At 41.4% G+C, this 72,089-nt stretch overlaps 1 protein-coding gene across 2 annotated transcripts; it reads left to right on the forward strand.

The window, feature by feature from the left end:
* Positions 1-7,435: 7,435 nt before the first annotated feature.
* On the forward strand, positions 7,436-51,665 carry ugcg (UDP-glucose ceramide glucosyltransferase). 2 transcript variants are annotated; one of them, XM_043716032.2, is made up of 9 exons: positions 7,436-7,592; positions 31,631-31,772; positions 33,517-33,619; positions 36,045-36,146; positions 36,881-36,993; positions 40,646-40,824; positions 41,963-42,049; positions 45,506-45,695; positions 48,641-51,665. In XM_043716032.2, the coding sequence occupies exons 1-9, from the start codon at positions 7,495-7,497 to the stop codon at positions 48,809-48,811; spliced, it is 1,185 nt and encodes a 394-aa protein (XP_043571967.1). In that variant the 5' UTR covers positions 7,436-7,494; the 3' UTR covers positions 48,812-51,665. The 2 variants fall into 2 exon arrangements, with proteins under 2 accessions (XP_043571967.1, XP_043571988.1); XM_043716053.2 differs by having other exon boundaries at positions 48,678-48,809.
* The last annotated feature ends 20,424 nt before the right edge of the window (positions 51,666-72,089 follow it).

Below are 72,089 nucleotides of genomic sequence, written 5' to 3' on the forward strand. Positions count from 1 at the left end.
ACATATATGACAATCCAATTATGTAAGAAAGAGTGCATCTCCTGTTTATTTTTTTCTTCTTTCACACTGGTCCAGCTCCCTCAAGAGCCAGCTCTCAGAGTGAACAGGATGTCTGACATTCCTGTTTATTTTTTTTTCTTTTTTACCCCCACACTACCGTCCAACTGCAGTAGTGCTTATTTTTCTCAAGCACCCATGTTGTGTGTGTGCAAGTGTGAGACACAGTGAAAGGCACAAGGTGCACTCAATTTCCACCACCAGGAAGAAAAGAAACACCCAAGTGGCCAATGGGAAGCAGTGCCCTTCACATCAATGGACAATGCTGTCTGATCAAACAGTGAAGGGGAGGGCAGGGATTAAATCAAAATAGAGTTGGAAGGGGAAATAATGCACTCCACTCCCTGTGGGCCACCTCTCCCTGAACAACTCCAGGGTGTTGGTGGACACCGCGTGCTCCTTCTCCAAGGACACCCGGGCTCTAACGTAACCGCGAAATCTCTTGTTTTTTTATTTTATTAAACATTCACAGTTTACAAAACAATTAACATTTATAGCTGTATACAGAGAAACAGCAATTTTACAAGGGAAAGGAATGGTAAAGCCAAACCCCAAATCCTGACATTCAACCGGTTTTCAGGGAATTGAGGACAAACCTCAAATCCCAGTTTCAATCATTACAAACAGTAACAATGACATTTGTACATATATGACAATCCAATTATGTAAGAAAAGTGCATCTCCTGTTTATCTTTTTTTTCATCTCCTGTTTTTTTTTATATAAACCCCACACTACCGCCTAACTGCGGTAGTGCTTATTTTTTCCCCAGTACCCATGGTGTGTGTGTGCAGGTGTGAGACACAGTGAAAGACATGAGGTGCACGAATCTTTATTCAATTTCCACCACCAGGAAGATAGGAAAACACCCGAGTGGCCAGTGACAAGCACTGCCCTTCACAAAGGGCAATGCTGTGTAATCAAACAGTGAAGGGGAGGGCAGGGATTAAATCAAAATAGAATTGGAGGGGGAAATAATGCACTCCACTCCCTGCAGCACCCACCTTTCCCTGAACAACTCCAGGGTGTTGGTGGACACCGTGCTCCTTCTCCAGAGACACCCGGGCTCTAACGTAACCGCGAAATCTCCTGTTTTTTTTTATTTTATTAAACATTCACAGTTTACAAAACAATTAACATTTATAGCTGTATACAGAGAAACAGCAATTTTACAAGGGAGAGGAATGGCAAAGCCAAACCCCAAATCCTGACATTCAACCAGTTTTCAGGGAATTGAGGACAAACCTCAAATCCCAGTTTCAGTCATCACAAACAGTAACAATGACATTTGTACATGTATGACAATCCAATTATGTAAGAAAATGCATCTCCTGTTTATTTTTTTTTTGCTGTTTTGTTTTAAACCCCCCCACACTACCGCCTAACCGCGGTAGTGCTTATTTTTTTCCCCGGCACCCATGGTGTGTGTGTGCAGGTGTGAGACACAGTGAAAGACACAAAGTGCACGAATCTTTATTCAATTTCCACCACCAGCAAGATAGGAAAACACCCGGGTGGCCAGTGACAAGCACTGCCCTTCACATCAAGGGACAGTGCTGTGAGATCAAAACAGTGAAGGGGAGAGTAGGGACTAAATCAAAATAGAATTGGAGGGAGAAATGATGCACTCCACTCCCTGCGGCGCCAACCTCTCCCTGAACAACTCCAGGGTGTTGGTCGACACTGCGTGCTCCTTCTCCAAGGACACCCGGGCTCTAACGTAGTCTCCTGTTTATATTTTTTTTTTGGAGAGAGAAATAATACTACCTGTTTATTTTTTTTTTGGAGTTCTCCGGTTTATATTTTTTTTAATTTTTTTTTTATTTTAACCCCCACACTACCACCTAAGTGCGGTAGTGCTTATTTTATCCCCAGCACCCATGGTGTGTGTGCGCAGGTGTGAGACACAGTGAGAGACACAAGGTGCACGAATCTTTATTCAAATTCCACCACCAGGAAGATAGGAAAACACCCGAGTGGCCAGTGACAAACACTGCCCTTCACATCAAAGGGCAGTGCTGTGTGATCAAAAACAGTGAGGGGGAGGGTAGGGACTAAATCAAAATAGAGTTGGAGGGAGAAATGATGCACTCCACTCCCTGCGGCACCCACCTCTCCCTGAACAACTCCAGGGTGTTGGTCGACACCGCGTGCTCCTTCTCCAAGGACATCCGGGCTCTAACGTAGTCTCCTGTTTATTTTTTTTTTCCCCCACACTACCACCTAACTGCGGTAGTGCTTATTTTTTTTCCCCAGCACCCATGGTGTGTGTGTGCAGGTGTGAGACACAGTGGAAGACACAAAGTGCACAAATCTTTATTCAAATTCCACCACCAGGAAGATAGGAAAACACCCGGGTGGCCAGTGACAAACATTGCCCTTCACATCAAAGGGCAGTGCTGTGTGATCAAAACAGTGAAGGGGAGGGTAGGGACTAAATCAAAATAGAGTTGGAGGGAGAAATGATGCACTCCACTCCCTGCGGCACCCACCTCTCCCTGAACAACTCCAGGGTGTTGGTCGACACCGCGTGCTCCTTCTCCAAGGACACCCGGGCTCTAACGTAGTCTCCTGTTTATATCTCTCAACCAGAGCTCCCTGATTGGCTCAGGTGAACAGTCCCTATGAAGGATCTCATAGTCTAGGAGACCAATGTGGGCGGCACGGTGGCACAGTGGTTAGCACTGTTGCCTCGCAGCGCCAGAGACCCGGGTTCAATTCCCGCCTCAGGCGACTGACTGTGTGGAGTTTGCACGTTCTCCCCGTGTCTGCGTGGGTTTCCTCCGGGTGCTCCGGTTTCCTCCCACAGTCCAAAGATGTGCAGGGCCAGGTGAATTGGCCATGCTAAATTGCCCGTAGTGTTAGGTAAGGGGTAAATGTAGGGGTAGGGGTATGGGTGGGTTCGCTTCGGCGGGTCGGTGTGGACTTGTTGGGCCGAAGGGCCTGTTTCCACACTGTAATGTAATGTAATCTAATCTAATCTAATCTAAACATGGCCCTGCCTCCAATTACTACAGTCCCCTTGCTTACTGACCTCTCTGTCAAGGGCAATAGTTCTTTCCTATTCACTCTGCTTAGGTTCCTTATAATTTTGTATGCCTCAATTGAATCTTTTCTGAGTATACGCTCTTTCAAAGAAAACAACTCCAATCCATCATCCAAAATTCTGTATTCCTCACAACATTAATATTAATCCTGTCTGAAGAAAGGCACTGGATTTGAAAGGCTAATTCTATTTACTCTCCACAAATGCTGCTAGACCTGTGGAGTTCATCCAGCAATTTCTGCTTTTTTTCAGGTTTCCAGCATCTTTAGTTCTAAGATTTATATTTTTGTGATTAATCTGTATTCTTTCTTGTGTAATCAGACCCATTTCATAATGTGAATTGTGTATGCAGCACTCTAGGTGCAGATTAACTAATGTTTTATATAGTTATTGCTAGCTGTGAAATGCTTCTATTTAATGAGGTGTAAGCAGATGGTTTCTCTTCTGTATAGTGTTGCGAACAGTTCTTATGCAGCTGTATCAGCCCAAGGAGTCTACCAAAAGGTTAACCTTCAGCCAAAACATCAGATGTACATTATGCTGTCACTCGTGTGTGGAATTTGGCATATCTCAAGAAATATCAGATGCAACTGCTATCCATTAAGTCTCTTTGGTGTTGTGATGTTACCAGTTGCTATGGTCACAAATTTACCAAGGGGCCCATGAGATATAGTCTGCGCAGGCCAATGTCAATGCTGGAAATGGCTGTGATCCTCTTGGGATAAAAAAAATTAATTTGCATGCCCAGAAGCTAGTTATTTTGATAAGAAGATCTACTTGGCTTACAGATGAGCTAAATTCCTTCCTGTTTTAAGCCCTGATTCTGTTGCTCAAAGGGTGATTTCTCTACAAGTTGATCAAGAAACTGACTACTTTGCTGAATGATAGATTCCTTAATCCTAAGAGGCTGATCCCATAATGCTAAGCAACAGAACCCTTTGCTAATTAATCCTGATCTTATTTGAACAGCTGATTACCCTTAAGCAGCTAAACCTTAAAGTTGAGATGATTCCTTTGATCAGCTTTTTTTTTGCTAAGATAGCTCTATTTTACAGGGAAACAGTTCCTTTTTAAGTACAATACTTAGGTAGGTCTGGCAGCATTGTGAAGACGTGAGTAAAGAGTTCACAGCTGATGCCAGAAATGTTTTTTTTTTACAATGTTTACTAAATTTCAGACTTCCAACATCTGTAATATTTTACTTTTATTTTCATTTATCTAAGCAAACCTGAGACCTCCATTCTTTTGCTAATGGCAATTATAATTCACAGAATCACTGTTTTAATTGGTGAGGAATGAAGATTGAGTATTCCCTCAGCTTTCCTCTCCATTTGTTTTGTTAGTCGGAACAGAAGCAAAATGCTGCAGATGCTGGAAACCTGAATTAACGAAAAAAATCCAAGAGGTCAGGTGATGTCTGTGGAGGAAGAAACAGTTGTTCAAGTCAATGATCTTTTGTGAGCACAGGAACAAGAAATGTAGGTTTTAAACAAGTGGAATTTGGTAAAAGAAAATCTAAAGCGGGGATGTATTGATGACTTGGGAAAGGGGATTTAAATGGCAAAAGAAGGCTATGTGGTGCAAGGCCAAAGCAAATGGTAATATAACAGGTAAAGAAAACAGAATATGTCTCTAGAAGGTGAACGGCAGAATAATTAACAGATGCTAATTGAAACCAAATAAAAATAAATAAAACTGGAAAATTTTGGAAAAAATCAAGTCGGTCTGGCAGCATCTTTGGAGAAAGAAACAGAATTAATGTTGGGTCCAATATGACTCATCTCTACGCACAGATCCTTCCAGACCTGCTAGGTTTCTCTAGCACTTAGAGTCATAGAGCTGTCCAGCGCAGAAATAGACCCTTTGGTCCAATTGTCCATGCCAACTAGATATCCTAACCTAATCGAGTCCCATTTGCCAGCTCTTGGCCCGTATCCCTCTAAATCCTTCATATTCATATATTCATCCAGATGCCTTTTAAATGCTGTAATTGTATCAGCCTCCACCACTTCCTCTGGGAGCTCATTCCATACATGCACCACCCTCTGTGTGAAAAAGTTGCCAGTTAGGTCCCTTTTATATCTTTGCCCTCACACCCTAAACCGATGCCCTCTAGTTCTGGACTCACCAACCCCAGGAAATAGACTTTGTCTATTTATCCTATCTATGCCCCTCATGATTTTATAAACCTCTAGAAGGTCACCCCTCGCCTCTGACACTCCAGGGAAAACAGTACCAGCCTATTAAACCTCTCCCTATAGCTCAAATTCTCCAACCCTGCCAATTCCTTATAAATATTTTCTGAACCCTTCCAAATTTCACAAGATTTTCGAATAGGACGGAGACCAGAATTGCATGCAATATTCCAAAAGTGGCCTAACTAATGTCCTGTACAGCTGCAACATGATCTCCCAACTCCTATACTCAATGCTCTGACCAATAAAGGAAAGCATACCAAATGCCTTCTTCACTCTCCTATCTACCTGTGACTCTACTTTCAAGGAACTATTAACCTGCACTCCAAGGTCTCTTTGTTCGGCAACACTCTCCAGGACCTTACTTACTATTAAGTGTATAAGTTCTGCTCTGATTTGTTTTTCCAAAATGCAGCACCTCGCATTTATCTAAATTAAATTCCATCTACCACTCCTCAGCCCATTTGCCCACTGATCAAGATCCCATTGTACTCTGAGGTAACCTTCTTCACGGTCAACCACACCTCCAATTTTAGTGTGATCTGCAAACTTACTAACCAGACCTTCTATGTTCACATCCATTCATATAAATAACAAAAAGTAGTGGACCCAGTAGCGATCCTTGTAGTACACCAGTGGTCACAGGCCTCCAAAAAGAAAAACAACCCTCCACCATCTCCCTTTGTCTTCTACCTTTAAGTCACTTAGTTTCCACATTTTCAGCAATCATAATACTTTTTACCAAAGATAAAGAAGACTTTAGGAACTCTAGTGGCACATTGGTAGTATCTATACCTCTGAACTATGAGGCTTGAGTTCAAGTCCCACCAGTTCCAGAGGTGTGTAACAACATTTGAGTAGGTTGATTAGAAAATATCTAAAAGACTTAAACAGAAGCTTTTCAAGAAAAGTGAAACAAAATGCAGAATTTCCAACATTTTATGTTTTTTATCCTTAGGGACATTACATTTCTTCAGTGGACGATTGACCACTGATAAGGTCTGGTTCTGCCATCAGGTGTGGCAACTTTAAGGTGTCTTCAGGGACAGGGTTTGTGAGGAACCCTTCTCAGGTGATGGGATCAACGGGGTCTCCCTGAGTGGGACTACCTCAAAAATGTGGGCTTTGTGTTGTTTCCTTGGGGCTACGTCTGTCAGAGTGACTGAGACATGGGGTTTATACAAATCCCTCAGAAAGTGAGGTGTATGTTGGGCAGGGACTGTCAGAGACACCCTTAGAGGGTGAGATCTGAGAGGAACTTCCTCAGTGGTGATGTGTGACAAATTCCCTCGGAGGACAGGGTCTCTGAGGCAAACACTCAGGAGGTAGAGTCTGAAGGAACCCTCAGGAGGTTGGAATCTGTGTAAATCTGCCTCTGTCTGTGAGGGACTCCCTTAGGAGGGAGAGTCTGTGAAGGACCCCTTCGGGGTTGGGGGGTTGGTGAGAGGATCTTCCTCAATGCATGGCATCTTTAAGAACTTTGTAGTCTGTGGAAGAGAGACTCCTTGGAAGGCAGGTTTGTTAAGGATGCACTCAGGGGCAGGTTCTGTGAGGTACACCCTCTGCGGCAGGGTCTGTAAAGGACTCCCACATGTGTGGTCTTTGTGGGACTCCCACCTGTGCAGTGCCTGTAAAGGGACTCCTGCAGAAGGTGGAGTCGATGGGGGCCTTTGGGATTAGGTCCGTGATGGGTCCCCTCAGGAATTGGAGTCTGAGGGACCCCTTGGAGGGGGCAGATTCTGAAAGGTACTCCTTTGAAGGACAGGTCTGTGAGAGTCCCCTTAGGGGAATGCAGGGTCTGTGAGGGCCTCCATCATGGAGTGGAGTCTGAGGCACACACTCCAGGGCAGGATCTGTGAATGTTAGAGTCTGTGTGGGACTCCCTCAGGAGCTGGTGTCTGTGAGGGATCCTCTCAAGGGGATAAGATCTGTAAGGTAGTCCCTCAGAAGCTGGTATGGGGAACCGGGAGCGGCAGATGATGGGGGGGGGGGGGAGGGCGGAGTCTGGGCTCGGGGGCCTGTGGGGGGAGGGGCTGACCGGACCGAAGGGGCGGATCCGGTGACTGAGTCAGAGCCACATTGGGACTGAGAGGAGGGTGTGTGTGAGACCGGGGAGAGGAACTGCTCAGAGTGAATCTTCCGTCCTGAGTGAGAGAGTGAGAGAGAGGGGGGTGGGCTGGCCGGTGGGGTACAGTGGAATGGCGGTGCTGGAACTCGCTCTGCAGGGTCTCTCCATTTTCGGCCTGATCCTGTTTGTCATCCTGTGGTTGATGCACTTCATGTCCATCGTCTACGGGTAAGAGGAGGGGGATTGGGATGGGCTTGTTTGTTTGTGGTGAGAGTATCCTTACCTCTCACCATTTGCTGGAAGGTTAGAGGTAATTTAACTGTTGAGGATCGGGCGCGAGTCCGGCCTCGGCCGCTTAGTTTTTATAATGAAATATTGAACTTTATTTTTGGTGTCAGACTTAGTCGGGGCCTAGTGCGCATCTAGGTTACTTTGGGCCTTGTATTTATTTTAATATCTACCCCCCATTCCAACCCACCCGCTTTGGGTGGGAAGCGATTTTGTTTAATTTAATTATAAACTATTTTTTCCTTATAGCCGATCTGTCCGTTTTGATATGAAGCAAATCATCGGTTGTCCTTGGTTGTTTATTGTTACAAAAAAGCCCATTCTCTTCGACTGTATTTTTTGCTTAAAATATTTCGAAATCTTTTCTTTTAATTACTTAAACATATCGATGCTTGAAATAGACATATATAGGTATGTTTTCTTGTGCTCTTCTCAATTAGACTTTTTTTCGAAGTAGGCCAGTCCAAATCTATCACCTGTGTTTAAATGTTTCAGAATATTTTAAAAATGTAACTTAGTTGCAGTATGGATTAAAATGAACTTGATTAAAACCTTTTAGTAACAAAAGTATTGTCCAGATGATACTGTGCGAAACCCTTTTAGCCTAAAAGAGATACAGCCCGGTGTCATAATCTGTATTAAAATACGTCTTTGCGTGTAGTAATATTATGATGGGAATGATGCAAACTCTTCTCCCTCCCCCACCCTCACCTCATCGTAAAGCAATTTTAGCTTTGTTTATTTCCATCATCGTCCGTGCTTTTTAGGAAACAATATTGATCCTTGTTGGTCAGTAATTGACAAACATCGTTTTAATAAGTATTGATGAACGATGGTTTGTTCATGTGGCCCAAAATGATACAAATCAAGAAATCCTTTCCTCTGTTGGCTATGGAAACGTCATGTCTAGCACCCTCTGCTTCTCAACGTGTAATTTTTTTTAACTCTCCCAATCTGTGTAGCAGAAAGGAATCTTTAGCTCGGGTGAAACAATTAGTCTGTAAACATGAACAAAAACAGAAGTTGTTGGAAAGTCTCAGCAGGTCTGGCAGCATTTGTGCAGAGAAATCAAAGTTAATGTTTCAGGAAGGGTCTCCGGACCCGAAACGTTGCCTTTGATTTCTCTGCAAATACTGTCTGACCTGCTGAGCTTTTCCAGCAACTTTGTTTTGCTTCTGATTTACAGCATCTGCAGTTCTTTTGGTTTTTAGTCTAACCCTAACCCTAAGTGTTTCTTCTTTAACACAAGGAAAATTGCATGGAGTTTCAGCTTCTGATTTTGTTATCAAATAAACTGTATTGGAAGTAAGTTTGTGGATATTGAGTTCAACAGCAATCGACCACATTTGAATAACTTGATTTTTTATATGCAGATAGTTGAGAGCTCATGAGTATGGCTAATGTTTTTTAAAAAAAAGTTGTTGCCCATTAGCAGGGGTGGAATTTCACTGGAAAGGGGAATATTTGGAAACTTCACCTCATTGCCCAATCATGTCTACTTCCCACTGTTCTACGGTTCTTAATATGCTGGAATTTGCCTCATATACATTACAGATATTTAGGACAATCTAGTACAAAACAAGACATGGGGCAGTCGAAATGTCACAACAACCCCTTTAACCTTCCTGGCTGTTTCACTTCCCTCAGGTTCCCTTAGGGCAAGAGAAACTGCAGTTACTTTTTATTCTTCACTGGCAAGGCTACCAAAAGCCCACTCTGTATGTCATAGCCTGCCCTCGAAGCTTGTGCATGGCCTCAGCTTTCTTGCAGAACTGTCACTGACGTTTCAGCCCCACTAATAGAGGAACGGTGATAGAATTGCAGTAGTGACTTTTGAGTGGTGTAATTTGTATGCAAATGTCTTAATATTGTGAAAGTACTGCTACTGTTACATTTTGTTCATGGATTTTTTTTTATTGAAGTATGCTACGCCACATGCCAACTGATGCTATAAATTTTGGACAAATGAAATGTTAACTCTTTTCTGTTATCAAATAGGCTTTCTCAGCACCTCATTTTCTTTTTTTTTGAAAAAATGCTTTGCTCATAAAACATCTAAAAGCACAATTCAAATTAGATACTATAGAAGTGCAATAATATTCCAATTTTCTCCATTGACTATGTTACACTCTTGGGTATCTCAGTACAGTTGCAATATATGTTACAATTTTTATATCCATTCAATGCCAAGCATGAAGCCTGAAGGATTCTCTGTGTGTTACTTGCCCTATGATGCATAATGGCTGAAAGCTCTCGGTCAGTGGCCTTTTGGCACTGTGGCTTTGCAGTGGCATATCTCTATACTCCTTTAATATGTTCCTGTGTAATCTTTGTCAATTGTGATTTTGTACTAGTCATGTGAATTCAGCTGATCCTTAATCATTTGTTAGTCCACATAACTGTGGCTGTAGTGCACTAAATCATTAATTTGAAGGGAATTTGCTGTAAGTATTTAACCTTCTAAACTAAAGTTGAATGAATAGCTTTGTAAAGTTGCTTCGAGATCAGACATTTTGCAGCCTGTGTGACTAAATACATAATTTAATGTGTCATGTCAGGTCGGCAAATTGTAGACAACTTTGCTTGGAGGTTTCGGAGCAAGGTCTCCACCCATTTCTCTTTCAAATATAGTTCAAAATTGCTTTTAGGGATTAAAAATGGACATTGCACTTGCTGAATGGTTCCTGTTTTAGAAACTCTGTACCTGAGTTGCAGAAAGTCTCCAAGGTTTCTGCAGCTGAAAGTCCCTCCTTTCTCAAGTCCTTAGTTTCATTTGCAATATCTCATAAATTATACAACCCAGGGTAAAGAGGGATAAGACTTCAGCCACACTCCTGCAGATCCATTCATACTTTTGGATCTTCCATGTGGCTTGTTATATGATGTAAAATTATTAATGTGGGAAGTAGGAATTGGGTTTTCCTTTTTTTACAAGCAATGCAAGGATTCGCTTCCTCTGTTTTGTGAAAACTAGAGCAACTCTAATACTTTTTATACTGGACTGTAAAAGAGTTTCATAAAGTCATAACTAATGCACTATATTATTTTGAACTTGGCAACTAAATAGCCTCACTTGAATAATACTACTACTGCTTATCATCTGGGCACAATCCATGCTGTTGACATTGCAACGTGTATGCTTCCTCTCCCTTGAGGTACAATTGCTCCATTGCCCACCTGAGACCAGGCACAACTTTTAATTGAAGACAGACGGAGGTTTAACTCCCTTGAAGACTGAATTTTGTGTTCATTTCTAACTGCATGTACTTGTTTTTACATGTAGATTTAAATTACAAGATTTGATTTTTTTCAAAACAGTTTCACATTTGAAAATCTCTGATCATTCAAAATATACATAAAAAGCAAGTTCCAACTCCTGATGGTTCTTGATTTAATCATGTGCAATCCTTCATGAAATATGCTTTTGTATAGTGATTGTGTCCCACGCTTCGAAGATCATAAACAATGCTGTTTAAATTTGCTTATTAAAATAAATAGTAAAAATTCATGGCATTGGTTCTGAGTTGTCTTGTAATACAACTAAAGAGAGTAGAGGTAAAATGATTCAACCAGAGAGTTATCTGGGAATAGTAAAATGAGCTTTATCCCATCTATAATTTTTCTCACTTCAGCGAAGTGTTGCTCACTTATGACTCATGACAATTTAATTCTATGGTGGTAGCTATCTCCAAGGATTCAATGTAGCTATATTCCTCCTTATTTGCAGTTTTTCATTTTCACTGTGTGATTTCTAATGGTTTTTCTCTGGTATTAGATGTCTTTAAATCAGGTATACTTTTGGGTGGTTGGCTCATGTTGAAGTTATCAGGAAGTCCCTGCATTCTCATCTCGCTGCTCAATTGAAGTGTGGTAGCCCTCAGGTTAAACTCTGACAGCTGCTATTGGTCCTGGAAGTATGTGATGTACCTTCTGATTTGCATTTTGCATCAAGTACTTGAGTCACACTGGATGTCACACCTGGAGACAGCTGTATACAATTTATTTGTCTATATCCAGTTACAGGTATTTACCTCCAAATTGAAAATAGTTATCCATTCATACTCTCAGAATGACATTGAACGGTTCAGAAGGAAACCTCTGGCCCATCATACTAGTGTGCTTACAATTAACTAGATTTCCATGTTGCGCATTTATTTGTAACACATTGCTTTTTTTTCTTTACATTTCTTTTTTAAAAGTTGTCTCCTTTCTCCCCGATTAAATTTTCTTTCATTTGACACTTTGTTGACTGTTTTAAAAGCAAAAGTCTCAATCAGCTGAAACTGCTGTTTGTTACTTTATCATTTACAAATATTTGGAGACCAACGGGAAGTGGCTAATAAGGGATAGACCAATCAAAACTAAATTAAGTGGTTTAGAACAATGCCAATCAAACAATCAGGAGATGATCATGATGGTTCTGAGTTTTTCCTTACACTGGAGCAACTCTAATGCAGGCTGCACATGTGAAATTCTTGCTCCACTATCAAAGAAGTCTTGATGTTTTGGTTTCTAGTCGTCTTCCTTGTAGTTTGTAATTTGAGTGCTTTTTGCATTTGTGAGCTGCAGTCAAGGCTGAAAGGCCTCGCCAATGCTTTATAATGGAATGGAAAGACACTTGCACTGCAATGAATGCTAGCTGTCCGTGCTTGCTGTCCATGTAACAGTCCTGTCCTTTTCTAAATTGTCATGTGCAAGATCATGGAAATTAACTAATAATGTCCTTGATTTTAATCACTTCGACCTTGGATACTTTGCAATCAGCTGTCAAGTCCTTAGCTCTAAAAATCAGAAGAATGAGAAATTATCTCTTTGAAATATGTAAAATTCTTATGGAGCTTTATAGAATAGATGAGAGGCTGTTTACTAGGGAATCTAAAATTAGATGTTCCAGTCTTGGAATGAGAGTTTGACCATTTAGTACTGAAATGAGAAATTCCTTCACTCTTGGCAGTTGGCAGTTTTGTAATTCTCTATTCCAGAGAGCTGTGGGCATTCAATTGTTGACTACTCTCAAAACATATGTTTTGGGATTTAAGGGATATGTGGCTGGTGCAGAAAGGTGGAGTCAGTCATACAGCATGGAAACAGACCATTCGGTTCAACTACGCTGACCATGTTCCCAACTGAAACTAGTCCCACTTGCCTGTGCCTGGCCCATGTCCCTGCAAGTCTTTCCCTTTCATGTACTTATCCAAATGTTTTTTAAATGTTGTAAATATGCATGCATCCACCACTTCCTCAGCCAGTTCATTCCACACACTAACCACTCTCTGTATTAAAAAAGAAGTTTCCCCTCATGTTACTTTTAAATCTTTCTCCTCTCGCCTGAAAAAATGTCCTTAGTTTTGAACTCCCCACCTTTGGAAAAAGACTTTTGCAATTCACCTTGTCTATGCCTCTCATGATTTTATAAATCTCCATAACACTATCCCTCAACCTCTTAAGCTTCAGTGAAAAAGGTCCCAACCTATCGAGCCTATTTTTATAACTTAAGCCATCCATTCCTGGCAACGTCCTGGTAGAGGTCATTCTGCTATAACATGTGTTTCATTAATGCAAATTTGCGATAACACAACCAATGAATTGGAGACACTGCTTCGAAAAATGCAAGCTTTTAAAATGTGATTACATTGCCAAAATTTTAAGCATTGTTTCTAAAGCACTATTTTTCCATAACACAGGGTTGCACAAGAACACAATCATTGCATTATAGAAGAACTACCTGTAAATCTTTTCTGATTCCTCTTGAGTTTAATAATATCCTTCCTATAATAGGACCATACTCCAGAAGAGGCCTCACCAATGTCCTGTACAACCTCAACATGACTTTCCAAGCTCTATACTCAAAGGTTCCAGCAATGAAGGCAAGCATACTAAATGCCTTCTTAACCACCTTATCGATCTGTGATGCTAATTTCAAAAAATTATGTACCTGAATCCTTAGATGTCTGTGTTCTCCAACACTACCCAGGGTCCTATCATTAATTGTATAAGTACTGCCCTTGTTTGTTTTATCAAAATGCAATACCTCACGTTTATCCAAATTAAACTCCATTGCAGCAGCCGGAGTGGTGAGACCTTACACCAGGGTGCTGCCGGGAAGGTAAATCTTCCTGTTAAATACTTCATGAATAGGTGGAGTAAAGACTCCACAGAAGTGGACACAGACACAGGAACTTCTGGGTACGTGAACTGATATGTTCAGGCTGTGACTGAACCCACGACACGACACGTGTACTGTTGTCGTCCTCTAACAAAAAGGTTAGGTCAGGTCTTTTTTATTTATTCAATCTCTCTTGGCAATTTAGAACAGATGGGGATGGAGGTCAGGGCAGTTGCATGCTCCTCTTGCAAGATGAGGGAGGTAAGGGTCACTACTCGCGTCCCTACTGATTTCGCCTGCGAGAAGTGCACCGAACTCCAGCTCCTCACAGTCCACGTTAGGGAACTGGAGCTGGATGAACTTTGGAATATTTGGGAGTGGGTGTTAGAGAGGAGTTATAGGGAAGACATCACACCTAGATTACAGGATAAAGGTAACTGGGAGAGGGAACAGGAATAGGCAGACACTGCAGGGACCCCCTGTGCCCATCTCTCCACCCCCACCCCCACAACAGTAAGTGTACTGCTTTGGATACTATTGGGGGTATGACCTACCAACGCTTCCCCCAAGTGACCAGGTCTGTGGCAGTAAACCTGGCTCTGGCTCTGGCTCAGAAAGGAAGAGGGAGAATAGGATCGTGATAAGAGATTCAATGGTGAGAGGAACAGACAGGAGATTCTGTGGTCGTGAGTGAAACTCCCAGATGGTTGCCCTCTGGGTGCCAAGATCACTGATGCCTATGATCTAGTCTACAGGATCCTTAACAGGGTGGAAGAGCAGCCAGTAGTCATGGTACACATCAGTATCCATGACTTAGCTAGGAAAAGGGATAAGGACCTGAGAAGAAAATATAGGGGGAAGCTAAAAGGCAGGACGAGCAGAGCAGAGTAGTAAGCTCAGGATTGCTCCATGTGCTAGTGAGGCTATGAATAGAGAGCAAGTGCAGATGAACAAGTGGCTGCATGGCTGGTGTCGGAGGGAGGGCTTCAGGTATGGGACACCTTCTGGGGAAGGTGGGACTTGTACAAAAAGGATGGACTGCACTTGAATCGGAAGGTCACCAATATCCTGGGCGGGAGATTTGCAGGAACTCTTTGGGAGGGTTTAAACTAGTTTGGCAGGGCGGGGTGGGAACTGGAGCTACAGATCTGATGATGGAGTAGCTAGTGAACAGCCAGATACAGCGTGCAGAGAATCTGTGAGGAGGAACAAACACTTAATAGGGCAAAGATGCAGTCAGTGTGGTGGATTGAAATGTGTCTATTTTAATGCAATAAGTATCAGGAATAAGGATGATTAACTTAGAGCATGGATCAGTACTTGGAGCAATAATGTTGTGGCCATTACAGAGATTTGGATATCACAGGGGCCGGAATGATTGTTGGATGTTCCAGAATTTAGATGTTTTAAAAGGAATGGGGAGCGGCATTGCTAGTAAGGGATAGTATCACAGATGCAGAAAAGGAGCTCATCAAGGAGGATTTGTTTACACAGTTGGTATGGGTGGACGTCAGAAACAGGAAAGGAGCAGTCATTTTATTTGGCGTTCTCTATAGATCCCCCAATATTGGGAGGATTTTGGAAAGGTGCAAAAGTAACAGGCTTGTTGTCATGGGTGACTTTAACTTCCCTAATGTTGATTGGAACCTCCTTAGTCCAGAGTTTGGATGGAGCAGTTTTTGTGAGGTGTGTCCAGGAAGAATTCCTGACTCCATATGTCGATTGACTAGAGGGGAGGCCATATTGGATTTGGTGCTTGGCAACACGCCAGGGCAGATGTCAGACTGCTCTGTGATAGTGATCACAACTCCTTGACCTTTACTATAGTTATGAAGAGGAACAGGAGCAGATAGCAAAGTATTTAAATGGGGTGGGAGGGAGGAGGAATTACAATGCAATTGGGCAGGAACTGGGGTGCCTGAATTGGGAACTGACGTTCACAGAGAAATGCATGACAGAAATGTGGAGATTGTTTAGGGGGCACTTGCTAATAGTGTGACAAACCAATCCAGCACTGAGGCAAGGAAAGGATAGTAGTGTGAAGGAACCTTGGGTGACAAGAGATGTGGTACGTCTAGTCAAGAGGTGGAAGGAAGCTTACTAAAGGTTGAGGAGATAAGGAAGAGACAGAGCTCTAGAATGTTACAAGGTAGCCAGGAAGGAACTGAAGATGCATCTATTATCAGTCGTGGAGATGTACAGCATGGAAAAAGACCCTTCCATGCCGACCAGATATCCCAACCCAATCTAGTCACACCTGCCAGCACCATATCCCTCCAAACTCTTCCTATTCATATACCCATCCAGATGCCTTTAAATGTTGCAATTGTACCAGCCTCCTCCGCTTCCTCTGGCAGCTCATTCCATACACGTACCACCCTCTGTGTGAAGCAGTTGCCCCTTAGGTCTCTTTTATATCTTTTCCCTCTCACCCTAAACCTATGCTCTCTATTTCTGGACTCCCCGAACCCAGGGAAAAGACTTTGCCTATTTACCCTATCATTGCCCCTCGTAATTTTGTAAACCTCTATAAGGTCACCCGTCAGCCTCCGACGCTCCAGGGAAAACAATCCCAGCCTGTTCAGCCTCTCCCTATAGCTCAAATCCTCCAACCCTGACAACATCCTTGTAAATCTTTTCTGAGCCCTTTCAAGTTTCACAACATCTTTCCGATAGGAAGGAGACCAGAATTGCAAGCGTGATGCTGAGATGGTCTTGTCGGTGATTGTGAATTAAATGTATTAAAAATAACTTACAGGAGTCCCTGATTTATGAAAGTTTGACTTCCACTTGCTCATACTTATCACAATCCGATGCAGGGGTGTAATTTTAAATATCCAACGCATAAAACATTTCCTGAACTTATAAAAAGCTGCTTTATATTGTAATGCACTGTGTTCTGACTTGTGTGCAAATCAACTTGGTAAACTGATTTGCAATGGGAATGGAATCCGTTCACAACTGGGGCACTGCATGTCCAGGGAGTAAGATGAAGGTTTGAAATTGCCGATGGAATTCCACATCAACGCAATGGTCAAAAAAGCGCAACAATGCCTCTACTTCTTCAGGAAGCTAAAGACATTTCACATGTCCACAAAGACAGTTGCAATTTTTTATAGATGCATCACCGCTTGTAGGGCAACAGCTCTTTGCAAAATTCCAAAAACTACAGAGACCCCTGAACACAGCCCAATCCATCTCACAATTCAGCTTTCCATCGATTGACTCCATCCACACTTCCCACTGACTAATCAAAGACCCCTCCCACCCTGGTTGTACTCTCTTCCAACCTCTTCCATTGGGCAGAAGATAAGAGTTTTAATACACATACAAACAGATTCAAGAACAGCTTCCCCGCTGTTAGCAGACTTTTGAACAGACTTCTCAAATATTAATGTTTATTTCTCTCTGTGCACCTTCTCTGCAGCTGTAATATTGTATTTTGCACTCGTACCATACAAAGTGCATCAGGGTAGAACAATCTGCCTGTATAGCACGCAGAACAACACATTTCACCGTACCTCAGTATATGCAGCAATAATCAATCAAAACTCAAACTCCAAATGAGGCTGGAAAATTGTAGTGAGAAATTTGGGGGATTGATGGGGGAAATGCAGAGAACATGGTTGTCGACTTAGTCTTGATTAACTCTAGAGAACTAGATGAACTTTCGTGGCAAAGGAATCCGTGGATGTTCAATGGCATGCTGTTTTATTTCATTTTTGGATTTTGTCTCCAAATACACGTTGGTAATCAGCCTGTCCCTATAATTGTGATAGTGTGTATGAATATCTGAGCATGTGCTGTAAGGTTGTATCCTAATTGATCAGTAGAAATACTGTACATAAATTATTAAAAATCAAATGTGTTATAAATGTTTGCCTGGTTTGGAGACTTTTTAGGTTCCAGGCTTTGTGTCTGCATGGAACTTCAAGCTAGAGTTTTGTTAGAAAAAAAACATTATTTCAATGCATTGTTTAATGACCTTCACAGATTTATGATTGGATAATTACAATTGCACAAGCTATGTTTTAAGTTTATTAAGCATTTGTAGAAAATCTGTCTGGCACTTTATATTCGTCTATATAGCAATGGGACTGTTTGTGTAATATTGCTTTGATATATTATTTCATGCAAAGTTGGTGGAATGTTGCCCAAAACCAAATATTGTATATGCAGGAAAATCTGTCTTTTTCCATGCTGTACAACTGTGACTCTATACCACTGTGACTATAAAGTACACCTTGTCCCACTGGCAGGATAGATGCATCAGAGATGGCGGGTGACATAGTGATATTCAGTGAGGAGTCTTCAACATTAAATCGTGGTATTAAGTCAGACATAAGGAAGGAAACTTGCTGATTACCACTTATAGACTCCCTTTTCAGCTGCTGGATCAGTACCCCTCAATGCTGAACACTGCTTGGAGGAAGCACTAATGGTACCTCGACCACATCCTTTGTCCTGGATGGGAGATTTTAATGTTCTTCATGTCTCTGTGTTAAGTTTGTTTTTTCCAGAGATTCTTACACACTTGATGCAACTGTGACACATCAACCTCTGTGAACAAGCTACCAAATTTATTAAGCACCGTGTCGTACAAGCTTTCTGGAGGAACCTTTTAACACACACCTCATAGAGCTTACTGGGTCATGGCAAAAGCTCTCTCTGAACAAAGGAAACGGTCTTTCCTTGCTACAAAACTCTCAACATCACGGTTAATATTGCCCACAAGACAACCTTCAGCCATCCCCTCATAGTCGCATGCCACTCAAGATACAATGCAGTGACCACCCCACCTCCAGAAACAGTGTAATGCAAATCATCCCTTAATGGTCAAATCTGTTGCAAATCAATTTTTGTAACTATAGGGGAGTAGTCAAATTCCAACTGTAATGTTCTTATTCAGTTCTGGATGAAAATGTAAATCATTCGTGAATGGCAAGGGAATGGCTGTGTAAATCTCCCACATTCCACCTACAAGACAAAGACACACCACCAAACCCCCGGGGCATTCAATTTCTTGCAGGTCAGTAGAGCAAATTAACTCTTTAATATCTCATTGGTAGCACTAGTACTGACTGAACTGGCCAAATTGTAAAAGTTATGGCTGCTAGACTGATTCTGCTGCAGATAGTGAAGAATCCAGACAAAGGATGACACCTAATTGACTTTGTATTCACTGATCTGTTGGTTGCAGATTCATCTGTTCATGACAGTATTAGGAGGAGTGCTCATCCTTGTGGATACAATGTCTTGTCTTCGCATTGAAGATATCTTCTCTGTGCTATCAAGCAGCATTTGATGAACAATATATTGCTCAGTGGCAGTCAGTTTGGTTCCAGTAGGGCCGCTCAATTCTTGTCCTCATTACAGCCTTGGCCTCAAAATTGACAAAAGAACTGAATTTCAAAAATGTGAGAATGTTTGCCTTTGGCATAAAGGCATCATTTGTCTAAGAATGGCATCAAGGAGCCCTGGAAAACTGGAGTCAATGGAAATCGCGGGGAGGTCGGTGGTGGGAGGACAATATTTGTTATGACCCTCATCTTTGCTCCAGTAAGTTCAAGTGGCATGTGCTGAAATGATGGACAGCTGGCTAGCTATTGTCAAATATATCTGGATAATCTAAAGCTCAGTCTTTGCCTGCTTTCCATTATCAGAAGCGCTCAGTATTCCAGACTTGTCAAATTTTAACTCTGGTTCTTTTCTCTCCGGCAAGCCATCTTCTTTACCTCTCCCCGTCTCCTCTCACAAGATGAACATTGACTTCTTTATCACAAAGACCAAGATTCCGTTCAACAGGGATGTCTTTGCTGCAGCTGTGCGTGTTTTTCTATTCTCGGTCACTTTCCCCTCCTCTTTAATTCATCCATTTTCCAATAACCAGTTGTCGATCTCTTCCCCCCCCCTCTCTCCCCCTCTCTTCTCACCCCCTCCCTTCTTCTCAGCCCCCCTCTCTTCTTCTCACCCCCCCTCTCTTCTTCTCACCCCCCCTCTCTTCTTCTCACCCCCTCTCTTCTTCTCACCCCCTCTCTTCTTCTCACCCCCTCCCTTCTTCTCAGCCCCCCTCTCTTCTTCTCAGCCCCCCTCTCTTCTTCTCAGCCCCCCTCTCTTCTTCTCACCCCCCCTCTCTTCTTCTCACCCCCCCTCTCTTCTTCTCACCCCCCCTCTCTTCTTCTCACCCCCCCCCTCCTTCTCACCCCCCCTCCTTCTCACCCCCCCCCTCCTTCTCACCACCCCCCTTCTCACCCCCCTCTCTTCTTCTCACCGCCCCTCTCTTCTTCTCACCGCCCCTCTCTTCTTCTCACCGCCCCTCTCTTCTTCTCACCCCCCCTCTCTTCTTCTCACCCCCCCTCTCTTCTTCTCACCCCCCCTCTCTTCTTCTCACCCCCCCTCTCTTCTTCTCACCCCCCCTCTCTTCTTCTCACCCCCCCTCTCTTCTTCTCACCCCCCCTCTCTTCTTCTCACCCCCCCTCTCTTCTTCTCACCCCCCCTCTCTTCTTCTCACCCCCCCTCTCTTCTTCTCACCCCCCCTCTCTTCTTCTCACCCCCCCTCTCTTCTTCTCACCCCCCCTCTCTTCTTCTCACCCCCCCTCTCTTCTTCTCACCCCCCCTCTCTTCTTCTCACCCCCCCTCTCTCTCTTCTCACCCCCCCTCTCTTCTTCTCACCCCCCCCTCTCTTCTTCTCACCCCCCCTCTCTTCTTCTCACCCCCCCTCTCTTCTTCTCACCCCCCCTCTCTTCTTCTCACCCCCCTCTCTTCTTCTCACCCCCCCTCTCTTCTTCTCACCCCCCCTCTCTTCTTCTCACCCCCCCTCTCTTCTTCTCACCCCCCCTCTCTTCTTCTCACCCCCCCTCTCTTCTTCTCACCCCCCTCTCTTCTTCTCGCCCCCCCTCTCTTCTTCTCGCCCCCCCTCTCTTCTTCTCGCCCCCCCTCTCTTCTTCTCGCCCCCCCTCTCTTCTTCTCGCCCCCCCTCTCTTCTTCTCGCCCCCCCTCTCTTCTTCTCGCCCCCCCTCTCTTCTTCTCGCCCCCCCTCTCTTCTTCTCGCCCCCCCTCTCTTCTTCTCGCCCCCCCTCTCTTCTTCTCGCCCCCCCTCTCTTCTTCTCGCCCCCCCTCTCTTCTTCTCGCCCCCCCTCTCTTCTTCTCGCCCCCCCTCTCTTCTTCTCGCCCCCCCTCTCTTCTTCTCGCCCCCCCCTCTCTTCTTCTCGCCCCCCCTCTCTTCTTCTCGCCCCCCCTCTCTTCTTCTCGCCCCCCCTCTCTTCTTCTCGCCCCCCCTCTCTTCTTCTCGCCCCCCCTCTCTTCTTCTCGCCCCCCCTCTCTTCTTCTCGCCCCCCCTCTCTTCTTCTCGCCCCCCCTCTCTTCTTCTCGCCCCCCCTCTCTTCTTCTCGCCCCCCCTCTCTTCTTCTCGCCCCCCCCTCTCTTCTTCTCGCCCCCCCCTCTCTTCTTCTCGCCCCCCTCTCTTCTTCTCGCCCCCCCTCTCTTCTTCTCGCCCCCCCTCTCTTCTTCTCGCCCCCCCTCTCTTCTTCTCGCCCCCCCTCTCTTCTTCTCGCCCCCCCTCTCTTCTTCTCGCCCCCCCTCTCTTCTTCTCGCCCCCCCTCTCTTCTTCTCGCCCCCCCTCTCTTCTTCTCGCCCCCCCTCTCTTCTTCTCGCCCCCCCTCTCTTCTTCTCGCCCCCCCTCTCTTCTTCTCGCCCCCCCTCTCTTCTTCTCGCCCCCCCTCTCTTCTTCTCGCCCCCCCTCTCTTCTTCTCGCCCCCCCTCTCTTCTTCTCGCCCCCCCTCTCTTCTTCTCGCCCCCCCTCTCTTCTTCTCGCCCCCCCTCTCTTCTTCTCGCCCCCCCTCTCTTCTTCTCGCCCCCCCTCTCTTCTTCTCGCCCCCCCTCTCTTCTTCTCGCCCCCCCTCTCTTCTTCTCGCCCCCCCTCTCTTCTTCTCGCCCCCCCTCTCTTCTTCTCGCCCCCCCTCTCTTCTTCTCGCCCCCCCTCTCTTCTTCTCGCCCCCCCTCTCTTCTTCTCGCCCCCCCTCTCTTCTTCTCGCCCCCCCTCTCTTCTTCTCGCCCCCCCTCTCTTCTTCTCGCCCCCCCTCTCTTCTTCTCGCCCCCCCTCTCTTCTTCTCGCCCCCCCTCTCTTCTTCTCGCCCCCCCTCTCTTCTTCTCGCCCCCCCTCTCTTCTTCTCGCCCCCCCTCTCTTCTTCTCGCCCCCCCTCTCTTCTTCTCGCCCCCCCTCTCTTCTTCTCGCCCCCCCTCTCTTCTTCTCGCCCCCCCTCTCTTCTTCTCGCCCCCCCTCTCTTCTTCTCGCCCCCCCTCTCTTCTTCTCGCCCCCCCTCTCTTCTTCTCGCCCCCCCTCTCTTCTTCTCGCCCCCCCTCTCTTCTTCTCGCCCCCCCTCTCTTCTTCTCGCCCCCCCTCTCTTCTTCTCGCCCCCCCTCTCTTCTTCTCGCCCCCCCTCTCTTCTTCTCGCCCCCCCTCTCTTCTTCTCGCCCCCCCTCTCTTCTTCTCGCCCCCCCTCTCTTCTTCTCGCCCCCCCTCTCTTCTTCTCGCCCCCCCTCTCTTCTTCTCGCCCCCCCTCTCTTCTTCTCGCCCCCCCTCTCTTCTTCTCGCCCCCCCTCTCTTCTTCTCGCCCCCCCTCTCTTCTTCTCGCCCCCCCTCTCTTCTTCTCGCCCCCCCTCTCTTCTTCTCGCCCCCCCTCTCTTCTTCTCGCCCCCCCTCTCTTCTTCTCGCCCCCCCTCTCTTCTTCTCGCCCCCCCTCTCTTCTTCTCGCCCCCCCTCTCTTCTTCTCGCCCCCCCTCTCTTCTTCTCGCCCCCCCTCTCTTCTTCTCGCCCCCCCTCTCTTCTTCTCGCCCCCCCTCTCTTCTTCTCGCCCCCCCTCTCTTCTTCTCGCCCCCCCTCTCTTCTTCTCGCCCCCCCTCTCTTCTTCTCGCCCCCCCTCTCTTCTTCTCGCCCCCCCTCTCTTCTTCTCGCCCCCCCTCTCTTCTTCTCGCCCCCCCTCTCTTCTTCTCGCCCCCCCTCTCTTCTTCTCGCCCCCCCTCTCTTCTTCTCGCCCCCCCTCTCTTCTTCTCGCCCCCCCTCTCTTCTTCTCGCCCCCCCCTCTCTTCTTCTCGCCCCCCCCTCTCTTCTTCTCGCCCCCCCCTCTCTTCTTCTCGCCCCCCCCTCTCTTCTTCTCGCCCCCCCCTCTCTTCTTCTCGCCCCCCCTCTCTTCTTCTCGCCCCCCCTCTCTTCTTCTCGCCCCCCCTCTCTTCTTCTCGCCCCCCCTCTCTTCTTCTCGCCCCCCCTCTCTTCTTCTCGCCCCCCCTCTCTTCTTCTCGCCCCCCCTCTCTTCTTCTCGCCCCCCCTCTCCTCTTCTCACCCCCCTCTCCTCTTCTCACCCCCCTCTCCTCTTCTCACCCCCCTCTCCTCTTCTCACCCCCCTCTCCTCTTCTCACCCCCCTCTCCTCTTCTCACCCCCCTCTCCTCTTCTCACCCCCCTCTCCTCTTCTCACCCCCCTCTCTTCTTCTCACCCCCCTCTCTTCTTCTCACCCCTCTCTCTCCTTCTCACCCCCCCTCTCTTTCTCCTTCTCACCCCCCCTCTCTTTCTCCTTCTCACCCCCCCCTCTCTCTCTCCTTCTCACCCCCCCCTCTCTCTCTCCTTCTCACCCCCCCCCTCTCTCTCCTTCTCACCCCCCCCCTCTCTCTCCTTCTCACCCCCCCCTCTCTCTCTCCTTCTCACCCCCCCCTCTCTCTCTCCTTCTCACCCCCCCCTCTCTCTCTCCTTCTCACCCCCCCCTCTCTCTCTCCTTCTCACCCCCCCCCTCTCTCTCTCCTTCTCACCCCCCCCTCTCTCTCTCCTTCTCACCCCCCCCTCTCTCTCCTTCTCACCCCCCCCCCCCTCTCTCCTTCTCACCCCCCCCTCTCTCTCTCCTTCTCACCCCCCCCTCTCTCTCTCCTTCTCACCCCCCCCCTCTCTCTCTCCTTCTCACCCCCCCCCTCTCTCTCTCCTTCTCACCCCCCCCCCTCTCTCTCTCCTTCTCACCCCCCCCCCTCTCTCTCTCCTTCTCACCCCCCCCTCTCTTCTTCTCACCCCCCCCTCCCGCTTCCTCTTCACAACCATTTCTCTCCCCCCACTTTACAGTTCTACTCCAAAACAACTCCTGCGTGGTCCCGCTAGTTGCATCAACACTCACCTAATTGTATGCCTGTCTGTCCAGGCATCCACAGTATCTGCTGTAGTGACTTTTCATTCTATACAGTTACCTTTGATGATACCACACAAGAGGCTTTTCTTGATCCCATTTGTTTCTCATGTATAAGCAACTATTGGTAACGTGATCCAAAATACATTCAGATTCTGCATGTATGTTGATGTCTAACTCTACCTCACTGCCTCTCTTGATCCCTGTACTGTTTCTAAATGCTTATCTGGCATCCAGTACTGGATGAGTAAAAATTGTTTTGAGAAGATCAAAGCTATTCCTTCCATCTCAACAGCAAACTGCATTCTTCTCCCTGCCACATGTCTAAGTCCAAACAGACTGTTGGCAATTTTGGTATCATATTTGATTCTGAAATAACCTTCTAACCACAGCATTACTAAGGCCACATATTCTCACCTCCATAAGGTTGTTTGACTCCAAAGTCACTGAAAGTAAGTGTGTGCAGGTGCAGCAGATGATGAAGAAAGCAAATAGTATGTTGGCCTTCATAGTAAGAGGCTTTGAATGTAAGCGCAGGGATGTGTGCTGCAACCGTACAGGGGAAACCTGGAATATTGTTGTGGAATTTTGGTCCCCATATCTGAGGAAGGATTTTCTGGCTATTGAAGTACAAATAAAGACTGACTCTTGATACTGGTAGGAGAATCAAAACCATGGTCGCACTCTAAGTATACGGAGTAGGTCATTCAGGACTGAGATGAGAAATTTCTTCACCCCAGAGTGATAAGCCTGTGGAATTCTCTACAACAGAAAGCAGCTCAGACCAAAACATTGAATGTTTTCAAGAAGAAGACTTATATTTCTTGGGGCTAAAGGGATCAAACGATATGGGAAGAAAGTGGAAACAAGGTATTGAGTTTAATGATCAGTCATGATTATATTGTATGGCAGAACGGCTGAATGGCTTGTTCTTATTTCCTTGTTTCAACCCTTCTGTGGTGAAGCTCTCATGATGCCTTAAGGAGCATAAGTACGAGCAGGAATAGGCCATTCAGCCGCTGAAGCCTACTCTATATTTAACAAGATCTGGTTGATCTTCTATCTCAACACGACTATCCTGCCGTTGAATGTTCTCCTAGCTTGCCTTTCAGTATATACCTTTGATGAATGTAGATTCATCCAAAGCACTGCAGTTCATGCCCTACTTTGCATTAATTCCTGTTCAACCTGCTCCTTGGCTTACCTCTCCTCTTGCCTCAGCAATGGCACACTTCTAATCCTTATTTTCTTGGCCTCATTCCTTTTCTATCTCTTGAACCTCCTCCATCCATACAATCCTCCAAGATGTCAGTGTGCTTCTGGTTCGGACCTCCTGCATCCTGAATTTGATGATTAAATAATTACTATTTAATTATAGCAATTGAGTCAAGGTCCCGAGCTCTTGAATTCCCTTCCTAAAACTCTGCTTCATTCCTCCTTTTAAGACCATCCTTAAAACCAATCTCTTTGACATAGCTTTTGCTTATCTTCCTAAGAATCTGTGGCTTGGTGTGAAATTTTGTTTACTAATGTTGGAAGGAAGTATCTTGAAATGTTTTACAATGTAAAGGAACTATATGAATGCACATTGGTTTATTTTTCTTAAAAAAACTATTTAGTTTTCTATGCTTTAGAATGTCCGCATCCCTTCCTCACCTAATGTTTATCTCTTCAATGAGTTCTATAACAAATCAATTTTCCTTTTTTATAGAGTAGAACTAAGGATGTCTGTCAATGTAAGCATTGACTCATTAGCCTTAGCCAATATGCTCCTGAAGAACTAGGAACAGCTCTTCAAATGCTTAGCAAAGTATACCTCTGGATCTTTTGGGAATGCTGGCTTACACAGAAGTTAAGGAAAGCACTGTTCAAAAGCTGGTCACTGCTCTGTGAATCCCATTGTCTACCGAAAGAAAATCCTGAATTGTACTTCACAATTTTGGAGAATGGAGAATTTAAATTACAAGTCTGAAAATGTAGCCCTGATTAGTCCCATTTTGGGATCATATTAAATGTTTACTTTATTGGAGGAAACTTAAGACTTTAGTGTCTGCTTGAGACTAAACAACTGCAATCTTTTTAATTATGCCCTCTGCCTCCTTGCTCAAATCTAAATTGTACCAAACAAATTCTCTGATACAATCTTCACAGCAGTTTACATTTAGTTGTAAGAGTGCCCTTGGATAATTATAGTGGAGAAGTGCAGACATTTTATTTTGTCTCTGCCTTTGGAAGAAAAAAATGACAGTTTTGCAATCAGGATTCTCTCAAGCAACCATGTTTTCTGTTCACTTGAAGAGTTAACTAATCTTATGTTTTGCAAATCACTAGGTGTTGATTCCCTGCACCGTCTCCCTGCTTGGAGCCTCTACAGAGGCCCACTATGGAAACTGGCAACACAAATATAAATGGATTGAAGTGCCTCATAGACAGTGTGTATGTTTAAACTTGCCTAAAAATAAATCTTCAATATGAACAATACCACCTTCTACTTCATTATGCTATTGAACTAAAACATTCTATCCTAATTTTAATAATCATTCATCCTCCTGATAATCAAAAATCTATCTGTTTCTGCTGTAAAAATATTTAAAGATTCTACATCCACTGCCTTTAGAGATGGGAATTTCAGATTCTCAATCTCTGAGAGAAAAAGTTACTTCATCGTCTTAAATGAATAACCCCTTATTTTTAAACTTTGGCCCTAGTTCTAGACTGTTCTTTCCAGATCCACGCTGTCAAGTTTCCTCCGGTTTTGTTTATATATTAGCTTGAATGTATAAGCCAGAATTGCTTTCTTTATTGCAGAACAAATTTGAGATAAATCAGCATATAAAATGTCTTACTGCATAAACAAAAGGCAAATTTCATTGGGGTCATTTGAGTTTTGTTGAAATATATACCAGTAAATTTGGCTCATTTTATTTTTTTAAAATCTTTTAACTGACTTTAAAGGTTTTTTTAATCATCAGATGTATTGACACAGGTTACGTTTTTTCATAATAGAGCCATAGAGATGTACAGCATGGAAACAGACCCTTCGGTTCAACCTGTCCATGCTGACCAGATATCCCAACCCAATCTAGTCCCACTTGCCAGCACCCAGCCCATATCCCTCCAAACCCTTCCTATTCATATACCCATCCAAATGCCTCTTAAATGTTGCAATTGTACCAGCCTCCACCACATCCTCTGGCAGCTCATTCCATACAAGTACCATCCTCTGCGTGAAAAAGTTGCCCCTTAGGTCTCTTTTATATCTTTCCCCTCTCATCCTAAACCTATGCCCTCTTGTTCTGGACTCCCCAACCCCAGGGAAAAGACTTTGTCTATTTATCCTATCCATGCCCCTCATAATTTTGTAAACCTCTTCAAGGTCACCCCTCAGCCTCCGACCCTCCAGGGAAAACAGCTGCAGCCTGTTCAGCCTCTCCCTGTAGCTCAAATCCTCCAACCCTGGCAACGTCCTTGTAAATCTTTTCTAAACCGTTTCAAGTTTCACAACATCTTTCCGATAGGAAGGAGACCAGAATTGCACGCAATATTCAAACAGTGGCCTAACTAATGTCTTGTACAGCGCAACATGACCTCCCAACTCCCGTACTCAATACTCTGACCAGTAAAGGAAAGCATACCAAACACCTTCTTCATTATCCTATCTACCTGTGACTCCACTTTCAAGGAGCTATGAACCTGCACTCCAAGGTCTGTTTGTTCAGCAACACTCCCTAGGACCCCACCATTAAGTGTATAAGTCCTGCTAAGATTTGCTTTCCCAAAATACAGCATCTCGCATTTATCTGAATTAAACTCCATCTGCCACCTCTCAGCCCATTGGCCCATCTGGTCCAGATCCTGTTGTAATCTGAGGTAACCCTCTTCGCTGTCCACTACACCTCCAATGTTGGTGTCATCTGCAAACTTACTAACTGTACCTCTTATATTCGCATCCAAATCATTTTTGTAAATGACAAAGTAGAGGACCCAGCACTGATCCTTGTGGCACTCCACTGGTCACAGGACTCCAGTCTGAAAAACAGCTCTCCACCACCACCCTCTGTCTTCTATCTTTGAGCCAGTTCTGTATCCAAATGGCTAGTTCTCCCTGTATTCCATGAGATCTAACCTTGTTAATCAGTCTCCCATGGGGAACCTTGTCGAACGCCTTACTGAAGTCCATACAGGTCACATCTTCTGCTCTGTCCTCACCAATACTCTTTGTTACTTCTTCAAAATACTCAATGAAGTTTGTGAGACATGATTTCCCACGTTGACTATCCCGAATCAGTCCTTGTCTTTCCAAATACATTTACATCCTGTCCCTCAGGATTCCCTCCAACAACTTGCCCACGACCGAGGTCAGGCTCACCGGTCTATAGTTCCCTGGCTTGTCCTTACCACCCTTCTTAAACAGTGGCACCACGTTTGCCAACCTCCAGTCTTCCAGCACCTCACCTGTGACTATCGATGATACAAATATCTCAGCAAGAGGCCCAGCAATCACTTCTCTAGCTTCCCACAGAGTTCTCGGGTACACCTGATCGGGTCCTGGGGATTTATCCACCTTTAGCCGTTTCAAGACATCCAGCACTTCCTCCTCTGTAATCTGGACATTTTGCAAGATGTCACCATCTATTTCCCTATAGTCTATATCTTCCATATCCTTTTCCACAGTAAATACTGATGCAAAATATTCATTTAGTATCTCCCCCATTTCCTGTGGCTCCACACAAAGGCAGCCTTGCTGATCTTTGAGGGACCCTATTCTCTCCCCAGTTACCCTTTTGTCCTTAATATATTTGTAAGGACCCTTTGGATACTCCTTAATTCTATTTGTCAAAGCTATTTCATGTCCCCATTTTGCCCTCCTTATTTCCCTCTTAAGTATACTCCTACTTCCTTTATATTCTTCTGAGGATTCACTCTATTTATCCTGTCTATACCTGACATATGCTTCCTTTTTCTTAACCAAACCCTCAATTTCTTTAGTCATCCAGCATTCTCTATACCTACCAGCCTTCCCTTTCACCCTGACAGGAATATACTTTCTCTGGATTCTTGTTATCTCATTTCTGAAGGCTTCCCATTTTCCAGCCGTCCCTTTTACCTGCGAACATCTGCCTCCAATCAACTTTCGAAAGTTCTTGCCTAATACCGTCAAAATTGGCCTTTCTCCAATTTAGAGCTTCAACTTTTAGATCTGGTCTATCCTTTTCCATCATTATTTTAAAACGAATAGAATTATAGTCGCTGGCCCCAAAGTGCTCCCCCACTGACACCGCAGTCACCTGCCCTGCCTTATTTCCCAGTGTAGGTCAAGGTTTGCACCTTCTCTAGTAGGTACATCCACATACTGAATCAGAAAATTGTCTTGTACACACTGAAGAAATTCCTCTCCACCTAAACCTTTAACACTATGGCAGTCCCAGTCGATGTTTGGAAAGTTAAAATCCCCACCCTATTATTCTTACAGATAGCTGAGATCTCCTAACAAGTTTGTTTCTCAATTTCCTCTGACTATTGGGGGGGTGTATAATACAATCCCAATAAGATGATCATCCCTTTCTTATTTCTCAGTTCCACCCAAATAACTTGCCTGGATGTATTTCCGGGAATATCCTCTCTCAGAACAGCTGTCATATTATCCCTTATCAAAAATGTCACTCCCCTTCCTCTCTTGCCTCCCTTTCTATCCTTCCTGTAGCATTCGTATCCTGGAACATTAAGCTGCCAGTCCTGCCCATCCCTGAGCCATGTTTCCGTAATTGCTATGATATCCCAGTCCCATGTTCCTAACCATGCCCTGAGTTCATCTGCCTTCTCTGTTAGGCCCCAAGCATCGAAATAAATGCAGTTTAATTTAGTCCTACCTTCCCCCTGCCTGCCCTGACTGTTTGACTCACTTCTGTTCTCAACTGTACCCGTCTCAGATCAATCTCTTTCCTCACTATCTCCCTGTGTACCACCCCCCCCCCCCCCCCCCCCCCCCCCCACCTGACTAGTTTAAATCCACCCAAGCAGTTCTAGCAAATTTCCCTGCCAGTATAATACTTGGCAGACGGGCAGCAATATGAAAATAGGGACTTGCATTGGCCCACATTGGTAACTTCCTCTCAGCTCCAAGTGACAATCAAGTGGCAAAACTTTAATAGGAGGGCCCTGCAGTTTATTGTCAAGCTGAGAAACCTAGGTGCGCAGATACATAGCTCCTTAAAAGGGACATCACACATAGACTGGATGGTGAGGTGTTTGGCACACTTGCCTTGATAAGAGCATTGAGTGCAGGAGTTGGACATCATGTTACAATTGTATGAGACATTGGTAAGATCATAATTGGAGTACTGCATAGAATTCCAGTTATCCTTCTATAGGAAGGATGTTATTAAGCTGGAAAGGTTGCAAAATGTACAAGGATGTTACGGTTTGAGTTATAAGGATAGGCTAGGACTTTCATTTTCGTGCAGCATAGGAGGTTGAGGGGTAACCTTAGAGGTTTATGGAATCACAAGGGGCATGGATAAGGTAAATAGCCAAGGTCTTTTCCCCAGGTTGGGGAGTGTGAAACTAGAGGGCATAGGTTTAAGGTGAGAAGGGAAAATATTTAAAGGGGACTTGAGGGGCAATTTTCTCAAACAGAGTAGTGGAGTGTGTATATGAAACAAGCTGTCAGGAAGTGATAGAGGACAATTACAACATGTAAAAAAAGACGTTTGACAAGTATGTTGATAGGTAAAGTTTAGAGGGATATGGTCTAAACATGGGCAGATGGGACTAATTCAGTTTAGGAAACCTGGTTGGCATGGAGTTCAGCCAAAGGGCCAGTATCCGTGCTATATGATGATATGACTCTTACGTTTGTTGAAGGTTATCCACTACCCAATGCAGGGAGCTCAGGTTATATTGGTGTTCTACCTCATTACTATTTGTTTCTCTAACAGAGTTAGAAAGCATTCAACAACTGCATAATTCTTTATTGGGATTTCATCATAGAAATATTCCGGTTCTGTATTTTTCTTAATTGCTGTCACTGAATATTAGAGAGAGCACATACCCAAATGACAAAGATACATTTGTTTATATTATGCAACTTAACTCATGAAAAGCTAATTTACTTCGAATGGATAATTAATGTATTTTTTTAACAGAAAAATTGGCTTCCTTTTATTGTGTGTGTTGCACAAGTATGCTTTTATATATTGGAAATCTGTAAATTTCGATATTGTTCCATATTTCTGAAAGACTTTCATTCCGTTTTTGTGAAGGGTACAGCAGAGATACTTTGCCTGTTACTCCTGAATTCAAACTGGTATTCATTTCCCATTCTATCCTTTGATGAAAATGGGAAGTTTTGAAAAAAATACTGTTAAGTTTGTTTAGAATAAGTATTAAGGTTCTTGGAACATGTTTTTTAGATGAGCAAATGGTACTATTTTTCAAATAAATTGGAGAACTAGCATTCCTCATTGACCGATGGTTTGTTATTAGCTATAACTGTTTTACTGATGTTGTAACGTTGCACAGCATGGAATTATACCAACACATTTAGCAATACGGTTCACATGTGGAGGCAGCAGTATTCACTGAGCTGTTTATCTGGTGTCCAGAGTAGAAGTGTGTTCCACAATTTTGATTCATTCCTATTCATTCAGCACCTCTGTAAATCATGTTTAATGCATAAAATCATTGTAACTGTGATTTTATATCTTTCAGGCGCATTCGACTAAACAAGAAGACAACAGACAAACAACCTTATAGCAAGCTTCCTGGTGTGTCCCTGCTTAAACCCTTGAAAGGAGTGGATCCAAACCTCATAAACAACTTGGAAACTTTCTTTGAGCTTGATTACCCAAAAGTACGTATTAACATTTCATATAGCTCTATTGTTAGCTAATAAACGATAGGATGCTGTAATCATTCTCTAATTGTGTTGATGTTGTCATATTGGTAAGTGACCAAATGGAGCATTTTTTATATTAAACCAATTATGTTATTTCTTTCCTTGCAATTCACAAGATTTTTACATTTGAGGAGATCGTTAAGTCCATCATTGTGCATCCAAGATGACACCCACTACCAAATTTATTACAGTATCAATTAATTCATTTTTGTTTACCATTCAGCATGTCAAAACCCTCTTAATGTAAATCTTGTAATTTTCTTCTGCCAGGTTAAACTTTAGCTAAATCTTAAAACAATTTTCTAGAATTATGTTTTGTACACCACTTGCCACATTGTACATATAAATGAGATCTGTTTCTGCTTCCTTTGAAAATGACATATTCTCCATTATTTACTTTTGTACATCTACAAGATCCTCTCAATTTGCATTGCCTTGAATTCTTGTTGAGCCATGTTGATTAGAACTGAGCACATTATTTCGAGTGTAATCCTTTTCACAGTATTCAAATGTCTAATCATAACTTCCACTATGCTTCTATTTTGACTGTTTAGTTCAGCATTCTGTAAACTTTGTCTGCTATTCTGTAATGATAGAGCAGGTCAATCATTGCATCTGGTTATGATTGAGATATCAGTGTGCATTGACGAGCAACGAATTTGCCTATCTAAGTGCTTTATCCCAATTCATTCTATAATTTCTGAGATGCCTCTTTCAATTCCACTTCTTGTTCTGATATTATCAGCAACTTTTACCAATTTATATTGGATTTCTAAATTGGAAACATTGGTGGACACCTCATCTGCCCTCACTTCTTAGCATTTCCCTGCACCTCATCGCCCTGCAGTTTTCTCGACGCTGTTGATTGATTAACAAGTTATTAATATGAAGGAATGCCGTTAACAATTTTTTGTCCACTGTTATCCCAGTTATGGTATGTTGTATCAGAGAAATCTCAAGATGAAGCCTGGCTCCATAAATTATATCAAGTCACGCAGCATGGAAACAGGCCCTTGGACCAATTCGTCCATACTGATCAGGTTTCCTAAATTAAGTTTTGTTTGCCTTCATTTGGCCCATATACATCTAAACCTTTGCCATATGTTTAATTAATAATTGAAATTACAAGGTCATCCAGATCATTCAGCATTTATGCAGGGTCTGTAATGAACCGACTTCTCAAAGTTCACAAGAGTAATGTCACCAGCTTTCCTTCCTCTACCCCTTGAATTATGAAAAAACGCTTCTCCTTTGCCTGACTTCAGATCAGAACTTTGTTCTAAGAATGGTGAAAAAAGACAGAAGTAAACCCATGTTTCTCACCTGAATTGAATCCCTTTATAGAGATGAAAGGTTTATCTGTGTTTCTGTTTTGACTGCTTGAGAGATCCACTATACAGTTTGGATCTTGCGATGGGTTAGCTTAGTTGGCTCGATGGCTGGTTTGATGTTGCAGATTGTCGCCAACATTGTGGATCCGGCTCCCACACCAGCTGAGCCATTAAGGTCATGCCCCTCATTCTGTCCTCTTGTCTGACATGTAGTGACAAATCAGGTTAAACTTCCACCGCTCATCTATCTATGTATTGAGAGAGCAGCCCTGTAGACCTTTTGAACTATGCAACTTTACCTGCATTGTTATGCACTGAATGCTTATTACCTCTTTCCTTCCTTTCTCCACTATTCCCACTTCTGCCAGTTTGAAATACTCCTTTGCGTACAAGACCATGATGATCCGGCAATCGATGTCTGTAAGAAATTGCAGGGAAAATACCCAAATGTGGATGCCAGATTATTTATTGGTAAGCAGATTTAATGCATTCAATTTTCATTGTATTGACAGTTAAATGAGAGCACAAATTCTTTGACACTATCCCTCAAACGTCATCAAGTTAAATTTTTCAAAAATTAATAATGGGAAAATTTATGCTTGGATGTGTTGTTTTTAAATAATTTGAATGTCCTTCACATCAATTAAAAATCATTTTAGTGTGGTAGGTTTAATAATACCGCTATGTTCACCATTGTAGAGGTCATTATTACACATCAGTGATGCTACTTTAATTTCGATATCAACATGATTGAATTAACCTAATAACAGTGGTCATTTAGAGTCCTAGAGTCTGATAAATTGAATTATTGTCACGTGTACCAAAGTACAGTAAAAAGCTTTGTTTATGAGCAGTGCAGGCAGATCATACTAAGCAAGGATATACAAATCAAAAAGACTTAGAGAGGCATACAGATTACATTGCACAAGGCATGTGCTATGCAAGATCAACATTAGCAAGATCGGTGTTATTTCAGGCCAGAGAGTCCATTCATCAGTCTAATAATGACCCGAAAGAAGCTGTTCCTGAATCTGCTGGTGCATGTGCTCAGGCTCTGTTCTCCTGCCTGACGGAAGAGGTTGTAGAAGATCATTACTAACGTGAGATCATTACTGAGGTCTTTGATTTTGGCAGCCATTCCACGGCAGCGAACCTTGTAAATAGAGTCCTTGGATGGAAGGTTGGTTTCCGTGATGGTCTGGATTGTGCTCACGACTTTTGTAGTTTCTTAGGGTAGTGGGCAAAGCAATTGCCCTTCCAGGCTTTTCTGTACCCAGATAGTGTGCTTTCAATGGTGCATCTGTAAAAGTAGGTGAGGGTCCTTATGAAGAAGCGCTTATGCCCGAAACGTCGATTCTCCTGCTCCTCTCATGCTGCTTGGCCTGCTGTGTTTTTCCAGCACCACATATTTAAACTCCTTATGGACATGCCAAATTTCCTGAGCCGCTTGAAGAAAAAGCAGCGTTGTGCCTCTTGACTGTTGCATGTACATGACAAGTCCAGGAAAGGTTGTCAGTTATAGTCACTCCAAGGAACTTGACGCTGTCCAGTGGAAGCCTATTCTCCTTCTTTCTTTCTGAAGTCAATGATCCATTCTTTAGTTTTGCCATTGTCGAGAGAGAATTTGTTCTCTTTGCACCATGTCACCAAGTCCTTTTATCTCCCTTCTGTATTTTGACTCGTCATTGTTGGATATTTGTCCTGCTATAGTGGTGTCGTGGTATAGTAGCGAACTTGGTGATGGTGTTCGTTTGGAGTTTGGCAACACAGTCATGGGTGTACAGGCAGTACAGTAAGGGGTTGAGGGCACCTCTTGGGGGTGCTCCAGTGTTGATTGTTATTGTGGATGAGGTGTGGTTAACTCTTCTAACTGATTGCAGTCTATGGGTCAGAAAGTTGAGGATCCAGTTGCAGAGGCCAGACCAAAACCAGGGTCTGAGTTTTAAGATCAGTCAGAGGGGATAATCATGTTGAAGGTGGAGCTGTAGTCAATGAGCTTGAGTCTGATGTAGATGTCCTTGCCCAGATATTCCAGGGATGAGTGCAGGGTCAGGGATATGGCATCCAGTGTGCACCTGTTACGTCAGTAGGCAAATTGTAGGGGATCGAAGCAGACTGGGAGACTGGAGTTGATGTGGGCCATAATCAATCTCTCAAAATACTTAGTGATTATTGAGGTCATGGCCACTGGGCATAGTCATTAAGGCACATTGCATGTGCTTTCTTAGGTACGAGGATGATGATTCCATTACTGTTCTTTAGGCCCTTAAATTAGTGGGAGAAATTTAATTAATAAACACCTGAGGTTGTGGAATTCCATACCATGTGGTGCAGTTGAGATAAATAGCATAATTGCATTTAAGAGGAAACTAGATGAACACATGAATATAAAAATGAGTAGAAGGATATGTTGATAGTGTGAAATAAAATAAATAGTGGTAAGAATAGGGACCATAAATACCATCATTAATCTGAATGGCCTGTTTGTATTGTGAATGCTTAGCCAATTTAACTATAAAAATTGCACTTTTTAAAAAGAAAATCAACATCACATTGTGGAAGATATGCTTGTCTTACTCTTGACCATGTGCTGTGAATGCATTAACAGAAAGACTCCATTCCGATGCTGTTATTTTCCAAAGCAGATTTCAGATAATTTGTAGTATAATTAAAATGAAATATGCAGCCACATCCTATTTTGAAATATTTTCAGATAGGTATAAATAATCTTCCCTGCAGTTGGTTTCTGTTTATTTCCTAGTTAGTTAACCTGTGTACGAATCTCAGCAGGCGATGTATTTCCAGACCAAATTAATGGAAGTGTTTTTAATGGTTAAGAATGTATCTGGTAAATTATTTGTAAAATAGTATTAATAGAAATGGTTGTAACTTCTAGGTGGCAAAAAGGTTGGCATTAATCCCAAGATAAACAATTTGATGCCAGGTTATGAAGTAGCCAAATATGAACTTGTATGGATCTGTGACAGTGGAATTCGAGGTAAGCAGCACTTTGTATTGACTGAGATTTCCCTACTTTATTACTGTTTAAAACTTCACACATAAAATTTCATTGTCAAATGTTTCAAGTTACATATTTTAAATTTTTGCTAACTTTTAAATTGAAATAGAGAGACAGAATAAAAACTGAAAATTGTGCTGATGCCATATATATATGTGGTTTCTGGTCAGACAGCCTGCATTTACTAATTCAGTTAGCCATTAAACATGGTTGGGTGAGTGCATCCCTGCTGGCTTGAATATTTGGGCATTTTGGATGTAGTAAAATTAACTTTAGATTAGATTAGATTGCTTACCGTGTGGAAACAGGCCCTTCGGCCCACCAAGTCCACACCGACCCTCCGAAGAGCAACCCACCCAGACCCATTTACCTCGTCACCTAACACTATGGGTAATTTAGCACAGTCAATTTACCTGACCTGCACATCTTTGGACTGTGGGAGGAAACCAGAGCACCCGGGGGAAACCCACGCAGACACGGGGAGAATATGCAAACTCCACACAGACAGTCACCCGAGGTGGGAATTGAACCCGGGTCTCTGGCGCTGTGAGGCAGCAGTGCTAACCACCGTGCCACCCATAACTTCTTTAAGAAGTTCATTTTTAAAAAGAAAAGAATTTTAAAATGTACAGCTGCACTGTTGCTAATGTATTAACAATAATAACCAAGCAGAGATTAATTTTGGGAACTCTTTTCACTTTCCTAATGTTCAGTGAAACCGGACACACTGACAGACATGGCCAACATGATGACTGAGAAAGTGGGCCTGGTGCATGGATTACCATATGTTGCTGACAGGCAGGGATTTGCTGCTACTTTAGAACAAGTAAGAATGGACTACTAAGAAGTGTTTGTGTTTTATGAACGAATAGCTTATGTTTTATTAATAATTTGAATGTAATGGAGAGAGAGCCAGTGCCTTAACATGCTTAAATCATCCAACTGCACTAATCCAAAGGATTATGTGGAATAAAGTAAATGCATACATTTATGATGGTAGTATTTGGGAACCACCAATTAAGCAATTTTAATGGTGTTAAAGCTTCATTTCTAACCATTTCATTATTTCCTTTGCAACCTGTAATACTCTACCTTGGTACCAATTTCATTTCCATCTGTATCTATTATGTCAGAACCCTGCTTTCTGCTCTATTGAGCTCAATCCCAGTAAATGCTTGACTATCCAGTATCTGTCTCTAGTCCCAAATTTTATATGCCTGCCTCCCTTGTATGCAAATCTGATATCAAAAATTGTTACCTCATTATGCACATCCTGATTGTGGAACTATTGCATAATAACCAAAAAGTGTAGTTTTTTTTTTTACTGATCGTTTAGTAGTCAGCAGTTTTCCATCTGTGACGGACATGTTTCAAATAAATCCATTTCTGATTACCAAGGAAGCCAATCCTTGAGCTACAAATTCTACCACAAATGCCACGTGAAGCTGCCAAATTTCTTTGTAGATTGTTGCTTTCACCGTTATCTTTTGTTGCTTAGTCACTGATTATTGTGGTAGAGCAGACAAGCCCACAGGAGATGTAATTAATTCCTTTATTGTCAACTAGTAATTTCAGGAGAAGAATAGAACTAGAGAAACATAGATCATATGAACTATCAACTTGGTCTAAAGGGTCAGCTTGATTGCACCCAGATTTTGCAAATCAGCCAAAAGTAGTTATTGCTTTCCATATGCATGTGTCAGATTCTGTGTTGGGGAACAGATTGTCTGTCACTGTGGTCCTAAGGTAGTAGGTCTTCTAACTATTTCATTAGGGTCCTTTTTTAGATTAGATTACATTACATTACAGTGTGGAAACAGGCCCTTCGGCCCAACAAGTCCACACCAACCCGCCGAAGCGTAACCCACCCATACCCCTACATTTACCCCTTACCTAACACTACGGGCAATTTTAGCATAGCCAATTCACCTGACCTGCACATCTTTGGACTGTGGGAGGAAACCAGAGCACCTGGAGGAAACCCACGCAGATACTGGGAGAATGTGCAAACTCCACACAGTCAGTCGCCTGAGGCGGGAATTGAACCCGGGTCTCTGGCGCTGTGAGGCAGCAGTGCTGACCACTGTACCACCGTGCCGCCCACTAATGTGACCACTAGTGGTGGTATGATTCCTTATCCCATAATCATATTTTCATGATGCATGTCATCAAGCAGGGCAAGTTACAGGCATAGAAGGGATAGTAAGCAAGTCTTTTTAGCGAGAGGAGTTCTCTAATGAATACAAAGAACTTAATTTGAGTCATGATAGATTGTAGAGCTGACTGTGTAAGCAAATTGATTCCTTCCACATCTGCGAGGAAGGCAAAGGTCAAACACAATAATGAAGAAACCAAGTGGACTCAGAGCTAGGACGCTATTCTGTTTCACTTAATTCTTCACTCTGAAACTGTTTGAAGTGGAGCTATCAAACTGTGCAATGCAGTGCATGTTCCAATGGAAGAAATAGATAAGACAAAGGAATCTTTGCAGGCAGTCAATTTTATCAAAAATTTTAAGAGTCCTGCTGTGCTAATGTTATCAAATGCCTTCCTGAATTTTAGGAAAGTAAGGTAAAGATGTATACCCTGTTCCTACACTTTCCTTTTAGTTGCTGTTTGGAGAAGACCACGTGCCAAGTAGATCTGCAAGTTTGAAAAGGAACTATGTATCTGAGTACACTTCGTGTACAGGAGATGAGTCTTTGAACTGACTCTAGCAAAAGCCTTCCTGATGATGCTAAGGGATAAGATCACCTTTGTTAGTTTTGTCTGTTGCCATAATCATAGAATTTCAGTGTAAATGCTGCACTGAGGAAGAAAATATATGTGACTAAATTTTAATTATCTGTAGCTTGTTCAAAAATCCAAATTGTTTTGAAATGTCCTTCATAACCAAATATTTTAACTAGACCAAGTAAAATGTAGTTGACTCTAAAAAGGCAGTATTTTAGTGTTCCAACAGTTCTGATTGGCCTTTTCACATTCATCTGTAATACCAACCAGAACAACTGCTATCTAGTTTGCACAAACTTAAATTATACCAATTTGTCTTAATTATTTTAGAAATTTGCTACTCTTTTAAATTGGAAGCAATTCAATAGACCTTGATGAAATCTATCAAAGTATGCTACAGTGTCCTTCAAACTGTGCCCGTTCTCTTTTTGTAATTATTAACTTACCACAAGTATACACAGGTTCTGGAACACTCTAATATATTAGAATAAACATCTTTTTCCAACATATTCAAAGTACTTTCATTAGCATGTAACTAAAAATATTTTTTGTAATTGGCAGAAACTTAAGGGGCTCATAATGATAAAACAGGTTTTCCCTTGTATATCTTGTACCTAAAATTCAACAGATAATTTCAGACTTCTGATCAGTACATGGAGTTCTTGATGAAAGACATGACTATGTTAATTATGCTGAGTGTTGGTTTGTTTGCAGTAATGTGATCTCAAGATTTGTCCTATTTTCTGATCTGACCTGAATTCTGTTTGTGCCAGTTCCTTACTCAGAGACATTTAGAGCACAAAGGAGACCATTCTACCCTTTGCGCCACACTGGTTGTCAAAGATCTGACTACACTAATTCCATTTCCAGCTTTTGGCCATAGGCCAGCCATTTTGGTATTATAGGTGAATATCTAAATACTGCCTAAACATTACAAGAGTTTCTGACTCAACCACCCTTTCAGGTAATGACTTCTGCCTCTGGGGTGGAAAAATTCTCCTCTACTCTCCTCTACTCTCCTCTACTCTCCTCTACTCTCCTCTACTCTCCTCTACTCTCCTCTACTCTCCTCTACTCTCCTCTACTCTCCTCTACTCTCCTCTACTCTCCTCTACTCTCCTCTACTCTCCTCTACTCTCCTCTACTCTCCTCTACTCTCCTCTACTCTCCTCTACTCTCCTCTACTCTCCTCTACTCTCCTCTACTCTCCTCTACTCTCCTCTACTCTCTGACCTCTTACCTTCAGTTTATGCCCCCTTAACATTGACCCCAATAGTAATGGACAAAGTGCCTTCCTATCCACCCTGTTTTTGCTCCTCACTCCAAGGTTAACAACGCCAGTCTATCCACTCTTCCTTATAGCTCAGACCTACCAGTCCTGGCAGCATCCTGATAAATCTCCTTTACACCCTCGCTAATGCAACCACATCCTTGTTATGCTGTGAGCAGAACTGCATGCTAGTCTCAGCCTGACAAGCATGATAATTCCTAAGCTGATCATGGCAAATCTTTATTATGTATTTCACTGTAAACTAATTAAGGAATAAGTATTGACTCTTGGTATAACTTTCATCACTGAGTGCGGATACATTCTTGAATTAGCTTATATCAGCTAAGTGCAGTTGCAGTGCAAGGTGTTTGTACTGTTTTTAAACTCAGGAAAACTAACCTAATTTTGGGGACTTTGACTGAATTTATAGTGCAGTAGTATATTTCTAAACTTGTGCAACTTCATTACATCATAGGTATACTTTGGCACATCACATCCAAGAACATATATATCAGCCAATGTGACTGGCTTCAAATGTGTAACAGGAATGTCCTGTCTGATGAGAAAAGATGTATTAGATCAAGCTGGAGGCCTTATTGCTTTTGCTCAGTATATAGCTGAAGATTATTTTATGTCCAAGGCAATCGCAGACAGGTGAGTATTTGGAATTTCATGAGTACACAAATCTCTAAGTTCCAAAAACTTCAAAGTCTTCAGTTAAGAACTATTTCTGGTGTTTAATGGACCTACCCTGATTACTTTCTATTCTAAATTTGTTAATAACAATCTTTTTTTCTTGGGAACAGTGTTGGCTAATTGAAGAATTAAGCCTCCATGTAGTATGGCACAAATTCTACTGTTTGTTTTTTATTCCTGGTGAGCTGCACATTCAACTATGATCCACTAAACCAACAAGGATTCTGTTGAGAAAATAGTATGTCCGCTCCCTTGGCACTGACCCTCCAACAGCGCGGTGCTCTCTTGGCACTGACCTTCCAACATTGCCCAGCGAATAATATCTTTTTGTGGTTATTTGCTGTTGTAATAGCCCAAGTTTGACTCTGTTGGACTTGTTTGTTGTGGTAATGTATGGCCTTCATTCTGAAAGAAAATAAGTTATCAAAAGGCAGGGGATGCTAGAATCTGGCGAATCAAATGATTGTCTCGGAACTAGGAATAGGTGTATGCAGATATCCTATTATGCCAATCAATGCCTGGTCTGTTTCCTTATTCCACCTACTCACCTTGACTCCATATCCCTTGACTTGAAACCCTGTCAGTCTTGGATTTAAAATTGTTAATTTTAGCTCGCATCCACTTTTTCATGCAAGGGAGTTCTACACTTCTACCAACTTGACTTCTCTCCTAGATTCCTTCACATCAAACTTGAGATTGTGTCTCATTATGTTCAAGACTTCCCTTTATGAGGGAAACATTTTTCTGCATCTCAAAATCATAACCACCTCCAAATCTGTGGAGGTCAATGTATCCTTCCTCAGTGCTACTTAATAAGACAGTACCCACTGTACTTATTCAGGATCAGTGGTCTTCTGAGAAACTTATCACCCAATTGAAATCTAAAAGAATTTGTACATTTGTCTTAATTCCTTGATCATCTTGACAGTAGAATATCTTTACAGAAGCCAGTACCTTGATAATTTTGGCACATCATGTTTTTTAACTGCAGCACATCTGGATGCAATAATAAGCAGTTGAACTGGTATTAATTTATTCAAAATTTCTTTTATTTTAACAATGTCATCTTGTTTAATTATGTTGACTTCACTTTTAGGGGATGGAAATTTGCTATGGCAAGTCAAGTAGCAATGCAAAATTCCGGCAGTTATTCTATTTCCCTGTTCCAGTCACGAATGATCAGGTGAGGCATTTGTAGGTGCTTAATGTCTAGGCTATTCTGCATTTTAATCGATCTCAAATAAGTTGACTTGCATCAGCACTGCTCTTCCACCTTTGTACAGTTACTATACAAAAAAGGAACTTGCATTTATGCATCATTGTTAATACAAAACTCAAGTGTCATTTGCAAAAATGTAATCAAACAAAACTTAACAAAGATGAAGAGGTAGTGATCAGAAGCTTTGTCAAAACAATGGTTCTTAAAGGACAGGAGGAAAGCCCAGGAAGGGGATTCTAGGGTTTAGGACCAAGAGGGTTGGAGGAACATCTGTTCAAGAGTGGTTCTAGGAAGGGGAAAATGCAAAAGGGTCGGAGTAAGAGGTCACATAGAACTTTTGGAGACTTGTAAGGTTATAGGTGAAGTAACCAAGATATTAGTCATTGACCATGGAAACAGATCATTTGGACTAACTCATCCATGCTAACCAGATTTCCCAAACTATAAACTAGTCCCATTTGCTTTGGTTTGGCCCATTTCCTTCTAACCTTTTTCTATTCATATACCTGTACAAATGTATTTTAAACGTATACCTCCTCCTACCACTTCCTCTGGCTGTTCAATCCACGTGCAAACTACCTTCTATGTGAAAAAAGTTGCCTCATAGTTTCCTTTTTAAATCTTACTCCTCTCACCTTAAATTATGTTATCTAGTTTTAAACCCCCCTACCTTAGGGAAAATACCTTAACTATTCGCCTTATCTATGTCCCACATGAATTTATAAATCCCTATAAGGTCACCCCTCAAACTTCTAAGCTTTAATGAACAATGTCCCACCAATCCAGCCTTTCCTTATAACTCAAACCTTCCCATCCCAGTATCATCCTTGTAAATCTTTTCTGCGCACTCTCCAATTTAATAATGCTTTCTTTGAAAGCATTTAAACTGGGGGCTGAGAATTTCTGCAAAATAATGCAGGTTGACAAGCATAGATGAGAGTTCGGCGACAGACACAAGTTTTGTGTAAACTCAAACAGAAAGTTTGTGAAACTCAGCAGGTCTATCAGCATCTGTGGAGAGAAAACATAGTTAACATTTCAAGTCTAGTGACACTTCTTCAGAACATTCCAGGAATTCCTATATTTTGTTTGTTTTTAGATTTCTTGTATGTGTAGTCCTTTGTTTTATTTTAGAGTTTTAGATAAGTTGTGTTGCAGTAGGCAGAGAATGGGATCTGGCCAGGAGAGCCTAGAGAAGTATTGGCAGTAAAAGAGCAGTTGTGGGGGTCAGCAACAAATAGTGCAAGTGCACAGATGGGCATTGTTCAAGATTACGTGGCACAGTGGCATAGTGTTTAGCACTACTGTCTCAGTGCCAGGATCCTGGGTTCAATTCCAGCTTCAGGCAAATCTGTGTGCAGTTTGCACATTCTTCTTGCGTCTGCGTGGGTTTCCTCCAGGTGCTCCGGTTTCCTCCCACAATCCAAAAGATTTGCAGGTCTGATGAACTGGCCATGCTAAATTGCCCATAATGTTCAGGGATGTGTAGATTAGGTCAGGGGTAAATATAAAGTAATAGGAGGGAGAATAGGTTTGAGTAGGATACTGTACGAAGAGTTGGTGTGGACTTGTTGAGCCAAAGGGCCTGTTTCAATCACTGTAGGGATTCTGTGATTCTAGATAGCATTGGGCATCAAGAATGTAAATAAAGTTGATTGTTTCAGCCTTCCAGGTAGCTAATTGAATGCAGTTGCAGCTCATCCGCTACTGAATATTCAGAAAGGAATCTGGAAACTCAGATGCAATGGATAGGTTGAGAGATGGTAGTGGAGTAATTGGGTGTCTTCACTGGGAATGTAGAAGCTGATCCCATGTTCTTGATGTACCAAGTGAAGAGGGAGGGAATGCCTTCGGTAGATTGTTGATTCAAACAATAGGTGCCACATTGATGCTGTGATCTTGATTGGATAGACATGGAGGAGCAAAATGATTGGAATCCCACTGAGTTTTGGGGAAGATGGTGTGGTCAATCATATCAGATATGGAGAGATTCCTAGAATTAGGGAGGGGTTGTACTTTATGGAGGATAGTATTTGAGTTTGGCTGGTGCTGTCACTGCTTGGAAACCCGATTGAAGTATGCACTTGACGAATAACATAGATTTGAAAGTTGACCTATTCCAATAATTTCAGTGAAAAAAGGTCTGTTGGAGAATGTGGGCACCCATTTGCTGGAGAAGAGGGTTGACAGTAGTTTTCTGAGAAACCTGATCAAAGGAGGATGTCAGTATCAGGGAGTTAATTATTTATGAAATTGGTCAATTTGATTTGAGGAAGAAAATGAATAATCGATTGATTAGTGGGAGTGGGCTTTATACAGTCATAACTGGGTCACATTTAACTTGGAGAGAGGCTTGGGAGGGCTCCAGAGAGGTGAAATATCATCTCTGAAAAGATGATTAATTAGAAAGTATCTGGAGAGTGGTTTGGGTCAGCAGGAGAAAGGAGGGAGGAGTAGAGAAGCTGAATAATTCAAGAAGCAACATTGGTCTTAGATGGGCCAAATGGGTATGGAAGGGGAAGTGGTTTTGAGATAGATGTAAGCAGTCTTTCTGATGGTTAAATTGGGTTTGTACTGGTTGACAAAATAGCAAATCTATTTTGAGAGATTTATCCAGAATATAGTAGCTAGTAATTATTTAGCAGAATTGCAAAAGTTGAATAATTCCACTTCTCTTCAAGGCACCCACAATAGATTCAAGTTGCTTATGAATTGAATTTGGTCAGTTTTTGTGCTGCTCAAGTACTGTGGTATTTGTAAGTAGTGTTAAGTTAGAATTGATGGACATAACTGTAAATTAATTGATATGAGTTCAAATTACAATTGTCATTTGAATTCATTTGGTCTGTGCCTGAACCTATCTCGTCATTGTTGGGATATGGAAGTTTTCATTTCAGTATTATATGAATCTGTTTCCTTTGCAGAGGAGAAAGATTATGCAGTTACTTTAGCACCATGAAAGCTTTCAGTTGATCAGCAACATAAGAAAAATGTGCATGTTATATAGGGTCCTTCACAAACTTGACACACTGCAATACCCTTTATAGCCAATGCAATACTTTTGAAGTATAATCACTATTGTAAGATACAAAACACAGTGTCTAATTTTCATGTAGCAAGATCCCACAAACAGCAATGTAACAATGACCTTATCATCTTACAGTCATGTTGGTTAATGGATCAATGTTGGTCAGACCATTAAATGCAATGTTCCTGTTCTTGACCACTTTAGTTGACAGAAGGGACCTTGGTTTAATGTCTCATTCAACAATCCTTTGCACTGATCAGCAAACCTCAAATTTCTGACTATGATTTTAAAATTGCATTCACTTAAGTACTACTTTTAAGTTGAATTGTACACAAGTTGAGTGAATTGTTTTAAATGTCATTAATGTCTTTTTTCCTTTTCTTTAAACTAAGGTGGTCAAAATTACGTATCAACATGCTGCCTGCTACAATTATATGTGAACCAATCTCTGAGTGCTTTGTTGCAAGTTTGATAATTGGATGGGCTGCTCATCATGTCTTCAAATGGGACATTATGGTATTTTTTATGTGTCACTGCTTGGCATGGTTTATATCTGATTATATCCAGCTCAGAGGAGTCCAGGTATGTGATTAGCTGATTCATATTGATTAAATCAGTTGTGCAAAACTTAGTGTAGTATTTCAAGCATGTAAGTTAATTACAATTGTTTCAAGCTGTTTGTTTAACTATGTATTTGCTTTCTTTGTGATGGGAACTCTGTCTTCACATGCTCTTATCAGGAGACTAATCTGATGTCTTACAAATTTTTTTTTGAACTAGTTAAAAATACAAATACAACCTGAGAATAGAGAACCAAAAGATTAGCAATAATGAGAAACTGAAAAAAATACTATTAGTAAAGTTTTGAAGAAATTAAAGGAACTTAAAGTTGGTAAATTTCATTTCCCTGATTTACATCCTGGTGTTAAAAGAGGTGACTGTAGAGATAGTGGATGTATCAGTGGTAATCTTACTGCAGATTGAAAGATAGTAAATACGACTCCTATTTAAGAAAAGGAGAGAGAGAAAACAGAACTGTACGTTTGTTTACTTGATTTCAGAAGTAGGAAGAACTCTTTAAAAAAAAATATTAGTTAAGTGGCTAGGCCAACATTTATTACTCCGCCCTAGTGGCTCCAGAGAAGATGATGGTGAGTCCAGTGCCTTGAATCACTGCATCTCTTGGAAGGGTTGGTACACACAAAATACTTGTTTGGAAGTAAGTTCCAAGATTTTGATCTAATGATGGTGAAGGAGCAATGCTGTTGGTCAGGATGCTAAATGGCTCAGAGTGGCACCTACAGGTGGGGGTGCAGCCATCCCGTTTTCTAATTGCTGGAAGTTGAGGGTTTAGAGATTGCTTCGATGGATCCTAAATGAGTGATGCTAGAAACTATTGTAAAGGATCTGATAACTGCATGCTTCAAAGATAGTAATAGGGAAATCATCTTGGAAAAACTTGAGTTTTCCAAAAAGATAACTAACAATGGATATGTAGTGTATTTGGATTTTAAGAGGCTTTCAATAAAGTACCACACAGTATGCTAGCCAACAACTATGGATCACATGGATTGAGTATCGCCTAACAAAAAAAAACAATTTGAATAAATGGATCATTGTCAGGTTCTCAAGCTGTGTCTGAGGTGGGTACCGATAGGACAAACTGAATCAATGATTTGGACGTAGGGACCAAACGAAAAGATTACAAAAACAGAGAAATTGCTGGAAAAACTCAGCTGGTCTGCCAGCATCTGAGCAGAGAAAGCAGAGTTAAAGCTTCAGGTCTGTTTTTTTTGTCAATTTTCCAATTGTTTCCAATGGCCAATTCTTTTGTTGATGACACAAACTACGTGGGTATGTTGCTTGTGAAAAGAATGCAAATAGCTTTGAAGGGGATTGAAGGTCTGAGTGTGCAAGAATATTCCTAAATCCCTAGATGGAATATAATGAGAAATTATCCACTTTGATAAGAAAAACTGATATGTAGATTTTTTTCTTAAATGGTGAGAGATCTGAAGTGCCGATGCCCAAAGAGAGCTCCTTGTTCATGAGTCACTGAAAGCTAATATGCAGGTGCAGCAAACAATTAGGAAGATGAATGGTATGTTCACCTTTATTATGAGAGGATTTGATTGATGAGGTCTTGCTGCAATTATATACAGCTTTGAGAGTACGCCTGCATTACTGTTTTGGCCATCTTATCTAAGAGGGACATATTTGTCTTATAGGGAATGCAGCAAAGGTTCACCAGACAGTTCCTGGTCTAGTGTGATTTTCTTGAGAGCAGAGCTGGAGGAGACTCAGTATTCTGTAACGTTAAAAAGTTGAGAATTTATTTCATTTAAACATGCAAAGTTTTTGAAGAGTTTGACAGGGTATCTGTACTGAGGATGTTCTCTCAGTAGGGTGTTGTAGATAAGAGGTCTCAAAGTAAGGGGAGTAATGTTTTCCTTCAGAGAATGGTGAATCTTTGGAAATTTCTACCCCAGAAGGCTGTGATGTATTGGTCATTGTGACAGAGATCATTAGATTTCTAGAATTTAAAGACATCTAGGAACATAGGAATAGTGTCAGAAAATGTGGTATAAGATCAGTCATGATCTGGTTTGGAGTAGGTATAAGGGGGCTGAATGCGTCCTGCTCCTATTTCCCATGTTCCTATCATAGAGAAGTAATTTCAAAACTTATTTCCATTAATAGCACCCATCAGTGATGTAATTTTCCTTATAAAGATCAGAAACTTGCAACCTTTAGGAAACTAATAACAAAAAATGCAATAAGATTTTTGAATCAGTTCAGAAGTCTTATTTTGGAGCCAATTCAGAAATCAGACCTTGTGATAAAACCTTTCAGCAAGGAAATGGCTTTGTTCCAAAAGCATAAGGAATTTTTTTCCACATGCCAACTTGCTGCACAAAAACCAGCTTTGCAGATCACTCCGTCACTGTCTCTCATACACTTTGCTTGTTAATTGTATGGTCAATCATTGGATCTTGGAATTGATCTCCAGTTTATTGAGGTAGCCTGGAATGATTGTGTTATCTAGCAAAATTTTGTAAAGGTCCAGGATCTAAGTTCTTTACCAGCTGACTGCAAGGTCTGTGCTTTTGGCGATTAGACACTTTAACTTGGTTTTACATAGTATTTGTTTTTGACGTCCAAGTGCTTCTAAAAATAAATATGCGATAAATAGCCAGATCATCTGTTTGTGATTTTGCTGAAGGCTATATGTTGGCAAGCATCTGAGGTTGGTGTCTAAGAAGCACCGTTCCTTCTTAGACCTGTCAGTCATAAAGTTCTTCTCTTAGAAAAATAAAACAAGCTAAGTAATGTGTGCATTTTTTTCCTGTCAATTTAAGCAGTAATACTCTTTTGAACTTCGCAGCTTGCCTCAATTTCTATTGTTTAAATTAGTCTTGTTAATATAATTAACAACATTGCTGAAATAATCTGTGGCATATGAATTGAACAATAATTTGTTTCTCTTTTTGCCTTCTCCCCTCACCCACTCTCCACTTCCAATTCAGGGTGGTCCTCTATGTTTCTCGAAACTTGATTATGCAGTAGCTTGGTTTATCAGAGAATCCATGACAATATACATATTCTTGTCTGCCCTCTGGGATCCCACTATAAGGTGGCGGACAGGACGTTACAGACTGCGTTGTGGTGGCACAGCTGAAGAAATCATTGATGTATGAACACTCAATCCAGGCTCTAAATTAAGAAAAGTATTATGTATGATGTTTGTACAAAGACTTTTAAATTGTTCTATCTTCCATAGTTTTTACTTGTGTGTCCTTGTATTGAGTTAAATTATTTGCCTGGCACTTGCAGCTGAAATTTAAAAGCTTGCAGAAAATGGAAAAAAAAAATGAGGCCAAAAAGCATGTTTTTCTATCTCTCTATGCAAAGGAGTAGGTTAGAATTTTATTTTTTAAATATATTTTAACCTAACTGTTAGTTTTAAAAACCAGATACAAGAATATTGTTGCTTTAAACATTATGTTTGAGGTATTGTGTTTGGCAATTCAACAGTACTGCTTACAAAAGGCATGAAAACATCTGTTGGATAATTGTTATTCCATTGCAAACAATGTAAAAAGATCTTTCAAGAGAGGGGATGACAGACAAACAATGTTTGGCCTCATGGCAACGACCAAAAGTAGTTTTATTATCTGCAACCTTCTGGAACAACTTTAGTATTAATCACTGCATGTGTAATAGCATATAGTTCTATCTTTTGGTTGCTTTGAACAGCTAAGTAGCTTTTTAAAGAGAGGATCAAAGCTGCTAAGTGAATGTTACTTCATGCGTTTCAAGACCAAATGAAATTGCACATCCTCTTACAAAAGCAAATTACTGTGGATGTTGGGAAGCTGAAAGAGAAGATGCTGGAAAATCTCGGTTAGGTGGCAAGTATGAAGATTGACAGTTACCATTTCAGGTTGATTTTTCACTTGAAGTCTGATGGGAAAGGTTCTCAACCTGTAACTTGTTTCTCTGCACAAAGGCTGCCTGACCTGCTGAGAGTTTTCAGGATTTTGTTTTTTGTTATTATTAGTCATCCTCAGATTATAACTTTCAGTATTTTGGAAATAAGGGTGTGAAGTTCAACAGCTTGTAAATATGAATATGTCCTTCAGCATTACTGAATAATGTCTAATAGGTAGGAGGACATGTGTGAGGTTATAATTGCGATCGCAGCGACTAATTCAGAAACTGCCAAACTGAATCTGTTGATGGTTCATGTTTCGATATTACAATCTTGATCTGGTCTTCATTAATTAAAGCTAGTTTGGTATCCATGTGGAAATGCAATAATTTTGCAGAAACGTGGTGCATGCAGTTGCATTTCTATTTTGTCCAGGCTTCATGTTAATGTTTGTATTCAAAGTGCTTAGTGAGCTCATTAGTCACAACTTATAACAAATTGCAGTGGTGAACTAGATCTGTTAAAATGGGGTGGAAAGTGCTCTTTGTATGCCTGGGTCTTCAGATTGGACTGTAAGAGAATTTTGTGGCCTGAACTTTGTGCAGCATTTGTATTTTTTTAAATTTGTGGCCATGTAGAAATGCCATGTATATTTCATAGACTGTGACTGTGAAACGTTTGCATTCTGAATAACACTAGCACCTAGACTTTAAACATGTTCTTTTTTTAAAGAAAAGTTGATTTTCTGAAATCACTGCTGGACAGTCAAATCCATAATGTAAGCAATAATGAATTTATTTGAAATCGCATGATGGCAACTAATGCACTTTAAGCTCAGATAATCTGGTTCATCTTGTGACCAGGCAAATCTTGGCTTATAATATTGCCATTAATTTTTTTTTTTGTAAATTGTTCTAAATTCATTGATTCTGTCACAAGTTTGCTGGCCATTACTGAATATTGGGATTGAAATTGGAAAGTTTTGGAAAATATCTGTTGTTCATTTACTCTACTGATTGAGCCACTGCCTTTTCCTTGTTTATTTTGACATTCTACCCTTATGATATCATTTAACTGGTTTGAGGGGTTATCCTGTGTAATCTTTGCACCGCTCAGGCATAACATTTTGTTTGCATAATCTCCCATCATTGGCATGAATCAGGTGAATCCTGAGGAAGTCCTATGTTTTCAAGAACTGTCTAGTTGTGATCCACCAATTTTCAGCTTGCCATTTGAGCTTTGCTGTTAAACATTGTGTGTTATTTGTGATTTTTTTATAACTCATTTTTGTTTTATGAATTTTCATTAGTCTGACCAGTACTGAAATGAGAATTCTACTTGCAGCCTGATGCAATGCTGGTTGTTTTCCATGACATTTCAGCTGTGAAGTTTAAAAAAAAATTGGAAGTGGTTGATAATGAATCATTTTCACAAAGTTACAGAACAATGCATGGAACAGCTGAAAATGAAGTGGCACCAAAGCATGATCTCATGATTTTCATACTTTATTGAGCCATTTATGTACTTTTATCGATTGCAGGTACAAAGCACACATAAGTCAGCACCAATTATAGTGTACAGATTTATTCAGGGATCCACTTGCCTATTGCAAAATTCCACTGTTGTATCTTCAGTTGTCAAAACAACCGTGTACTAAACAGATCTCAGTGACTGTGCCTCTCTGTGGGCTTTGGTGTTAAAAATGAGCCTTAATGTTGATTGTATGTTTTGGGGTATATACGTGATGACTACAATCATATGGAATGTATCAGCTTTGTCCTTGTTGGTTTAAATCTGAGACTGCTAAGTGACACTGACCTTGCCATGCACATAGGTAGGCACTGAAATGAAAACTTGCTTTATTTAATTATCAACTTTGTTGTGTTCCAGACTCTGCCACTAAATGCTTAAACCGTGAAATTTTGCTTCAGAAGACTATATATACAGAGATGTCAATTGTACATTCAACTTTTTACTGAATAAAACAGATTTGAATGTAGTTGTAACGTGAATAGTTTTTGTATTAGTTATTTGTCACATATCTTTATGAAGTGGTATAAGAATATAAAGTATGGCATTAATGTTTTAATTGTTATTAAAAAAAATCAAGTGGTGACAAACTGTTTTGTGCCTTTTTGTTGGGATGACATCATAAAATTCTTAGATGTCTTGGTAAATATTTGTGGGAAGGATATTATCCAGAGACCTGCATGAATGCTCTAGAGATATTTGTTCAAATCTTATCACAGGAGCTGAGGAATTTCATTCAGTTTGGTTAAATCAATCAGAATTTTTAAAGTGTTAATTTCAGTAATGGTAGCCATGAAATTACTGGCTTGTCTTAACTGGTCTGGTTCACTAATGACCTTGGAGAAAGAAATGTGCTGACTTTGTCTGCTGTGCTTCACCTGAAGCAATGTATTTTACCCCTCCAGCCCTCTGAAATCACTGCGTTGCTAAAAAGGTAGCTTACCTCCAGACTGACCTGATTAGTGCCAACAGCATAGTGTTCAGTCCCCATCCTGGCTGTGATGGACTTGGACACACCACTTTACCATACCCAAGTGGAGGTTATGGTACTATGGTCAGACATAAAGGCTTTTTTTTTTCCAAATTATATTTATTCAACAGAATGTTGTCCAGTTTTTCCAGGCTAGTTCATAGCCATTTGTATCTATGGGTCCCATGAAGTGTATTAATGACTTGGATGTCTCAAAATGATTTGCAGCCATTTAAGGGCTTTTGAGATGTCACTGTAGTAATCTATGAAAAATAACAACCTATTTGCACACAGCAAGCTCCTGTAAATATCACAACAGTCTTGATAGGGGTAAGGACATCAGGAATGCACCCTTGTTGTTCTTGAAAATAATGTTGTGGTATTTTTCACATCTATTCCTCAACAGGACAGTCAGGGTCTCAGTTTGACTAGGCATAACAAAATCAATGTTAAACTTCAGATTTTAACTGAAATGGAGGCATTTTACCAAACTGGTAAGCGAACAAATTATTTTTGTAGATAAAGTTACAGTATAGAATAGCATGCAAGCTGCAAATCAGTACAGATTGAAGTGGAGTTTTTTCTTGTTTATATAGCCTAGCTTAACTTTATGTTGTGGGTAGAAGTGTTAAGAGATGTTTACATGTGAGGATGAGTGGTATAGCACATAACAGATACTGATCAAATCTTTGAACCTGCAATCTTTTGAAAAAGATGTGAGAGCCAACCATTTGAGCCACAGCTGGCACCTAGAAGATGAATGAGCTCCATCTAAATGTTGCAATGTTCAAGCAAGTATTGAAAGTAAGCCAAGCAGATGTGTAATGTTTTATTTGTGCAAAGTCCATCTTTAACAAAAAGGAAAGGCTCATAGAGTAATGTGAAAGAAACAAAGCTGTAGAAGTGGAAGTTAGAATTTGATAGCAAAGCAGATATCAGCTAGGATGGCTATTGGATAAATTAAAACACTTGAGCATATTTACACTGCATGCAAAACTTGTGTTCATATGTGGAACTTTTTTGAGGTATCCCAAGATGTTACCTCCCACAGTTGAAAGGTATTTAGGTTTAGGGTTAGCCATGGGAAAATGCATGGTCATTGGGATAGGGTAGGAGTCTGGATCTGGGTGGACTCGATGGGCTAAATGGCCTGCTTATACACTGGGGATTTCTAAGATTCTTTGTTCCCAGGAGTGAATGTCAAACTAAGTTTAACAGGCGCACAAAAGTATGAACTTGGAGGTGATAATTTGGTCCATTTAAACCTGTCTGCTTCACAATACCCAAAATATATCAATCACAAGTCTTAGATATTACCAATGACTGACCATCCACAGTACAATGAGGTAAAAGATGTCAAAGACTCACACCTTGGTAAAGAAATGTCTTCTCAGTTCTAAATGAACAGTCACTTTGTTCTGAAATAGTCATAGAGATGTCGAACACGGAAACAGACCCTTTGGTGTTGTGGTTCTGTTCACCGAGCTGGAAATTTTTATTGCAAACGTTTCGTCCCCTGTATAGGTGACATCCTCAGTGCTTGGGAGCCTCCTGTGAAGTGCTTCTGTGGTGTTTCCTCCGGCATTTATAGTGGCCTGTCCCTGCCGCTTCCGGTTGTCAGTTTCAGCTGCCCGCTGTAGTGGCCGGTATATTTGGTCCAGGTCAATGTGTTTGTTGATGGAGTTTGTGGATGAGTGCCATGCTTCTAGGAATTTCCTGGCTGTTCTTTGTTTGGCTTGCCCTATAATGGTAGTGTTGTCCCAGTCGAATTCATGTTGCTTGTCCAACTTGTTCACGTTGAACAGATATCCTAACCTGATTTAGTCCCATTTGCCAGCACTTGGCCCATATCCCTCTAAAACACCTTCCATTGGGAGCATTCTTGATAAAGCCTTCAAGCCACGGATGTAAGATTGAATTGTTTTAATGACGTGGCATTTCAAACTCCTAAACTCTACGGAATATGGACCCAGTTGCTTGATATGTCATCAGGACAGTCTATTCATGCCAGCAGCCAATTAAGACTCGACACACCAGCTTCTCACCTAAACCTCACATGGATGTTTAAGTTTAGCATCTGTGAAAACAGCTAAACTGTTGGTTGCTATTCCATGGTGGTGGGCAGATGCATATCACCCTTGAGAGCTGAGGTGTAAAATCTGCCCCAAGTCGAGGAAATATCCACAACCGAGTTAGTGTTAAATATCTGCCTCCAAATGGGTATCGAAAGTTAAAATCATCCACAAGACAGTTCATTTTGAAAACATTTTGTCACAAATAAAAGAAGTGGTGTTTAATTGGCAAGAGAGACATCTCTATTGGTCTGAGACTACCAGGAGGATATCAGATTGTGCAATTTCACTATTGAAGTCTTGCTGTCTTATAATTCATAAAAGCCCCTTGAAATTATTTTCACGTTTTTTGAGAGATTTTCTTTGGATAGAAAGTTTAACTTATTATTTGGCCCAAATTATAATGCATAAAATAGCAACCTGATGGCTACCCTGTAACTACAGATAACTGCCTGCAGCCACAGACAGGATGATGCCACCCACCATTTTCCTTTTTATCCTCACTAATTGTTTATACCAGAATGAGACCTATACCACACAACATATATTTCATGTTCTGTTGCTCTGTAATTAAGAAAAGCTGTATGCACAAATTGTGTCCATTCTTTTCTTTTGAACTCTATACAACATCGTGTTTAATTTCCTTTCCCCTTGCATTGATACCATATGCATCTGAAAGGTCAGAAAAAGGGGCAACATGTTCCCAGGTTGTTGGTCAATGATACTGGAGCAGCCTTCTCAATGAGTTGTGCTGGTTTTTCCAAAATTGAGTGATTTCAAGCGCACAAGTTGCATCCAATGGTAATCAAGTTTCCACTGCATTTGATGCCAGAAATATTGATCACAAGCTTCTAGATATTAAAAAATAATTTACTAAGAAGCTAGTGAAATACTAAATGGCTGTGTTCATTTTTAAATTAATTTTCTGTGATTTAAAATCAAATTACTCGGGTGGTGCATGACATGTTCTGATAAAAATGCTTTTTTTTTGTGTTAAATCCATTTTCAAATGTATTAATAAATCGCAATAGGTTAACAACCTCAATGCGGAAAGGATTTTGTTTAATGCGAATGGAAAAATGGTTTACAATTTCATTCTAAAATACTGTCCAACTGCATTGGTAAATGGCAAAGTTTTACATTTGTGAGTTTCCAAATTACTTTCAGATGACATTTTATTCTTCATTTCAGAAAACCTGTGGTTAACCAAATCTTAAACATAACTACACTAAGTGTTTGAATAACTCAAATGTGTAGATAGAGAACAGCAGTCAATGTTTCAGATTCATGACATTTTCTCAGAATGGGAAGTTAAAGATACAAGTTAGACATAAAAACAGAGAACAAGTGCTATTATACATATTTAAAAAGGCAAAGAGTAAATGAGTATCCTCTAGAGGTTGAGAATAGGGAGTTAATAATAAAGAATAATAATAATTCGGGAGGCATAGCAGAAAATCGTCCCAAGGAAGAAAAAACATACTTGGGTCACAACAAGGGAATCATAGCTGACAAGGACAGCGTCACAGCAAAAGAAAAAGTATATAATGTGATGGAAATTAATGGAAAGCGAAAGGATTGGGAAGTCTTTAAATACAAGCAGAGGATAACTAAAAAAAAACAAGTGGATGCTGATGAAATATAAGAGTAACTTAGCTAGTAATATAAAAGAAGATTGCAAAAGTTTTTTAGATATATAAAAGGTTAGAGTGAGGCAAGAGTAGACATTGGACTGCTGGAAACTGAGGCAGAAGTAGTACAAAGAAGGAGAACAAGGGAATGGCAGAGAAACTGAAAAGGGACTTTGCATCAGTTTTCATGGTGGAAGACACTAGTGGCATACTAGAATTTCAAGAGAGTTAGGGCAGGGATGAGTGCTCTGACCACCATTAAGGAGAAAGTGCTATAGAGGCTGAAGGTGGATAAATCACCCAGAGCAGATGGACTACACCCTAGTGTTCTGAAGGAGATAGCTGAGGAGATTGTAGAGACATTGATGGTGATTTTTCAAGAATCACTACAGTCAGGGAGGGCCCAAGATGACAGGAAAATTGCTAATGTAACACTGCTGTTTAAGATCGGAGGGAGGCAAAAGATAGAAAACTATAGGTCAGTTTGCCTGACTTCAGTTGTAGGTGAGATTTTAGAGTCCAGTATTAAGGTTGAGATTATGGAGTACTTGGAAGTGCATGATTTTTAAAAAAGGGTGGAGTCAGCACAGTTCTACAAGGGAAGGTCATATCTGACAAATATGTTAGAAGTGGGCGGCACGGTGGCACAGTGGTTAGCACTTTGCCTCACAGCGCCAGAGACCCGGGTTCAATTCCCGCCTCAGGCGACTGACTGTGTGGAGTTTGCACGTTCTCCCCGTGTCTGCGTGGGTTTCCTCCCACAGTCCAAAGATGTGCAGGGTCAGGTGAATTGGCCATACTAAATTGCCCGTAGTGTTAGGTAAGGGGTAAATGTAGGGGTATGGGTGGGTTCGCTTCGGTGGGTCGGTGTGGACTTGTTGGGCCGAAGGGCCTGTTTCCACACTGTAATGTAATCTGTAAAAATCTGTAAAAAAAAGTCTTTGAGGAGATAATAAGCAACTCAGAAAAAGGAGAGCCAGTGGATGTGATTTATTTGGGTTTCCAGAAAGGTGCCACACTGGAAGCTGCTAAATAAGGTAAAAGTCCATGGTGTTAGGGGCAAGGTACTGGCAGAAGGCAGAGAGTAGAGATTTAGGGTTTTTTTTCAGGATGGCAGCTGGTGACTAGTGGAGTTCTGCTGAAGTTCACAACTATTCATGTTATAGATTAATGATCTGGACAAAGGAACTGAAGGCATTGTTACTCAGTTTACAGATAACATATAAATAGGTGGAGGAACAGATAGTGTTGAGGAAGTAGGGAGGCTGTAGAAGGGCCTGGATGGCCTCAAAGAGTGGACAAAGAAGTGGCATATGGAATACAATGTGAGGTTAAACACTTAAGTGGGAAAAATTGAGGCACAGATTATTTTCTAAACAAAATCTTCGGAAATCTGAAGCACAAAGGAACTTAGCAATACTAGTTCAAGCCTGCCCTAAGGTTAACATGCAGGTTCACTTGGCAGTTAGGAAGTCAAATGTAATGATAACATTCATTTCAAAAGGGCTAGATTACAAGAGCAGAAATGCATCGCTGAGGTTATATAAAGCTCTGGTCAGACTGCATTTGGAAAATTGTGAATAGTTTTGGTCCCTGCAGGTATGGAAGAATGTGGTAGCCTTGGAAGGGTCCAGATGAATTTTACAAGAACGTTCCTGGGATAAAATGCTTGTCATATTATCAGTTGAGAATTTTGTGATTACACTTAATGATGTTTAGAAGGATATGGGGGGGGGGGAATATGATATTGAAAAATTACAGAATACTGAGAGGCTTTATATACTGGATGTCAAGAAGATGTTTCCACTAGTCGGAGACACTCTGAGCTGAGGGCACAGCCTCAAACTGTAGGGACAACCCTGCAGAACTGAGATGAGGAGGAATTTCTTCAGCTAGCAGGTGATGAATCTGTGGAACTAATTGCCACAGAAGGCTGTGGAGACCAAGTCACTGAGTGTACTTAAGACAGAGGTAGGGGTATGGGGATAAGCTAGGATAATGGGGTTGAAAACATATCAGCCACAATCAAATGGACTTGATGGTTTAATGGCCTAATTCTACTCCTTATCTTATGGTTTTATGGATTCTCCTTACAGAACTCTCTTCTTTTGTAAGAAGAAGGTCCAGAGTAGCGATCCACATGAGATTGCCAACCCTTTGAAATTTGGCCCAATGTATTTAGGACACTTTCCAAATAATTTTCTATTAGACAGGTAAACAAAAACCTGGTCAAGGAGCTGAGTTTTAAGGAGCATCTTAAATGAGGAGGATGGGAAGAAGTAAAGGTCTATGGAGAGAATTCGGGAGCTTAGGGATAAGCCATGCATACCGAAGCTGGAGCAATGAAAACCAGGCCTCTCTAGGTTTGTTACGTTTGGAGATCACCATTCCAGATCTTCACCTGACTCACCTCTGCATTCAAATCAGTTCCTTAGTCTTTAAATACCCCAGGACTCCAGGTCATTCTGTGGCAGCTAATATTGGGACTAGGTGGTGAATTAAGGTCACATTCCTGGTGTTCATTCATTGTTCTGTCATCATCCTCTAACGCATCTTGTACTTGCGTAGAGTGGCTGTTCAAATGAAGAAACTTCAATGAATTCTTCACTAACGCAGCTTATGGTAGTAAACCAGTGAATACAAAATGTGAACATTATCTTGTGGGATGTTAAAATAGTTCATGTTCCCACTGAAAGAAACAAAGTTCTTCAATTTGTCTCCCTCATCTTGAGATAATTAAAATTCAAGAGTTTTGCTTAAAAAAATCTAGTTACATAGTTCAAAGACACTTTTAAATTATCTGAAACAAGTCCAGTGTAGGGATAGCAGCTTATCTGTGTCGTTCAACTCTTTTATAGATCTGGTGAGAAAATTGGACAGCAGAGAAACTCAGGACTTTATTTGTTCAATGATTGCTATAGAGATGCTGTAGATGTAGAGAAAAGGAACCATTTCTATAGGCTCCACATGCCTGGGAAATTTCATGAACTCACCCACCAATCCAGATAGATTATCATGGGATGGTTTATGATGCTTGGGGGATGCGAGTTCAGGTGTAAGAAGAAGAGATACTGGAGGTGATGTATTTTGCACAGTAGCCTCCACTTAGCGCCTGTAGTAAAGCATTTCAGAAGATCTTATTTGGACTAAATTTTATACTGGCCCAAGTAATGAAATGGTAAAACAGGATACCCAAAATGTGGTCAGCGGTAGGTTCTGAAAAGGAGCTTAAAGGTGAGGATAATGCCATGAGGCGGAGAGGCATAGGGAAGGAATTCCAGAGCTTGAGACCTTAACAGTTGAAGATAGCTGTTAGTGGCGGAGACACTAAAATCAGGGATGTGGAAGACTGCAGTGAACTTAAAGGTTCGTTCGTCTCAAAAGAGCTGCAGAGATAAATTTATTGTTGTTAAGCATATAAGTTCAAGATTACCAGAAACAATGTCTAACAGGACAACATTGCCACCAAATATTATTATGTAATACTTCCAGGTACCGAAAGAAAAACAGAGTTGCATTTAAATTAATTAAAATTATTATTATTTACAATTAAGCATAGAATGGAAGAGCAAGGAAGTTATGCTGGAATTATTTGAAAAATATAGGGCAGTTGCATAATGGGTCGCTCCGAAAGCTAGTGTGCTTCCAATTAAACCTGTTGAATTATAACCTGGTGTTGTGTGATTTTAACTTTGTACACCCCAGTCCAACACCGGCATCTCCAAATCGTGGACAATTATGGTCTCCAGAATACAGCAAGGATGTGATCACATTAGAGACAGTACAGAAGAGATGTATGAGAATGGTGAAAGAACTGGATAATTGTAGCAATGAAGAAAGATTGGATCATTAGGGATGTTTCCTATGCAACAAGGTAGATTTAATTGAGACGTATAAAAATAGAGTGGATGGAAAGATCTAATTAGCAGAGTGGACATATATGGGACATTGATTAAGAGCAATTGAAAGAATTAGGAGGAAGTAGAATTAAGGAGAATCATTTTCAACCAGTGTGGTTGGTGTCTGGAATTCCTATCTAAAAGAGTGTGAAGGACAAAATCATCATCACAATAACAAGTAGACAAGGATATGCACTTCAAATTCTGTAACCTACAGAGTTCTGGACAATAAGCAAGAAAGAGGGATTCGCGTGAATGACCTTTTTTGGCTGCACTTACACATTGCTTCCACAATTAACCTCCTCCTTAATCCAAAGTTCTATGAGTCTACAGGGCACTTTTCCATAATCCAAAACTAATAAGATATTTTAAAAGAAAATACTTTTGTAGCAAACATAGCAGTTAATTTATATATATAAATGTCCCATTATGACTTCAACAAGCAGGTATTTTTTTAATGATGTTGTTTGAGGGACAGATATTGGAAATACTCTCCTGCATTATTGTGATATTGTGCCAAAGGAATAAAATGGAGCTTTTCCAGCAGTTCATGATTCCCTCAGAATGGAACCTGACGTATCAGCCTAGTTTTAATATTTGGAGTGGGGCTTGAAGCTGCAAACTTCTGACTCAGTGGAACTGAGCTATAGATCATATAGTCCTTATCCTGCTCCTGTGAGATAGAAAAGGATATATTTCTCCATCAAATACATTAAAATATTGCTATTAATCAGAACATCAAATTCAAGTCTATTACACTGGCTCCAGATATTTCTAAGTGCCATATTCATCATGTGATGGAAAATTTGTTCTTTTGTAACGCCAGATCACACTACTTATTGTAAGTGGTAAAAAAAACTGTCCAGTTGTGTTCAAGGGTGTTGCATTGCAGCATGCAAATAAACATCATTGCACATGAATCTGGTAGGTAATGCAAGACTCACTGATAATCTTGACGAAGAGCTAATGCCTGAAATATCAATTCTCCTGCTCCTCAGATGCTGCCAAACCTACTCTCCTTTTCCAGCACCACACTCTCGACATTGATAATCTTGATGCACAATTACATCAATCATTAAGACCAAAACACTGAACAAAAATTACATTGTCTTATCACAACAAACTTCTTTTTATGTTACAGACACTTTTGTGTCCGTTTCGCCAGTCCAACTAAGAAACCACAAGAGTCATACTAAACTGTATTAAGAAATGAGTTCAATAAAGACACAACATTTCAGGTTGTACGTTTGCATCCTGAGCTGGTAGATTTTCTGGTAGATACCTCTAACAGCTCAGCAAGCAAACTTAAAACATGAACCACAAACTGACCTACAAATCTTCGCAAAACTCACAAGCACAATGTTTGCAAGAATCCCAGAGAGTACTAATATAAGTAGAGAGCAACCAAAGCACTGACCGATGTAAATGTATTGAAATTATGGTCAACTTCAAAAACATTGCAGAGTTCTAATATAAAACACAGAAATATTCAGTTCAAAGATTTTTATACAGGTACAGCTTCAAAGAACCTATAACCTTTTTTAAAAATCCAGTCATAAAATTCTGCTTTACATTTTATTTTTTCTAGAAATATAGGGACTGATCATTGTCGTCACACACCTTTTGTGGTTAAGCATTCTTGTCACATTTCTTGAAATAAACTCTTAGTGGTAATGGGTGAGGAACAATAAAAGCTAAACATGGAAAATATGACTGAGGGGAAACCTTACAACAGTGAAAAGGATCAAAAGAAAATCGGCATAGCCAATTGGAGTTTTATTTTGAAAAATGCACAATTTCCAACATCATTCAACCTCCCAGGAGAGTTAACCAACCATGGCAAAAAAAAGTAAAAGGTTAGTACAGGAAATTAGACATCAAAGAGAAAGTTTGCCATGAAAATTTCTCATTAAATCCAGAATGTAGCCATATTAACGTTTCCATGTACATTCATTCAATCGACCCTTCAACACTAAAAATATGAATCATGAATGAAGCTGCTAATACAATATATTTTAACCTGCATCAAATTTACCATGCTGTATGACACCCATTTTCATGCCTGCTAGCATATCACTTACAAATTTTAGAAAGACAAATATACCAATTCTTAGTTTCTCAGGGAGACCATTAGAACAAATTTCCACACCTCAACTGAACAAGGTCTCACACTATGGTTGACAGGGCTCCATGTCCTATATCACACCACTCACTACAGAATGGAGGCAAGATCCTCCTTGTCCCCACCTTCCACCCCACCAGCCCCTCACATTCATCAAGTTACTCTCTGCTTTTATCATCTTCCATGTAAGTTCCATGGTTCTTTGCTTATAGTCCTGTTACCTACAATCATGAATGGTTATAGATATTTAAACCACTCACTGGAGGAGGAGGCTCCACAAATTTCCCCAACCTTAATGATAGAGGAGCCCAGCACATCAGTGCAAAAAATAAAACTGCAGCATTCGCAGCAATCGTCTGCCAGAAGTGCGGAATGATGATCCATCTCAACCTTATTCAATGGTCCTAGCATCACAGATACCTGTCTTCAGTCAAATCAATCCATTCCATGTGATATAAAGAAATGGTTCGTGGCATTGGATATTGCAAAGGCTATGGAGCCTGACAGCATTCTAGCAATAGTACTAAAGACTTGTGCTCCAGAACTTGACATTCCTCTAGCCAAGCTTTTCCAGTATAGTTACAAGCTGAAAATGTGTTGCTGGAAAAGCGCAGCAGGTCAGGCAGTACCCAGGGAGCAGGAGAATCGACATTTCGGGCATGAGCCCTTCTTCCTGAAGAAAGGCTCATGCCCGAAACGTCGATTCTCCTGCTCCTTGGATGCTGCCTGAGCTGCTGCGCTTTTCCAGCAACACATTTTCAGCTCTGATCTCCAGCATCTGCAGTCCTCACTTTCTCTCAGTATAGTTACAATACTGGCATCTACCTGACAATATGGAAAATTGCCCAGGTGTGTCCTATATGCAGGATAACTCCAACCCAGCCAATTACTGCCCCATCAGTCTATTCTCAATCATCAGTAAAGTGATGGAAGATGTCACCAACAGTGCTATCAAGCAACACCTGCTCAGCAATAACCTGCTCAGTGATATGTAATGTGACAAGTGCATGAATGGTCCATTCACCTTAAAGCTGTGAGAGAGTTACAGAGTAGAAACACATGGCTATAAAGTGTGCGTCATGTAGCAAAGTACTGGACAGCCCAGCTACTCAAAGGAAGATGCAGTAAATTACACAAATGGTTGACACTTAACAGTTAAGAATGAAATCATATTTTGCAACCTCAGGGATCTCCAAAATAATTTTACAGCCACTGAAGCTCTTTTAAAATGCAGTTACTATTGGAAACCAATTGCATTCACCAAAGTCTCACAAACAGCAATGTGATAATGAGCTGGCAATCGGTTTCAAGTGATGTTGGTTGGGGGTACAAATGTTAGCATTAGGGATAGTTTCCTTGCTCTGTTTCAGAATAGTGTTGTGGGATCTTTTATATTCACCTGAAGACCAGACTGATCCTCAGCATAACATTTCATGCAGCCATAGTTCACTCTCAGTATTGCCCTGGGGCTATCGGCCTAGATGAGGTGTCCAAGTCTATGGAGTGACCCTTGAATTTGAATTTGGCATGACTCTTGAAGTATGGCTGAGTAGCAAGAGCAGTACTTACTGATTCAAAGCTGATATTACACATTAATTTTCATTCTAATCATCATTTTGATATCAACCATAATTTAAGAACTTCTATTTTACAATATTTGGGCTCTATACTGACCTATATGTTATGGTAAATTCACAATGTATCCTGTTACAAATTGTCTAAGTGTTCTCTCACTTTGCTTAGTTCTTTTTGGAAAATAAAATACATTCTTAATGATAATGTGTTACGTTCATGTTTAAATGCGGAACAAGAGAAAAGTACTTTGCAGTGCAAATGATTTTACATCTTGTAATTTCTTGAGTGTGCAAAACATTGGAAATGTATCTGTTGCTCTCACCAAAGCCATTACTTCTCTTCTGATAAACATATCTAGTAAAATTACTACTGTCGTATAGTACATGTAAAACCACACAGAGCACATGTGGATTTTGCTACCATATATAGCAATTATGAATTCTGTTATGATCTTGACCAGTGATCTGGAAAAATTGGTACTGCAAAATCTACCCAAACTATGTTCCCATAGATTCCTACCCACCAAATTTTGAAACTTTCTCAGACATCAGATAGATCTACTATTAATAGCTTACTTCAAATAGCCACATTACAAAGATCAGTAAACATTAACTGTTGGCTGAACTTCAAGGAAGAAAAAGCTAAAGACCAGAAGTGGTTTGTGAACATAGATGGAAATCCTCTAACACATACTTCCTCAAGGCAATAATCAGCAAATAGATTAATGTAATTCACATGCGACAGGGTGAACCTTGAATCTCAATATTTTTAAGTTTTGCCCAAACAGCCTCACGGAATCACAGAATAGAAAGTGGCTATGCAGCCCATCCTGCCTGTGCTATCTCTTCAAAAATCCTATCCTACTGGACAAACTCTCCTCTTCTTTCCCCCATAGCCCAGTACATTTTTCATTTTATCTTTTTCCCTTTTGGAAGTTGTTGTTGAATCTTCTACCCACCTTGAATTTCAGATCATAATCACTTTCTACATACAATCTTTACGTCACCTCCAGTTTTCTTGATTTCAATTAATTCAAAGTCATGTCCTTTGATTGCTGACCCTTCTGCTACTGGAAACAGTTTCTCCTTATTTACCTTATCAACACCTTTCATGAGCACGTCTATTAAATGTCCTGTTAATTTTCTCAATTCTTAAGTCTGTATCGCTAGTCTTACCAAATAGCTGAAAATGAATTATTTCAAATATTTGAAAACAAAATAAATCTCTAAGTTTTCATAATTTCCAAAAACTCATGATTTTTTTTTCTTGAGGTATTGGTACGAGAGACCTGGACTGCTTGTATGGTCAAGGGAAATGGGAATTTTAACATAATCCAATAAAACTGGAATAAAAAGCTAGTAACAGTAATGATTACCATGAAACTACTAGATTCTCACATAAATCCATCTGCTCAACAGATGTCCTTTCGGGAAGTAAATCTGTCATCCTTATGCTAGTAAGTGTATGATTTCAGGTCCATGGCATTGTTTCTGAAATGGCCAAACAAGCTATTCATTTATACAAGGATGGGCAATGAATTCTGTCCTTGCCAGCAACACTCAGATCCCATGAATTAATTTTTTCTTAAATGCCATCAAAATATCCTTGAAAGACATGGAAGAAATGCAACATATTGTTAAGGATTAGCAGCAACCTTCTCATCTTTCCCTGATGCTTACTGCAAATCACAGCTAAGATAAATTATTAACCAACTGGGAAAACAGTAACCTGGTTAAATTACTATTAAAATTACTGCTACTCTAGAATTGTTTCACATGAGATCTATTTGAATTCAGGTGAGAGAACATAGTCCTGTACAGTTCCAATTCCTAATTGATTCTTTTTACCTTCTTGGATATTTCTAGCTTCTCTTTAAATGCATTAACACTATTCATCCCAAAAATTCTATGACGCAGCAAATTTCACATTCTCAATACTCTCTGAGTTGATGCTTCTCCTGAATTCCCTCCTGGATTTATTAGTGTCAATCTTATATTTTTGCTCCTTAGTTTTAGATTCCCCCAACAAGTGAAAACATCTTCCTTGAAATTCAGGAATTGAGGGAGATCAGGTGTGTTGGAAGCCAAAAGAGTGTCCATGCCTTTCATATCACTTTAACTATTCCATCACACTCCGGGTTTGCCTCCCATGTTCTTCCCACTCAAACTTACGTTCATCCAAATCTCTGCAGCCCATTTTTAGCTTGTGTTAAATCCACTCCAGTTGTCGCTTCTGCTTACTGACCCACATTTGTTCCTCACCTGGCAAAACCTCAATTTGAAAACTCTCTTCCTTGTTTTCAGATTTCTCCATAGCCTCCATTTTCACTATGTAAGTAACCTCCTCCATCCCTAGAATGCTGCAAGCCCTCTGTACTCATCAAAGTCAATCTCCTTGTGTATCCATGATTTTCAATTTTTCACCATTGGCAGCTGAGCCTTCACTGCCTGAGGCCTGAGTTCTGTAACTCCCTTTCTAAACCACTGCACCTCTTTCCTCTGCTTTAATGTTCTCCTTAAAAAGCTGAATCTGTGACCAAGCTTTCAGCCTCCTGTCCTAATAGCTCCTATGTGGCTCAGGTGCTATGCTATGATAACAACACCTTATACGTGTAAGTTATTGTTGTGATTACACATTACAGACGAGTTGTCCATTTATTCTAGTGAGATAATTCCAAAAAATGGAAAGAATCACTCTGATTTACTAAAGAAAATTTACAGTACAACAAAAGATCTGAAATACAGTTTCAAATCAGCCATAAATTTAATAAGTATTCAAACAGGATGCAGGAACCATTGAGACTGGATTAACAATATTAAAAGAATCATCAAAATCATAATATCAAAGGACTTCTGAAGAAACTCGTGGACTGGATAAAGATACACTATTTTGTAGCTATGTTTATCTATGAGGTAGATATTGTCTAGACCATGGTGACAGGGGATTAAACTGAGTCACATGAAGGATTTAACATTAATGATGATAAACTGTTAGTGCTTAAAGTTGATAAGACACTGGGTGAGAATGGAAATAGCAGAGACACTGGAAATTGGGGGTGGTGTGGAGAACTGGAAATTTGCAAACACTATGCCCTCATTTCACCAAAGGGTTGTAAAGATTGAGCCAGCAGTTTACCTTCTGTGCTGGGCAATCCTCTAGAAACTATTATTCGGGATAACTTTTATAGTCGTACACAAAAATATGTGTTAATTCAACATGGATTCTTTAAGGGAAAATCGTGCTGATGAGGCTAACACTGTTGGTATGCTGCACATGGACTTTCAAAAACAGTCAATACAGTGTCACACAATAGACCTATGAGGAATATTATATGTCATCAAATAAAAGGGACAGTAGCAACAACATAGGTACAAAACTGTCTGAGGGATGAGAAGTAGAAAGTAATAGTTAATGGGTTATTTTATTCAGACCTCCTGACGGTTTTCCAAAATCTTCTGCTTTTATTTCAGAATCCCAACATCAACAATACTTTTGAAAAAACAATGATTTGAGGTGCAGGTATTGGACTGGGGTGTACAAAGTTAAAAATCACTCAACACTAGATTATAGTCCAACAGGTATATTTGGAAGTACCAGCTTTTGGAGCACTAGCTATAAATTCTGTGTCTCACGATCTTGTACTCTTCAACTACCTGATGAAGGAGCACTGCTCTGAAAGCTAGTGCTTCCAAATAAACCTGTTTGACTTTAACCTGACGTTGTTGATTTTTCACCTTGTACAAGCAAGACATCCATACTTATCTACAAACTTTGACAGTGTTTACATTAACCCAGCCATGCAACTTTAAATGACAGGATCGAGAAAACAGAGTTAATATTAACAGCATCACTTCCAAATTCCCTTCCAAGTTGAATACCATCTTCTTTTGGACATAGGTTATCTTTTGTTCATCAGTACTTGCCAAAATCTTGGAATTTTCTAAGTAACACCATCATATGGTTACCGTTATCACAAAGACTGCATTGATTTTAAGAAGTAAAGCTCAGAATAATTAGTGATGGACTTTGCCAAAACTTGATCAAATGTCAAGAATAAATTTTTAAAGACTAACCTTTGTATTTTAAAGAGCTTTAAGCTACACACTTGGGATTGTGATAAGATGGAAAATCATTTTGCGTTTAGTGAAATGAAGATCAAAAGAAGAGAAATTGAGTTTGATGTACCTTATACTCCTGGCTAAATTGGCATGAATCGATTCTGTTCTATTTAGTTCTATGGTTGATGCACTAAGAGAAAGTATGTGAAGTATTCAATTACACATGAGTTGCTTATCCACTAGAGCTGCACACGTTATTTACTATATTGTGAAATAACTCCACAGAAGCCGGTATACCATCCCCAAGTCAGCTTTAATTTACACATGCAGAGTACTTGACACTGGTCTAGCTTCCTCAGAGCCAACTCTCAGATTGAAAAGGATATCTCCCACTCCGATAGAAGATAGATAGATAGATAGATAGATAGATAGATAGATAGATAGATAGATAGATAGATAGATAGATAGATAGATAGATAGAAGAATACAGCGCAGTACAGGCCCTTCAGCCCTCGATGTTGCGCCGATCCAAGCCCACCTAACCTACACTCGCCCACTATCCTCCATATGCCTATCCAATACCCGCTTAAATGCCCATAATGAGGGAGAGTCCACCACTGCTACTGGCAGGGCATTCCATGAACTCACGACTCGCTGAGTAAAGAACCTACCCCTAACATCTGTCCTATACCTACCCCCCCTTAATTTAAAGCTATGCCCCCTTGTAATAGCTGACTCCATACGTGGAAAAAGATTCTCACTGTCGACCCTATCTAAACCCCTAATCATCTTGTACACCTCTATCAAGTCACCCCTAAACCTTCTTTTCTCCAATGAAAACAACCCCAAGTGCCTCAGCCTTTCCTCATACGATCTTTCTACCATACCAGGCAACATCCTGGTAAATCTCCTCTGCACCCGTTCCAGTGTCTCCACATCCTTCCTATAGTATGGCAACTAAAACTGTACACAATACTCCAGATGCGGCCGCACCAGAGTCTTATACAACTGCAACATGACCTCAGTACTCCGGAACTCAATTCCTCTCCCAATAAAAGCCAGTACGCCATATGCCTTCTTCACCGCACTATTTACCTGGGTGGCAACTTTCAAAGATCTGTGTACATGGACACCAAGATCCCTCTGCTCATCCACACTACCAAGTATCCGACCATTAGCCCAGTACCCCATCTTTTTATTACTCTTACCAAAGTGAATCACCTCACACTTAGCTACATTGAACTCCATTTGCCACCTTTCTGCCCAGTTCTGCAGCTTATCTCTATCCCGCTGTAACCTGCTACATCCTTCCTCACTGTCTACAACTCCTCCGACTTTCGTATCATCCGCAAACTTGCTCACCCAACCTTCTAACCCCTCCTCCAGGTCATTTATAAAAATGACAAACAGCAATGGTCCCAAAACAGATCCTTGCGGAACACCGCTAGTGACGGCACTCCAAGGTGAACCTTTGCCATCAACTACTACCCTCTGTCTTCTTCCGGCCAGCCAACTCCTAATCCAAACCTCCAACTCACCCTCAATGCCATACCTCCGTATTTTTTGCAGTAGTCTACCATGGGGAACCTTATCAAACGCCTTACTAAAATCCATATACACCACATCTACCGCTTTCCCCTCGTCCACCTCCTTAGTCACCTTCTCAAAGAATTCAATAAGGTTTGTGAGGCACGACCTGCCCTTCACAAAACCATGCTGACTATCCTTGATCACATTATTCCTATCCAGATGTTCATAAATCCTACCCCTTACAATTCTCTCTAAGATTTTGCCCACAACAGAAGTGAGACTCACCGGCCTATAGTTACTAGGGTTATCCCTATTCCCCTTCTTGAACAAGGGAACCACATTTGCTAGCCTCCAATCTTCTGGCACTACTCCTGTAGACAACGAGGACATAAAATTCAAGGCCAATGGCTCTGCAATCTCCTCCCTTGCTTCCCAGAGAATCCTAGGATAAATGCCATCAGACCCAGGGGACTTATCTATTTTCACCCTTTCCAGAATTTCCAACACCTCTTCTCTACATACCTCAAAGCCATCCATTCTACTTAATTGTGACTCAGTACTCACATTGACAACAATGTCCTGTTCCTGATTGAATACTGACGAAAAGTATTCATTCAGTGTCTCCACAATCTCTTCAGCCTCCACACGCAACTTCCCACTACTATCCTTGACTGGACCTATTCCTACCCTAGTCATTCTTTTATTCCTGACATACCTATAGAAAGCCTTAGGGTTTTCCCTAATCCTACCAACTAAGGCCCTTTCATGTCCCCTCCTTGCTGCTCTTAGCTCTCTCTTCAGGTCCTTCCTGGCTACCTTATAACTCTCAATCGCCCCAATTGAACCTTCACGCCTCATCTTTACATAGGCCGCCCTCTTCCATTTAACAAGGGATTCCAATTCCTTATTAAACCACGGCTCCCTCACACGACCCTTTCCTCCCTGCCTGACGGGTACATACTTATCAAGGACACTCAATAGTTGCTCCTTGAACAAGTTCCACATATCAATTATGCCCTTGCCTTGAAGCTTACTTTTCCAAGCCACACATCCTAAGTCATGCCTCACTGCATCATACTTTCCCTGACCCCAGCTATAACTCTTGCCCTGTAGTGCACACTTATCCCTCTCCATCACTAAAGTAAAAGTCACCGATTTGTGGTCACTGTCCCCAAAGTGCTCACCTACCTCTAATTCTAACACCTGGCCTGGTTCATTACCCAGAACCAAATCCAGTATGGCCTCACCTCTTGTTGGCCTATCTACATATTGTGTCAGGAAACCCTCCTGCACACATTGGACAAACACTGACCCATCCAACGAACTTGAGCTATAGCTTTCCCAATCAATATCAGGAAAGTTAAAGTCCCCCATAACAACCACCCTCATTACTTTCACTCTTCTCTTGAATCATCCTCGCAATCCTTTCTTCTACGTTTCTAGGACTATTAGGAGGCCTGTAAAAAACTCCTAACAGGGTGAGCTCACCTTTCCTATTCCTAACCTCAGCCCAAACTACCTCAGATGGCGAGTCTTCATCCATCGTCCTTTCCACAGCTGTAATACTATCTTTGACAAGCAATGCCACACCTCCCCCTCTTTTACCCCCATCTCTGACCCTACTAAAACATTTAAACCCTGGAACCTGCAACAGCCAATCCTGTCCCTGTTCTACCCATGTCTCCGTAATAGCCACAACATCGAAGTCCCAGGTACCAACCCACGCTGCAAGTTCACCTACCTTATTTCGTATACTTCTTGCATTGAAGTATACACACTTCAAGCCACTTTCCTGTTTACAGACACCCTCCTTTGAAATTGATGCCATGTTCCTAACCTCCCTACACTCCAGGTCCTGCACCCTAAAGCTACAGTCTGGGTTCCCATGCTCCTGCAGAGTTAGTTTAAACCCCCCCCCAAGAGCACTAGCAAACCTCCCACCAAGGATACTGGTGCCCCTCAGGTTCAGGTGCAGACCATCCTGTTTATAGAGGTCCCACCTTCCCCAGAAAGAACCCCAGTTATCCAAATACCGGAATCCCTCCCTCCTGCACCATCGCTGTAGCCACGCATTTAACTGTTCTCTCTCCCTATTCCTCGACTCTCTATCACGTGGCATGGGTAACAAACCAGAGACAACAACTCTGTTCGTTCTAACTTTGAGCTTCCAACCTAACTCCCTGAAAGCCTGCCTAACATCCTCAGCGCTCCTCCTACCTATGTCATTGGTGCCAACGTGGACCACGACTTCGGGCTTCTCCCCCTCCCCCTTAAGGACCCGGAAAACACGATCAGAGACATCACGTACCCTTGCACCTGGGAGGCAACATACCAAACGTGAGTCTCTCTCGTTCCCACAAAGCCGCCTATCTGTGCCCCGAACTATCGAGTCCCCAGTTACTATTGCTCTGCTCTTCTCCACCCTTCCCTTCTGAGCAACGGGGACAGGCTCCGTGCCAGAGGCCTGAGCCCCATTACTTACCCCTGGTAAGTCGTCCCCCCCACAAGTATCCAAAACGGTTTACTTGTTTATGAGGGGAACGGCCGCAGGGGGTCCCTGCACTGGCTGCTTCCTCCCAGTCCCCCTCACTGTCACCCATCTATCTGCCATCTTTGGAGTTACTACTTCCCTAAAGCTCCGATATGACCCCCTCTGCCTCCCGAATGATCCTAAGTTCATCCAACTCCAGCTCCAGTTCCCTAACACGGTCTTGGAGGAGCTGGAGATGGGTGCACTTCCTGCAAGTGTAATCAGCAGGGACGTCCATGGCATCCCTCACCTCATACATGTTGCAAGAGGAACATTGCACTGCCTTCACTGCCATCCCTCTGAAAGTAACCTTATATAAAAAAAAACTGGGTCTAAAGAATACAACAAGCAAAATGCAGCACTTACTTACTTACCACAACAGGTCTTATTATTTAGGTTAGAGGAGGAGGGCGGGTGGGAGACACTACCTCTGTAGTGCCTCGGGTTCTTCTCCTGCGCGCTTTTAAAGGGAAAAAAAAATCTACCCGGCTGCCCCTCCGGTCTTCGTCACTTCCCCCTGCTGCTCCCGCTCTTTCTGTAAAAAGAAAAAAAAAACACCGCTACCCGCTACCGGTAAGTAATTTTAAAACAAACTGTCTTACCTTAGCTGCTGCTCGCACAATCTGT

Source organism: Chiloscyllium plagiosum, unplaced genomic scaffold (assembly GCF_037043375.1).
Source record: "Chiloscyllium plagiosum isolate Xiang-an unplaced genomic scaffold, Cpla_swu_hap1 HiC_scaffold_2, whole genome shotgun sequence".
Taxonomy (NCBI): domain Eukaryota; kingdom Metazoa; phylum Chordata; class Chondrichthyes; order Orectolobiformes; family Hemiscylliidae; genus Chiloscyllium; species Chiloscyllium plagiosum.

What these genes read in the sequence shown, in the direction of transcription:
- ugcg (XM_043716032.2), top strand. Translation starts at nt 7,495, where the DNA reads ATGGCGGTGCTGGAACTCGCTCTGCAGGGTCTCTCCATTTTCGGCCTG. An exon ending in TTGAGCTTGATTACCCAAAA is followed by an intron (nt 31,773 to 33,516) that starts GTACGTATTAAC and finishes CACTTCTGCCAG; the next exon opens with TTTGAAATACTCCTTTGCGT. An exon ending in TTCCAGTCACGAATGATCAG is followed by an intron (nt 42,050 to 45,505) that starts GTGAGGCATTTG and finishes CTTTAAACTAAG; the next exon opens with GTGGTCAAAATTACGTATCA.